The sequence below is a fragment of the Macrotis lagotis genome, chromosome 3, assembly GCF_037893015.1.
Source record: "Macrotis lagotis isolate mMagLag1 chromosome 3, bilby.v1.9.chrom.fasta, whole genome shotgun sequence".
Classification (NCBI taxonomy): domain Eukaryota; kingdom Metazoa; phylum Chordata; class Mammalia; order Peramelemorphia; family Peramelidae; genus Macrotis; species Macrotis lagotis.
Genome location: NC_133660.1, coordinates 66,005,731 through 66,077,819, shown reverse-complemented (window position 1 = coordinate 66,077,819; position 72,089 = coordinate 66,005,731). Strand labels below are relative to the sequence as shown.

The window sequence follows — 72,089 nt, the reverse complement described above, 5'->3', positions numbered from 1 at the left end:
TCTTCCCCTTTTTCTCCACACCCTTGTCTGCTCCCTCCCCTTTTGCCCTTTTAATACTTGAAAGGTAAGAAAAGTTTCTTAACTTGACTAAGTTTGCCTAAATTAAATTTATGCCAAATCTGATGAGATGAAGATTCAGGTGGTTCTCCTCTCCTCCCTTCTTCCCCTCAATTACAATAGTTCTTTTGTACCTCTTAATGTAATGAGATTTACCCCATTCAGTCTCCCTCCAACCTCCCTTCTCCTTACTCCCCCCCTTTATAAGTAGGTATTGTTTTTAAATCATTTTATCTGAGTCATAGAAAAGTTATTGTTTTCCATCAATTCTGGCTATGTATATTCTCTCTAAGAGAGTTACAGTTCTCAAGAGTTATGAGACACTTTCTCCCAAGTGGGTATATAGCCAGTTACATCTTATTGTATAACATTTTTGTTTTCCTTTTTACCTTTTCCTGTGCCTCTTGAGCCTCCTGTTCCTGTCTGATGTCCAAATTATCTTTTTAGTTCTGCTATTTACATCACAAAATCTTGGAAGTCTCCCATTTCATTAAATGTCCATCATTTTCCCTGGAAGAGAAGCTCAGCTCTGCGAGGTAGCAGATTCTTGACTTTATTCCAAGCTCACTTTCTCTTCAGAATATCTCATTCCAGTCCCTTCAATCCCTTAAAGTCGCTGAGGCCAGGTTCTGCATTATCCTTACTATGGCTCCTTGGTATTTAAATTTGTTTTTCTTTCTGGCTGCTTGTAGGAACTTTTCTTTTATTTGACAGCCCTATAATGTGGCCACAACATTACTTGATGGTTTCATTTTCAGATCTCTTTCCAGAGGCAGTTGATGTATTCTTTCAATAACAATTTTGCCCTTGGGTTCCATGATATCAGAGCAATTTTCCATCACTCAATTCTGTAATGTTAAGTTCAAGTAATTTTTTTTTCTCTCCAATGTTATCAGGAAGGCCAATAAGTATCAAATTCTCCCTTTTCAAGGTCAATGGTTTTACTGATGAAGTGTTTTATATTTTTTTTCTGTTTTTTTTTTTTGATCTTTGGGTTTTGGTTGAAACAATCTTTTTTGTCTCATAAAGTCATTAGTTTCCTCGAAGTCCATTTAGTTTAGAGAAGATTTTCCTTTATCTTTTTCAACACCTTTTCCAGTTGGTCCATTCTATTTTTGAAGGACTTTTCTATTTGCCAAAATATAGTATTTGAGAGAATCATTTCCTTTTTTGCATCTGCCCAATTGAGGATTTGAGAGAATCATTTTTCTTTTTGAATTTCCCCGATTGAAGATCTGAGATCTTCTCATTTTGTATGTGTACAATTGTATTTTCCAATGATTTGTCTTCTTTTTGCATGATGTTACTTTTTTCTCTTGCAACGTGTTAATTTTCTTTTTGGTTTCTTTTCCCAATTTTTCCAATTGAGTTTTAAACTCCTTCCTCATTTCTTCAAGGAAGCTTTTATTGGCTGAAGACCAATTCATATTCTCCTCAGCAGTGCTAGATCTCTCTCTGGGTCAGAATCTGTCAGTTCTAAATATTTCTCCATAAGTCCCCCTTTTCTCTGGAATTTTTCCATCTTGTGTTGGGGGGGGGGTGATTCAGAGATGTTTGTTTTTGAGGATCCTACAGCCTTGGCTTAGTAATTCCAAGGGCTAGCCCCTAGGGGGTGCTGGCTTCTTTCTCTGGAGTGAGGTCCTCAGCAGCAGGGTCTGTGTTAACCTTGAAAACTTGACTGGACCTTGAGGGAGTTAATCTCTTTCTGTTGAGTGAATTCTGTTGCCCTGTGGGAGTGGGGGACTTGTTTATTGCTTGTTCAGAACAAAGGACTCTGCTGAATATATGAAGCTCAGATCCCTGGCCCAGATGGTTGTTCTTTAGGCATGCTCTAAGACTCTGTGCTGGAACTCACCCTCCTGTAGCTCCTCTCCTCCAGCCAAAGACTCCACAGCTAAAGTTGTATCTCATACCTACCAGTCACCAAAGTTTCCAAAGCTGTGGCTGACCCTCTGGCCTCCCCCAGCTGCTGTACCCAGTGCTGATACTCTGCTCCCATCTCCCAGGTTAGCCACGGTCCCCTGAGACAGACCTTCTTGGTAGGTGCTCTTATCCTAGACTCTCTTTTTGGGTTTTGTTGATCAAGTTTCTATTAGGAGGATTCTCCCATGTTATTTCTGAGGGGAAAGAGAGAGCATCTATCACAGTGTTTGTCTTCTCTTCACCATTTTATCCAGAAGTCAAGTAATCTTGTTTTAATCTATGCCTTACTTACAGGGACAGAGGTAGAGGGGATATCCAAAACTTGGATTGAGGAGTGTTACATGGTTATGGTTGGAACACAATAGAGAAGCAGAGAAAGATTGTACTTAGAAGGATTGGACATGAAAAATTCATGAAGCAATTTTGCTTTTCTTGATGTTTTGACTGCAAATGAAAGAAGTGCCTTTGGTGAAGGGGAAGGGCATAAATGATTCAGGCCGTGATTTGACTTTGTATGATGCTTTGGTTCATGAGGATTGTGTGTTCATGGAATGTACTTGAAAAGAGGGAATGATAAAAACCAATATAAATTGATGTGATTAATGACTCTTGAGATGTGTATTGTAATGGGACAGAAGAAAGGATTATACTTTAGTGAATATTGCTCAGTGTTTTATTAATCAATAAATAAATCAATCAGTCTTTGAAAATAGTACTTCTATCAGGAGAGATAAAAGGAATTTATTGTGACAAAGGGGTAATAGGTACAATACAGGGATTAAAACAATAAAGATCTAAAAAGGACTATACTAGGAAAAAGCTAGACATTAGTGGATAGATAATCAGGTTAAGAGAAAGACAAAGTTTAATTACAGTAGAGTCAAAGAAGGGAGAGTGTGAAAAGTGAATAAATCCTACATTCATAGAGACGATCCAGAGAAGGTATAATATACATTTCCAAAAGAGTTTAAAAATATATCTACTTCGCAGGTAAGTGGGGGGGAAGAAAGTGGAAGATGAGCCTGAAAAGGAAGGTCAAGATAAAAGTAAAAGTAAGGTTAAGACAAAATTTAAAAGAAAAAGCAGAGGGGAAAGGGGACAAATCATTAGTGAGGAGGAAGAAGTGGAAATGAAAGAGTAAAGTATAAATTATGAAAGGTGGCAGGTAGGGCAATGCAGAATTAGTTATTTTAACTGTAAATGTGAATGGGATGAACTCTCCCATAAAATGGAAGCAGATAGAAGAGTATGTTTACAAGAAAGATATTTTAAGCAGAGAGGTAAACACAGAATGAAGTTAAATGCTTGAAACAATATATTATGTTCAATGAAAGTAAAAGAAGCAGAGGTAGCAATCTTGAATGCAGAAAAAGCAAAAAGAGATTTAATTAAAAGTGATAAAGATGGAAATGACACCTTCTATAAAGACAAAGGCAAAGAAGTTAAAACATTATTAAATGTATATTCACCAAGTGGTATAACATTCAAATTCTTAGAGGAGAAGCTGAATGAATTGCAAGGATTCAAAGGGATCAAAACTATAATAATGGGGGACCTCAACTCCTCTGTCTCAGATTTAGATAGATATAACCTCAAAATAAAGAAAGAAGTTAAAAGGTGAATAAAATCTTAGAAGATTTAGATATGATAGATATTGGAGAAAACTGAATGGGGATAGAAAAGAATATGCCTTTTTCTCTGCAGTCCATGGCACTTGTACCAAAACTGACCATGTACTACAGCATAATACTTTACAATAAAATGCAGAAAGGCAGAAATAAGAAATACACATTTTTCAGATCATGATGTAATAAAAATTACATGTAATAAAGTGCCATGTAAAGATAAACCAAAACCTTAATTGGAAAGAAAATACCTGGTTTTAAAGAATGAGTGGATCACACAGCAAATCACAGAAATAATTAATCATTTCATTAAAGAAAATGACAACTAGGAGATATCATAAAAAATTTATAAGGTAGAACCAAAGCAGTTTTCAGAGGAAATTTCATATCTCTAAATGTGTATATGAATAAAATAGAGAAAGAGGAGATCAATAAATTCAGCATGCAATTAAGAATTTTTGTGGGGGAGGGAATATTATGTCTACTCTTAAAAAAGAATATTTTAGTAATGTATAAATAAACTAAAGTTTTATTTAAAAAGACTTATTTGAAGACTACCAGCAAATCTAAGCAATTTTTGTTCAAAATTGCTATTGCAGATGTTCTATGGATTTTGCTACCAGATGTTCCCCTCATTCATCCACCTCAATATCATCATCTAGAAATGTGAGATCTCAGGACAGTGAAAACATCAGATCATTATAGCAAGACCATAAAATCAGCAAAGCACCATCTAGTCTAGAGATTGTTTTTTCTAAGCTTCAAGCATTCAAGCATTCAGACCACAAAACCAGAACCTCAGACATAGCTTATCAGTCTCATTTTGAAGGAGCCCAATTCCATTATCTCTTCAGATACCTTATTTATTTGATACTATTACCTGGAAGTCTTGCCTAACACAACTGAAATCTGCTTCTCTGTGTCTTCCAATCACTATAACAAATTCTTCCCTTTGGGGCCAAGTAAAACAAGTCTAAAACCTCTTCAGATGAAAGTCCTTCAAAAACTTCAAATTGCAAATTGTAAAATTCAAAATAAATAAAATCTTTAAAAAAATAAAAAAGAACAAATTAAAGATCCCAAAATAAATACCAGAATAGAAATTCTGAAAATCAAAAAGATATTACCAAAATTAAAAGCAAGAATCAGTAATCTAATAAACAAAAGGCTTCATTTTATGGGATAAAATAGTAAAATTGTTAAGCCTTTGTTTAATCTGATTAAAAAAAGAAAGAAGAAAACCAAAATAACCATTCTCAGAAATGAAAAGGATGAATACTTCACCAACAAGGAGGAATTTAAAGAGATGATTCAAAGATCTTTTGCTCAACTATATGCTAATAAATTCGGCAGCATGAGTGAAATGAATGATTATTTACTAAAATTTAAATTACCCAGATTTACAGAAGAGGAAATAAAATGCTTAAATAACCTAATTTCAAAATAAAGAATTGAAGTAACCATTGTTAAATTCCCTAAGAATAAGTCTTCAGGTGCAAACAAATGGGTTTAATAAGAGACTTTTACCAAATATATAAGGAGTAATTAATTTCAATTCTACATAAACTATTTTAAAAAATATGAGAAGAAACATTTACACCAATATAATGCTGATACCTAAACCAGGAAGAGTCAACACAGACAAAGGGAGTTATAGACCAATCTCCTTTGTGAACATTGATGAAAAAATCATAAATAATATATTAAGAAAGAGATTATAGCACATTACAAGAATATTACACCATAATCATTTAGGATTTATACCCAACAGGCAGGAATGTTTCAATGTTAGAAAAACATTCAACATAGTAGAACATGTCACTAACAAAACACGGCATTCATTTCCATTAAAAACACTAGAGGACTTCTGGACAAGATGGGGGAGAGAAGACAGGCACTGTGCTAAATGCTCCTGGTTCCCCCTCAAAAATAACATGAAAGAAACCTCTTAACAAATATTTGATTGACAAAATCCAGAAAGAGAAGGTAGGAGATAAACACCTACTGACATGGTCTGTCTCAGGGGTCCGTGGGTGATCCAGAGATGAGAGCAGAGCAGAGGATCAGTGAGGGGACAGCAGCTGGGTGAACTGGGAATGGAGAGTAGGGGGCCAGCAAAGGGGCAGCAACGTGGTGAAGGCAGATGATTGGACTTAACTATGGAGGCTTTAGTGAGTGGCAGATCTGAGGACCAACTTTAGCCACAGAATCATTGTTTGTTCTGAGAGGAGCTCTGGTGAGCCTCAGTCCATTGAAAGGTGAATTCCAACACAGAGTTACAGATCACTCCTGGAAAATGACCAGCAGGGAAAAGGAACTGAGTTACAAGCTTTTTGCCTTGCAGTCTTCCCAGAACAAATGGCAAACCATCCCACCCCACCCTCTCAGGCAGAAGTGTGGACAACAGACTTCATTCAGCTGAAAGGGAGATTAAGTCCATCTCTCAGGGAGCAGCCCAATGTTCAAGAGCAATACAGACCCAGTGAGGCAATTCTTCAGAAGAAGGTAACCTGGAAAATAATGGAAAGGCTCTGCAGCATGGTCTTAGAGCCACAGCTGTCAGACTGAAGGAACGTCAGCCTCTTGGAGGCAGCCCCATGGCATCTGGGAGCAGTGGATCATGGCAGTGGGGGCGGTTTCCTGCCCTACATCCTAGGGAGCATCAAACACAACTTAAAAGATTAGTGGGGAGACCTCTTGCAGAGTGAGGGTGTGAAACCTAGCCTTCAGGGCACTCAGTAAGCAGCATGATTGTGCCAGGCCAGATACAGGAAACAGAAGCAGGTGGAGCCTATAAGTAGGAGTCCCCTCCCCCCAGCAACTGCACCTTGAGTGCTCAGCTTACCAAAGGGAGGGGAATGAAGAGACTTCCAAGATTTGTCTTCTGTACCTGGAGCAGGATTCTGGGACTCTGAACACATTCAGATCCTGATCACAGTTTAGTAACCACATAGAAAAGCTGGTAACTCCACCTTAGCCCCGTGGCAGAGGGGTGCATTTGCAGTCATTCACAGAGCAGGAGGGAAGACAGAACTTCACACACTGAGATCCTTGGGGCGGGGGGGAGTGTCCCAATAATACTCAAAAGTTCAGGAAGCAACCTAAGACCAGGCACAGACTGGGGAAATGGGTAAACAGAGAAAACAGAGGAACACCACTGAGAAATACATTATCTATGATCCCAAGAAGGATCAAAATACTCAGTCTGAACATGAGGAAGTACAAGCTCCTGCATCTAAAGCTTACAAAAAAAAACAGAAATTGGGTTCAGGCTATGAGAGAGCTCAAAAAATATTTTGAAAATCAAATGAGGGAGATAGAAGAAAAATTGGGAAAAGAAATGAGAGAGATGCAGGAAAAACATGAAAAAAATTTCAACAGCTTAATCAAGGATATCAAAAAAATGCTGAATAAAATAACATGTTAAAAACCAGCATAGGTTAAATGGATAAAACAGTTGAAAAAGTTATTGAGAGGAAGAATACATTAAAAAGAATAATTGGTCAGATGGAAAAAGAGATAAGAAAGCTCTCTGAGTAAAACTAATCCTTCAGAAATAGAATGGAAATAACGGAAGCTGCTGAATTTACAAGAAGTCAAGGCATAATACTTCAAAGCAAAAAAATGAAAAATTAGAAGAAAATGTGAAACATCTCATTGAAAAAACAACTGATCTGATAAACATATTAAGGAAAGATAATTTAAAAATTATTGGGATACCTGAAAGTCGTGAACAGGAAAAGAGCTTTGACATCATTTTTAAAGAATTCCTACAGGAAAATTGCCTGATATCCATGCAGAAGAGGGCAAATACAAATTGAGATAATCCACTAATCTCCCCTGGAAAGAGATCCAAAAATCATCCCCCAGGTATATTACGGTCAAGCTCCAGGTCTTGCAAGTCAAAGAGAAAAGATTACAAGCAGCCGAGAAGAACACAATTCAAATATCATGGAGCTACAGTCAGTCAGGATCACACAGGACTTAGCCCAACTACATTAAAGGTTTGTAGGGCTTGGAATATAATATTCCGGAAGGCAAAATAACTTGGAATGCAACCAAGAATCAACTACCCAGAGCAAAAGATGAACTTTCAATGAACCACGGTAATTTCAAATGTTCCTGTTGGAATGGCCAGAGCAGAAAAGAAAGTTTGATCTTAATTTACAGGACTCAGGTGAAGCATAGAGTGGAGGGGAAGGGAAAAATATAAGGGACTTAATGGTGATGAACTACATGTATTCCTGCATAGAAAAATGATACTGATAATACTCATAAGAATCTTCTCATTTAATAGAGCAGGTAGAAGGAGCTTTTATAGATGAAGCACAGGAGAGAGCTGAATTAGAAGATATAATATATTGGAAAAATGGAGTCAATGGCTAAAAAGGAAATGTAACTGGAATAAGAGAAAGGAGAGATTGAATAGGCTAAGATATTTCATATAATAAGTTTTTGTTAATTACAATGACCTATTGCAATGATATGGAAAGGGGTAAGGTGAGGGGGAATGAGGGAATCTTCACTCTCATCAGAGATGGCTCAGAAAGGAAACAGCATATATAGTCAATAAGGTATAGTCATCTAGAGTAAGAAGGAATGAAGGGGGACAGGAGGAAGGGGGGGAATGTGAGTGATGGAGGAGAGGACTGACTGTGGGGGAGAGTGGTAAGATATAACACATTTTCCTTTTTACTTCTTGCAAGGGCCTCTCCAGGACCACAGGGCTGAGTGGTTGTTGGGCCTTAGGGGTTGGCATGTGGGATCAGGTCCTCTTGGACCCAGGGCCAATGATCTATCTGCTGTGCCAGTAAGCTTCCTTACAGCATATTTAAGAAGAAGGACAAAGTAAAAGGAGAGAGAAAGTACAGTATATGGTAGTGTGCAAAATATAAATGGAGGGAGTTGCAATCAGCAATGACAACAGTAAAAAACATGGAAGTAGTTTTTTGATGGACTTATCATAAGGAATGTGTTCTTTCCATGATAGGGTTGGTGGTATTGGAACACAGACTGATGCACTATTATTATTATTATCATTATTATCATTATTATTATTATTATTATTATTATTATTATTATTATTATTATGAGTGTTTGCAGCACAAATGGGGTTGGGTGGCTTGCCCAAGGCCATACAGCTGAGTGATTGTTGGTTGTCTGAGGCCGGATTTGAGCCCAGTTGTTTTTACCTGAAGGGTCGGTGCTCTGTCCATTGCAGCATGTAGTTGTCCCAATTACTATTTTTTCATTTAATTTTAATTTTTTTCTCTTTACTTTATTGCTCATGTGGTTCTATATTTTTCAGGGGAGGGGGTATTATGTTTATTCTTAAAAAAAGAACATTTTATTAATGTATAAAAATACCATTTGTACAAAAACAAAATGATAATTTAATAAAAAATATAAGACGAAACTAGGAAGGATGGCAGTTCAAGGAAGCCTGGAGGGATTTACATGAACTAATGCTGAGTGAGATGAGCAGAACCAGAAAAACACTGTACACCCTAACAGCAACATGGGAGTGTTGATCAAACTTGATGGACTTGCTCATTCCATCAGTGAAATAATCAGGGACAACTTGGGGCTCTCTTCAATGGAGAATACCATCTATATGCAGAGAAAGAACTGTGGATGTTGAACAAAGAGCAAGGACTATTACCTTTAATTTCGGAAAAAACTGATATCTTATATTGTGATCTTGCTACCTCTTATAATTTATGTTGCTTCCTTAAGGATATGATTTCTCTCACATCACATTCAATTTGGATCAATGTATACAATGGAAACGATGTAAAGACTTACCTTCTGTGGGGGTGGGGTGGGGAGAGGGAAGTAAGAATATGAGAAAAATTGTAAAACTCAAACTAAATAAAAGTTTTAAGTAAAAAAAATTCTACATCTATATTCATCAGGGAGATAGATCTATAATTTCCTATCTGTTTTAACTCTTCCTGGTTTAGTTATCAGCACCATAATGATGTGCTAGAAAGAGTTAGGCAGAGTTCCATCTTCACCTATCTTTCCAAAGAGTTTATATAGAATTGGAACCAATTGTTCCTTAAATGTTCGGGTGAATTCATTTGTGAATCCATAAAGCCCTGGAGATTTTTTCTTAGCAAGTTCAATGATGGCTTGTTGAATTTATTTTTCTGAGATAGGGCTGTTTAGGTATTTAACCTCCTCTTCATTTAACCTAAGCAACTTATATTTTTGTACATGTTCGGCCATTTCACTTAGATTTTCAAATTTATTGGCATAGAGTTGGGCAAAATAATTCTGAATAATTACTTTGATTTCCTGCTCATTGTTGGTGAGTTCACTTTTTTCATTTATAATAATAGCAATTTGGTTTTCTTGTTACTTTTTTTCATCAAATTGACCACAGGTTTATCAATTTTATTGGTTTTTACATAAAACCAAATCTTCATTTTAATGTATTGATTTGATAGGTATTTTGATTTTAAATCTATTAATTTCTTTTTTAACTTTTAGAATTTCTAATTTGGTATTTAATTGATGTGTTTTAATTTGTTCTTTCTCTAATGTTTTTAGTTGCATATTTAGTTCATTGATTTTCTCTTTCTCCAATTTGTTCATGTAAGCATTTAAATATTAAAGGTATTCCCCTGAAGGCCAATTTGAACAAATCCCATAGATTTGGGTATGTTGTTTCATTATTGTCATTATCTGGGATAAAATAATTAATTGTTTCTAAAATTTGTTTGATCTACTCATTCTTTAAAATAAGGTTATTCAGTTTCCTATTAGTTCTGGGTCTATATCTCCCTGGCCCAATATTGCATACAATTTTTATTGCATTGTGATCTGAGAAAGATGTATTCATTATTTCTGCCTTTCTGTCATTGATCATTCAGTTTTTATGCCCCAGTACATGGTCAATTGTTTTTTATAAATGCCATGTACTGCAGAGAAAAAGGTTTATTCCTTTCTATCCCCATTCAAATCCCTCTATAAGTTTACCATATCTAGGTTTTCTAACATACTATTTACCTCCTTAACTTCCTTCTCATTTATTTTATGAATCTATTTATCTAAATCTGAGAGTGGGAGGTTGAGGCCTCCCACTAGTAGAGTTTTGCTGTCTATCTCTTCTTGTAGTTCTTTCAGCTTCTCTTCTAATAATTTGGATGCTATCCCACTGGGTGCATATATAATAAGTATTGAAATAATTTTATTATCTATGGTTTCTTTTAGGAGGAAATAGTTTCCTTCCTTATCTCTTTTAATGCTATCTACTTTTGCAGCTGCTTTGTCTGAGATAAGGATTGTTACCCCTGCATTTTTCACTTCAGCTGTAGCAAAATATAGTTTGCTCCAACCTTTTACCTTTACTCTATATGTATCTATGTGCTTCAAAGGAGTTTCTTGTAAGTAATATATTGTAGGATTATGGTTTTTAATCCAGTCTGCTATTCACCTATGTTATAAGGGTGAGTTAATCCAATTCACATTCAAAGTTATAATTATTAACTCTTTATTGCCCTCCATGTTATCTTCACTCTGTTAGTATTTTCCCCTTTTCTTCCCCTTTATCCATATTTCCCAGCATTTTGTTTCTGAATACTACCCCTTCAGTGTGTTTTCCCTCCTATATCCACCCCTCCCCTTTCTTTCACCTTTTCCCTTTTCCCTTCCTTTTTTGTTAGTTTCCCCTTTTTCCCCATCCCTGTCTTCATTCCCCCTACCCTTTTCACCTTTTAATACTTGAAAAGTAAGATTTTTTTAAGTTAATGGAGTATCTGTAAAAGTTAACTTTAAGTCAAGTCTGATGAGAGAAATATTCAGGTGCTTCTCAGCTCCTCCCTTTTTCACCTCTATTGCCAAAGATCTTTTGTAGCTCTTAATGTAATGAAATTAACCTCATTCAATCACCTCCCTCCTCCTGTCTCCTTCCTTCCCCCTTTTTAAGGAGAAAGTGTTTTTAAATCATTTTATCTGAGTGGTAGGATATCCTGAGTATCCTTCACTTTTGGCTAAGTATACTCTCTCTCTAATAGAGTTAAAATTCTTCAGAGTCATTAGTGTCTTTCTCACAAGCCGGGATATAGCCAGTTTCATCCCATTGGGTAGCAGTCTCATGGATAAGTCATGAGTGTCCATCATTTCTGGCTAAGTATATTATCTCTGATAGATTTACATTTCTTTAGATTTATGAGACTCTTTTTCCTATGCTGAAATATAGCTAGTTTCATTTTATTGGACAGTAGTTTTTTTCTTTACCCTGCCCCCCTTTTTAACCTTTTCATGTGCCTTTTGAACCTCCTCTTTGATGTCCAAATTTTCTATTTAGCTCTGTTTTTTTTTTCATCTGGAGTTTTTGGAAGTTTTCCAATTTTTAAATGTACATCTTTTCCCCTGAAAGAGACACTCAGGTATGACAGATAATGGCTTATTGACTGCACTCCAAGCTCCTGTGCTCTTCAGGAATATCTTGTTCCAGGCCCTTTGATCTCTTAATGTTGAAGCAGCCAGTCGTTCGGTATCTAAATTGCTTCTTTCTTGCTGCTTTCAGGATTTTCTCTTTCATCTGATAGTTTTGGAATTTAGCTACAGAATTCCTTTGTATATTCAATTTAGGATCTCTTTTCAGATGGGAACAATGTATTCTTTCAATAACTATTTTACCCTCAGGTTCTATGTCCTAAGGAAAATTTTCCATCACTAAATCCTGTAATATTAAGTCTAGGTTTTACCTCATCAATGTTTTCAGGAAGAGCTATAATTCCCAGGTTGTCTCTCCTCAATCTATCCTTGAGGGCAGTGGTTTTGCCAATGAGGCTCTTTACATTTTCTTGATTTTTTCTATTTTTAAAATTTTGTTTAACAGGCTCTTTTTGTTTCATGAAGTCATTCATTTCCAAAGATTCAATTCTTTTTTTTAGAGAAGATTTTTTCATTTACATTTTGCAACTCCTTTCCCACTTGGCCAATTTTGTTTTTGAAAGAGATTTCCATTTGACTAAGTGAGGTTTTGAGAGATTTATTTTCTTTTAGCATTTGCCTAATTGAAGTTCTAAGAGAATTATTCTCATTTTGTATTTGTCCAATTGTGGATCTGAGAGAATTATTCTCATTTTGTATTTTTCCAATTGTATTTTCCAATGGTTTGTTTTTTTGTTGCAAGGTGTTAATCTTCTCTTGGGTTTCTTTTACCAAATTTTACAATTGATTTTGAAACTCCTTCCTTATTTCCTCCAGGAAGTCTTTCTGTGTTGGAGACCAGATCATAATGTCCTCATAGATTCTAGGTCTCTCTGTGTTAGGGTATTTTCCTCCCAAGAAATTTTCTATGGTCCCTCCTTTCTGATGGTCTTTTTTAAATTTTAATAAGGCCTTGAGTTGTGGAGAGGCTAGTGCACAGAGGTTTTGTGTTGGGATACTTAGAGGCTTTATTCACTGGGTGTAATATCTCTAGCCAACCAGTAGAGGATGCTAGAGGTTTGGTTCACTGATTGTAATTTCTCAACCTGGCCAGCAGTGGGTGCTGATTGTTTTCTCTGGATTCTCTGTCACCTTGATTGAGGCTCTCTCCCTTGGTCTGGAGGTAGTGCTTTAAGTTGTTAAATACTTTTGACTTTGATCATTAGTGGGCTATCAGGTGAGGTGATCACTCTCCCTATTGTCAGCTGAATTGGTTCTTCTGTTCACACACCTGTGCCTGGGGCAGATGTAGTCTGTAATTGTGTTTGTTCATGGAAGAGGCCTCACCTGCAATGGAATCCTGGACTCCGAGTTCCTCAGACCAGAGGAGCCCAGGAATGATGTCTGCAGCTCTCCTGCACCAGAACTCATCCTCTAGCCCTGCTGGTGAGCTCCTGAGGGTCAGTGTCACCACTAAAGCCTCTGCTCCTTAGTTGACCCAAGCCTCTTTGGTTTAGCAGGTACTAGGCCTGCTACTGATCAAGCTGATTAGTTCTCAGGACCTTAGGCTCTCTGACTCCAGCCCTGTTGCTAATCAGGCTAATCCACAACTAATACAGGCTACCAGACTCTCCCTGGTCCTTTGCTGCTAGTAGAGTTCACTCTCTGCTCCTAGACTTACTCAAGATTTCCAAAGACAGATCCTGTGGTGGATGTTCTTTCTCCTGTCTTTCTGTCTGGGCTTTGTTAATTGGATTTCTGTTAAGAGGTTTGTTTCATATCATATATGGGGGAAGATCAGGAGATTTTAGAACTGTGCCTGTCCTCTCTACGCCATTTTGATCACTCTCTTTGAGTCAGTTTTTTTTTTAAATGACAAGCCATCCCCAAATTGACAAATGGTCAAATTATATGCAAAGGCAATTTACAGATGAAGAAATCAAAGTGATTCATAGTCATAAGAAAAATTGCCAAATCTGTATTAGAGAAATGCAAATTAAAGCATCTCTGAGGTATGACCTCACACCTCTCAGACTGGCCAATATGACCAAAAAATACATTAGAAGGGATGTGGGAAATCTGGTACACTAATGCTTTGTTGGTGGAGCTGGGAACTCATCCAACCTTTCCGGAAAGCTATTAGAAATTATGTCCAAAGGACAACAAAAATGTGCATACCCTTTGATCCAGCAGTATCAATACCCTGAAGAGATTATGAAAAAGGGTGAAAACATCAATTTTACAAAAATATTCATAGCAGCCCTGTTTGTGATGATAAAGAATGGGAAATTAAGTTAATGTCCCTCATTTGGAGAATGGCTTAATAGACTGTGGCATATGTAAGGCATAGAATACTATTGCTGTATTAGACTCAAGGTGGGATGGAAACTAAGGGAAGCCTGTAAAGTTTTGCATAAACTGATTCTGAGTGATATGAGTAGAACCAGAAAAATATTGTACACCCTACAAGCAACATGGGATGATGATCAACCTTGATGTACTTGCTCATTCCATCAGTGCAACAATCAGGGACAATTTTGTGCTATCTGTGATGGAGAATACAGTCTGTATTCAGAGAAATAATTATCGAGTTTGAACCAAGACCACATAGCCTAAAATTCAATTTAGGAAAAAAATTATCTTTTGTAATTTTTTAAATCTTTTATACTTTTTTTTCTTCCTTAAGTATATGATTTCTCTCTCATGACATTCAACTTAGATTAATGTATATTATGGAAACAATATAAAGTCTCACAGACTAATTTCTTTGGGGTTTAGGGGAAAAATTATATAACTTAAAATAAATAAAATCTTTCTTTAAATAAACATTAGAGAATAGTGGCATAAATGGACTTTTTCTTAAAATATCTATCTAAATAGCTATCTAAAATACTCAATAAACATATGTAATAGGGATAATCTTGGAGCATTTTCAATAAGATCAGACGTGAAAGCAGGATGCTCATTGTAACCACTATTATTCGATAAGGCATTTGAAATTTTAGTTTTCACAAAAGAACAGAAAACGAAATTGAATAATTGGCAATAAGGAAACAAAACTATCAATTTTTGCAGATGATATGATTGTATAGTTAGAGAACCCAACAAACTCAACTAAAAGCTACTTGAAACAATTAACAACTTCAGAAAAGAAGCAGGATATAAAATACAGTCACATGAAATCCTTGCATTTCTATATTTTACTAACGAGACACAAGAACATTGAGAAAGAGAAATTCTTTTTTTTGGGGGGGGTTATATTTAATTAAAGATTAAATTTAAAAGATTCTTGGATTAGAACTCACAAAGCAACAAGTCTGCTAGGAAAGTTGGGAAATAGTTTGGCAAAACCTAGGTAAAATAAAGCACTGGCCCTGGAGTCAGGAATATGGTTCAAAAATGGTCTCACACACTTAATAATTACCTAGCTGTGTGGTCTTGGGCAAGCCACTTAATCTCATGTGCCTTGCAAAAACCTAAAAAAAAACAACTAGGTATAGGCCCACATCTTATAACCTATACCATAGTAAGGTCAAAATTTGTTCTGGATTTAGACATAAGACTACAATTTTAGAAAATAATATATTAATAAAAATTATATAAATTTTGAAATAAAAAGATGCAGTTTTAGATTTTTAATAAAAGATATCTTGAAACTGCTACCTAATATTTATATAGCATTACTTTATACTAGATACCACTAATCTAATCTAATAATAACAATTATTAACCTATTGAATCCCCCAACAGTCTTGGAACATAAGTGTTATTATGATCTTCATTTTATAATTAAGGTAACTGGGACTTAAAGAGGTTAAGCGACATGCCCATTCATACTGCTATTAAGTACTGGAGGTCATATTTTCACTAAAGTTTTCCTGACAGTTTCCTATTGAATTTGCTAAGAACAAACACCATGTATAAATGAAAAATCATATACACATACATACATACATACATACATACATATATATATTAATCAATGACATGGGAATAATATTATATGACAAAAGTGCTATATTAATTTTACTTGGTTGAAAACTCAATATAAAATCCATATTTTTCCCACACAAATATCTTAATGCAAACTGAAATTGCCTTGAAGTTATATGATATTTGTCTTTGATTCTGGAAGGAAGACCATGACATCAGGGAAGACATGCCAGAAAAGCAAATAAATTGTATTTCAGTGAGAGGATTTGGGGCTAAGTTGACGCATTTTACTTTCTCCTCCAGAGCCATCTGGGTCCATTCATCAATTATGAATGAGGAGGTCTGGAGATGGCCCTGGATTCAAGGTAGTCAGAGTTAAGGGACTTGCCTAAGGTCACATCCTTGGTAAGTATACAGGATCTGAGGCCGAATTTGAATTCAAGGTTTTTGACTCCAGGGCCAAACTCTACTGTGTCATATATATTGGAATATATAAGTAATGTACACAAAAAGGGATATAGGGGTGGGTATCACTGGAATCTCTCTTGGTCATATCATATTTCTAGGTTCCATATTTTAATAAAGATATTAAAAACCTAGAGACCCCAATTTATAGAAAACTTCAGAGTATGTGACAGACTGGAAAATAGGTCATCAAAATTTCATGTTTCATCTGGAGAAAAGAAGAGAAGCCTGAGGATATGCATGGAAAATTTATTCAAACAACTGAAGGGTCCTCAGGTGAAAAACAATTTAAAAGGATGTAAGACATAATAGGTTGAATTTTGGATCACTTTTTGCTTCATTGTAAAGAAGAGGTTTATAACAATGAGAGTTGGCAAAAAATGGAATGGAATTTGATATGAATCAATAAGCTTACTATCACTGAAAGGATTTGCTTAAGCAAAGGTAGTATGATTATATCTTAGGAGTGAAGGGATAGCTCTAATACTAAGACATAGATAGAACTAGATTAAGTCAAAAACAACTTCTAATTTTGAGAGGCTAGAAGAATCAAAACAAGAGTCTATATATTGTAATAGATATATTTTAAATCTAGAAACAGCCCCCCCCCGCAATGTAAATACATAGAAAAAAAAACCTGGCAAAACAACTTGTCTCTCTAAGAAAAGGAAATGACATTTATAAAAATGCAAAGAAAAGTTACTGGTATATTAAAACTTTGTGAAACCCTGCAGCATATGTAAGCAAGTTATGCCAAGTTGATTTTATTTACAAACTTAGAGTACACATTTGCTAAAGAAATAAAATGTTTAATTTGGATCATATTGTCATATTGTAATACTCCACTTGGTCCTGAGCTATTAAATCCCTTCCTCTGTGATTGGCACTATGCATAACAATTAAATTACCATATTTAAAAACGCATTTTATCTATTTCACTGGGATTTCAGTTACCCATTTAGCTTTAAAATATCTTAAGTTGGAAAGATTTTCCACCAGGGAAGTGACTTTCAAAATAAACTCTTCTATCCATATATATATATATATGGATATATATGCATATATATGCAAATATATGCATATATATATGTATATATGAAGTATATGCATCATTCTTATTGATACCTTTTATTCTAAACATTTTGTTTTTATGACTCAAAGTATTATGATCAAATGTATTTAATTCCTTATTTTAGCAAAAATATATTTCACTGTTTTTCAAATAAACAAAACATCCTTACCTAGATAAACAAAGTTACCAAACATATAATTGGTGTACTAAAATATTTAAAGGACTCATTACTAAAATATTTTGTTTGAACATTTAATAGAAAAGAAGGCAGTATAATTTATTTTATTAAAGACCTAAAAATATAAGGACTTTAATGATTAATCAAGCAAATGATGGATATACAAAGAATAAGAAAAAAAACAGCGTTTGCCTTCAAGGAACTCACTCTAATAAGGGAGAAAATGAGCAACTTACTGATTATATCTACATTTGCATTATACAGATAGATCTCAGAAAAGAAGATAATAGAAGGGCAATGATCTTTTTTTTAAAAAAAATAGAAGTTCAGCTTATATTATGAGTATGATTTAACATTTATCATTTTGTCTTTTAAGACCAAAAAATTCTGGATATTAATTCTTCAGTTTATCCTTGTTTCAAGACCACTTTTTTTAGGTTTTTGCAAGGCAATGGACTTAAATGACCTGCCCAAGATCACACAGCTATGTAATTATTAAGTGTCAGGTCACATTTAAACTCAGGTCCTCTTGATTCTAGGGCTGGTGCTCTATTTGCTTTGGCAACTAACTGCCCCAAAAGTGTTACTATTTTGAAGTTTTACATTTCCGTGAACTCAGGGAGACGTCAAGTGGTACTGTACTTGGAGATAAGAATATTTGGATTCAAATCCAACCTTAGACTCTTAGTATTCCAACAACCCTCATTAGCAGATCACTTTAACTTTATGAATCTCCTTTTTCTTCATATATAAAATGGAAATGATAATAATGATCCAACCTAGCTAAAAAGGTTGTATTGAGGATGAAAGAGACTAAGTACATAAAAAATTTGGCAGACTTTAAAAATGACTATCTAAAGGTCAGCTATTATTATTCAAATAAAATTGAAACTGACCTTTTTATGTTGGCAAGTCTTTAATATCATCACCATGAATTCTATTTCAGTGCAAATCATAGCCTACATTTTACCATAAATTTTCCTTTGAGGACCAATGAAACTTTCCTCTAGTTCTTTAGAACCCCTTTTCACTCCTAGGTTAGCTAGGTAGCACAATGAATAAAGCAGTAGCATTGAAGTCAAGAGAACAGGAATTTTAATCCAGACTCAAAGATTTACTTCCTATGTGACCTTGGGTAAGTCATTTCACTCTGATTGCCTCACATCCACAATCATTTCCAATCATGTTGTTTCATATTTGGCCACTGGACCCAGACAACTCTGGAGGAGAAAGTGAGGCAAGTGACTGAGCACATCTCCTCACTCAAATCCAATTCATTTGCTTATCATGGCATCATTTCCCTGAGTCATGAACTTTCAGAATTAAGAACAAAAGATTTTCACTCCTACCTATTTAGAACCATTTTAGAACATGTTAAAAGTAATTTTTCTAAAGTACTTCCCTGAATTCATAAGTAATCAATACAGAAAATAACTGAACCATTTATTAATAACTCATGGTCTTTGCTTAATTAGCACCTGTCATTTCAGTCAGATCATGAGCCCATTTGAGAATTTTGTTTTTGGCAAACGGTTTGTCATTTCCTTTTCCAGTTTATTTTACATATAAGGAAACTAAGGCAAATTGAATTACTTGTTTAAGGTCACACAACTATTATGCATCTGATGCTAGATTTGAACTAAGTTGATGAGATTTTCCTCAATTCAAACCCAATACACCAACCACTAAGCCACTAGCTGCCCTGCTGAAATAAACTTTGTCACAGACCAGATATTTAATAAATGTTTCCAAAATGTTTGGTTGTGAAAACGACAATAATGTGGTGTGGTCATGTGATCATTGTCCCAGAACTAAGAGGGCTGAGGTTAATTTCTTAGGAATGTGCTGTTGAACAGTTTATAACTCTCTAAGTCTTAATTATCTCATTTGTAAAGTAGAAATAATTACTCCTTCACAATCTACAAATAGTTTTTTTTTAAAAAAACCTTTACAAAACTATGGTAATGAATATTTGTGACTTTTTATTAGCTATTGGAATGATCTATGATAATTTTAGTGGGTTTAGTATGTTATTTGATAAAAGATTACAGATTTCTCTTTGTTTTAAATTTTGTCTTTTTTGTGACTGCTCTTTTTGTTTTTCTGCCTTTGTTTTTTCAGTACAACATGTCTGTTATCAATTCTTCCTTTTTCTCAAAATACTTGCCACTACTGGGTTCTCTAAATTTTTCCATTCTGATTCTAATCAGGCACCTAGAAACTCTATTTCTATGCCTTGCTTTGTTTTTATTATTGTAATGCATAGTTTTAATTATAGCATATAGAGTTAAGGGGGTAGCTAGGTCATACAGTACATAGAGTGACAGGTCTCAAGTCAATTAGTCTTAGAGGTCAAATCTGAACTTGGGGAAATAGTGTGCACCAATGGAAGTCACTTAACTTTATTTGAATCAATTTCCTATTCTATAAAGCTAGTAGGAGAAGGAAATGATAAAATGCTCTGGTATCTTTGTCTAGAAAATCCACAGACTGAAAAATGACTCAACTCATAGTATTTAGACTTTTACAAATTTTTATTTTCATAATGAAAAGTTTTCAGACTAAGGAAATAATCCAAGAGATCTGTGAGTTGACCTTTACAGATATTGTATCTATTCTACTATTCACAACCCTTCCAGAGGTTGATAGATTCCTTATCAGTTACTGAGCTCAAGAAATACCAATTTTATGGCAAAATCTTGTCCAAAAATTTTGAGACTTGCTCTCTACCATGTATATGGTTCATTTTGCCAACTTGGTGGTAAGTGTAATCCTTAAGAATCCAGAACAGGGTGGCTAGGTGGCATAGTGGATAATGCACCGGCCCTGGATTCAGGAATACCTGGGTTCAAATCTGGTCTCAGAAACTTAATAACTATCTAGCTCTGTGGCCTTAGGCAAGCCACTTAACCCAGTTTGCCTTGCAAAAACCTAAAAAAAAAAGAATCCAGAACAGTAGACATTTTAAGATCAGGTCTTCGCTTAGTACCTTACTAGAGATGAAATGGAACATGTAATTATTTTTCTCTTCCTTTTAGAGAAAAGGATAGAGAAGCAAAGAGTTTAAATTACTTGCCAGAATCATACAGGAGGGAAATTTCAGAGTTGGGATGTGACCAATATTCTTTCCTCAATATACTTATTTATAAAGGGCATTTTCTAAAGGGGAAGGAAATACATCTAGGATTCTTTGATGATCTTCAAATGTTATTCTTTTTTGAAACATGAATAATTCTGTTGTCAGAATATTTATGAGTGTCTCTCAATTTAGGCCTGTGGATAAAAGGTATGCAATTCATCATTAGATCAATACTAGAATTTTTTTTTGTCTTTGTTAGTTTGTACTAATAATAATTGTACTTCACTGGAAGATTGTACATTCATTGGGGGAAGAACCGCTTGAATGTTTTACTTTGTATTCTTTGTGCTTTGAAGCAACTTTATCCTTTAATTTTTTATATTCAAATGACTTAACTTTTTAAAGTCTAGGACTGCATTTTATTACAAAGAAGTATGGGAGGGGAACTTTGATGGGGAATAATTATAAGTGTGGGAAGAAAGCAAAGTCATTGAATTTTAAAAAAGCAACAACTTTATAAACAGCCTTCTTGATTACATTTTAGTTCATAGAACTTTGAAGATTGGAAATATTTTAGAGATTCTTTTGTCTACCCATTTCTATTTATAGATAAAAAGAATTGAATCCTAGAGAGGCTAAGGGCTAGTTCTTCTCTTCTATTATTTCATACCTATTCTCAAACGCTTTTGATGGTTTTACTTTTCCACCTCAAGAATTATCTTAGATTCCTTCCTCACAGGGGTGGTTAGGTGGCACAGTGGATAAAGCACCGGCCCTGGAGTCAGGAGTACCTGGCTTTAAATCCAGTCTCAGACACTTAATAATTACCTAGCTGTGTGGCCTTTGGCAAGCCACTTAACCCTATTAGACTTGCAAAAAACCTAAAAAAAAGATTCCTTCCTCACTCAACAACTCTTCTCTATTTGCTCAACTCTAGTACATTGTCTCTTCATAAAAATCAGAATAAAAATTGTATATTTGCTATGCAGTTATACTTTGAGTTCTGGACTTCAGCTAACTACGCATATACCCCATTTTGTGATGAGAATTTTGGTGGAGGGGGTGAAGTCTTATTTTTATATAGGTAATAGAATTCAAAGGTCATTTTCAATGTCTCTTGTCACATGCTTTATTTTTCAGATCTTAAAATATGCAATTATTTCATTTCCTTACCATGAGAGAAGTAATTCCATGTACACAGGAAACTGTGGCTACTATTATAACTGAGGAAGAGAGTTGTCTTTCTATCACAAGGCACCAGGTTTTCAGCAAAGCAAAGATGGAACAAAATGACAACTCCACACTTTTTCCCACACCCATCAAGTCCCACACTTCCCCCAAAGAATAAACAATCAAAATTAACAAAATATACCAGGACCCAGAAATTTCTAATTAGAAGTTTTGATGAATGAATACAGAACAAGGGATTTGAATTTAGCAACTATTTAATGTATGTAGGGGAGCAAAAATGATAGGAGGTAGCTAATACCCATCCCCTCCATCCCTTGAAATCAGAATGGTGAGATTGAGAAATGATAGGGAAGCTTCTCACCTATAATTGAAAATATATGAAGGTTATTTAAATCCAGGCAGATAAGGTTTCAAGTTCTATACTAAAATTATACAAAAATATACTGGGATAAAAACTCTCCATTACTTCATTTTAGTAATATATCCCATCAACTCTACTTTTCAAAGTCCACAGAACTCAGTCACAGTCTCTCAGTGATTTCATCACCACCAGGACATGTCATGAAACAGGAGTATGGAAGTTAGGAGGATAAAGGAAATAAGAGCTACATTTTAGGATCCTAATGTCAACAAGCAACTTTCCTCTCTCATCCTCAACTTAGAAAAACAATAAGGAATGTTAAGTGGGACAGAGATACAAACTCTTGATCTAATACTTGCATAAAGGATGTAGAGACAGAAACACTCTCCTCTTATTCCCCATATCTTTCTGCACTGTCTCTTAAAATATTTATTTATTATTCTAAATAAATGCAAAGAAGTTTTTCAATTCTTTTTTTTTTGCAAGGCAATGGGGTTAAGTGACGTGCCCAAGGTTACACAGCTAGGTAATTATTAAGTGTCTGAGGCTGGATTTGAACTCAGGTCCTCCTGACTCCAAGGCTAATGTTTTATTCACTACACTACCTAGCTATCCCTCAATTATTTTTTATTAATATTTTGAGTTCCACATTTTTCTTCTTCCTTCTCATCCCTCAACTATCGCCTTGACAGTAAGTTATCTGATTGATATATTATACACCTAAGATTTTATATGTTCACATGCATGTTTGTATGTTTATGTGTGTATGATCATATATGTGTGTACAATATCTTTCCATATTAGCCATTTTGTTAAAGAAGAATCAGAACAAAAGGGAAAAAAACAAAATCAGAAAGAATAGAAGTTTTTTTTTTAAAGGACAATATTCTGCTTTAGCATGCATTCAGATTCCACAGTTCTTTTTCTGAATGTGGATAATATCTTTCATCATAAATCCTTTAGAATTGTCTTTGATTATTATACTGTTGAAATTAACAAGTCCATCCTAGTTGCTCATTACAAGTTTGCTATTAATATGTGCAATGTTCTGGTTTTGCTCACTTCACTCAGCATCAGTTCAAGTAAGTCTTTCCAGGTTATTCTGAAGTCTGCTCATTCATGATTTCTTACAGAACTATAATACTCCATAACATTCATCGATGACAATTTGTTCAGCCACTCCCTAATTGATAGGTATCCTGTAAATTTCCAATTCTTTATCAATACAGAAAGATCTACTATATATATATTTTGTACGTGTGAATTTTTTCCCTTTTTCTGATCTCTTTGGGATACAGATCTAGTAGTAATTTTGCTAAATCATTGGGTATACATTGCTTTCTTGCTTTTTTTTCAAGTAATTCCTAATTGCTCTCTAGTGTGAATCAATTGACAACTCCATCAACAATTCATTAGTGTCCCAGTTTTCTTACATCTTCTCCAACATCAATCATTTTCCGTTTTTGTCATGTAATATCATAATTATTTTACTTTGTATTTCTCTTATCAGTGACTTAGAACATTCTTTTCATGTGACTCAAGATAGCTGAAAACTACCTGAAAACTTTGATCACTTTTAAACTGGGAAAAGAGTTATATTTTCATAAATTCCACTCCATTCTTTATATATTTTAGGAAGAAGACCTTTATTAGAAATGGTAGAAATTATTTCCCAACTGTTTACATTCCTTTTAATCTTGATTGCATTGGTTTTATTTGAGCAAAATCTTTTTAATTTAATATAATCAAAGTTTTCCATTTTACATTATATAATGTTTTCTATCTCTTGTTTGGACATAAACTCCTTTTTCACTCCATGGATCTGGCAGATAAACTATATCCTGTTCTCCCTATTGGTTTATTATCATCCTTTGTATCTAAATCCTGTACCCATTTCAACCTTATCTTGTTAGAGAGCGTGGGATATTGGTCTCCATTGAGTTTTCCTACATCTTTAATTATTTTGGTAGTTTGATTGATAGGCACTAAATAAGTAGCACAATTTAAGAAGAATTGTCATTATTAATATGTTAGCTCTGCCTATCCATGAACAGTTGACATTTTCTAGTCATTTAGATCTTATTCTATTTGTGTGAAAAATGTTTTGTAATTATTTTCTTATCATTTCTGAGACTGTCTTGGCAGATAAACTCCCAGGTTTGGGATACTTTTAAGATATTTTTAGTGAAGTTTGGAGATACAAGTCCAATAATCAAGCACTAGTGGTTATAACTAGGCTCATATCCCCCTGAGAATGATAACAAGATATTTGGGGAGGATAAAGCCTGCAGTAGGACTCTGGAAGAGATACCACCAAGTAGAGATAATAAAAAAAGTTTGGTCAAATTCTGGCATTGTCATTAAACATTTTGTTCTTTCTTTCCCACTCACATTCCTCCTCCAATGTATCAAACTAGTTTGCCTCCACCCAAGGTAAGAAAATTGGGAAGTCCTTACAGGACATAGGTTATCTGAAAACAATCTATCAACCCCTCTCGCCATCCAGCAAAACAAAGCCTAATTTTCCAGGGTGGGATGAGAGTTTTAATCCCATTTCCCCAAATATCAAAAACTTCCCCAAGTTAATACAGCAGCTCTGCACTACCATGTCTTCTTTTTCTCATTGCTATAGACCATATAGAGAAAATAATATTTTTCATGATTATACTCATAAAGTTGACCCATGGTGGCATTAGTATGGAGGTTAATGCTGTTGACAAAGAACTACAAGGCATTTTTTTTGACTGGAGACAGAGCTACAAAAAATTAAGAAGTAGAACTGACCTATTGTAAAGTCAAGCATGCCAGATATTTTCCTTTTGTTCAAGACAGGGACTTTGACTTTAGGTGCCTTCTCCACAATTAAAGGGACTGTGTCAGGATATTTATTCTAAATTTTCTCCTCTTCTTTTTGTCTGGGATTGAAAAGGATGGTTTTCCTTGTTTTGGAATTCCAAGATGCTTCAGAGCTTCTCTATTCTTTCCTGCGCAGACTGTCTCAGAGGTATTGGATTGATTCTCTAAGACTGGCTTCCTATTCAGGGTCTAGTAAGAAATATGAAGAGTTTTGTCATTTCTCTATTGCACCAGCCTAGTGAGAGCACTCAGGTCACAACTGAGTGATCCCCTGATGTTGTAAGGGAACTCCTACAGTGTTCTTTCATATTTTCATAAGCACATTTAGAGCAAAAAAATTCTGTAAAAAAAATCATGAATAACATAAAGGTTCCTCAAACTACTTGCCAGCATTTATCCTGATCAGTTACTCTATAGACTACTTCTAAAATGGACAATTTTGATTATATTTCATTTAAAAAGTTTTTGCACAAACAAAACCAATTCAACCAAGATTAGAAGAAAAGCAGAAAGCTGCATAAACAATTAAAACAAACTCTGGCAAAAGCATCCGTTCTCAAATATATAGAGAACTACATGAAATGTATATAATCTATACATGCTATTCTCCTACTGCTAAATGCCCAAAGGTTATGAACAGGAAACTTTTAAATCAAAGTTATTGACAGTCATATGATAAAATGTTCTACATCACTATTGATTCAATAATGTAAATTAAAACAACTCTTGGGTGCCACTTCATACCTATCAGATTAGTTATTATGTCAAAAAGGGAAAATAATGAGTTTGTGAGAATGTGGGAAAATTTCTTCACCAATACATTGTTGATAGAAATTTTAAATGACCCAACCGTTCTGGAGAGCAATTTGGAATTCTACTCAAAATAATTTAAGACTGTTCATACCCTTGGGGCGTCTAGGTGGCACAGTGGATAAAGCACTGGCCCTGGAGTCAGGAGTACTTGAGTTCAAATTCGGTCTCAGACACTTAATAATTACCTAACTGTGTGGCCTTGGGCAAGCCACTTAACCCCATTTGCCTTGCAAAAACTAAAAAAAAAAAAAAAGACTGCTCATACCCTTTGATTCAGCAATACCAAATACCAATGCTGGATCTGTATTCCAAAGAGATCTTTAAAAAGTGAAAGAACCTTTTTGTGCAAAAATATTTTTAGCATCTCTTTTTAAAATGGCAAAGAATTGGAAATGGAAGGATACACATCAATTAGGGAATGAATGAAGAAGTTGTGACAAAAATGATGTGATATGGGAAATGATGAGCATACAGTTTATGGGAAAAGCTGGAAAGTTGCAAAGTGAATTGAGCCTACCTTCGTTAGTTTTTACAACTGGAACTCCTAACAATTCTAAGGTCCTAAATGCTCCCATGCTATAAATATTTGGATGAGTTAAACGACTAGTTTTGCTTAATTTAATACATGGTTTAATAGTATACTTTTACAAAAATGTGTCATACAATTTAATTCAGAAAAATTATACCTAACTTCTAGGCATCTGTTCTTTGATGTTTCCAATAATAATTTTGTTAACTCCCAAATAATTTGCAACTTTTGGCCTCTTGGATTCTTAAAATAATTTGGAGAGGTACGTAAATGCCCTTTTGTGTAGAGGATTTTACTATATTCCTAGCTTGCTCTGTGGTGATTTTTAAGTTCTTTCCTTAGTAAAGGTGTATTCTGATGTATTTTTTTGTAATACAGTTTAGCTTACACTTGTACTAGACTAATAAGAAGTGTAAGGGTTAATTGATAAATCCTATGTCTGTATGTGTGTGTATGTGTGTGTGTGTGTGTGTGTGTGTGTGTTTGTGTGTGTGTGTGTAGGTCCAAACAATCCAGGATGGGAATTTATATGTTCAATAAAAAGGAATTATATCTATTTCTAATGACTTCTCATAATTCTTTAGAGTTGATATACTACATCAGTACTATGACTAATAAAGGTTGTTTCTGTGCATCTCCACATAATAATTATACTGACTATCTATAAAAATGTTAAGGAGTGGCCATTCTCTTAATACCAATAATATAGCATATAATTCATTGTGTTTATAAAAAGGAGTATATAATTTCTTTTCTATTACTGCACATATGCTTGGACTTACAGGTTTAGAATACAGTTCATCACATTTTTCAAAAAATTTCAGGGAATCCAGAGGGTCATAATTTCTGATATTTTCCCTCATTATCTTTGCAAAACAATCAATCATTAATTCCAGGCTTAGATATTATTACAGTAAAATCACTTATGTAGACAAAACTAGTTTACATAACATCTTCAACATCTTACTCATCAGAAATTCACCTAAGTATGGCTTATATCACTTTAAATTTCCCATCATCTTTCAAAGTCCCTCACATATATTCAATATTATTGGAAGTAATTGCAGTGAAGGTATACTTCCCAATCTTTTAGGCACTCATCTCCTGAGTTTACCATTTTACTTCTTTAAAATTGAACATTTAGCTCTTAACCTATGTGAAACATAATATATCCAGGCTAACATCTCATTCTCTTAAAGAAAAAACAGAACAAGTTCTCTTAAAGTTAACCTTAGACCTGGATCTCTTTTACATGCAAATTTCTTTCACATCTCTGTATTTTAAGTTTATTTTTCTGTTATTTCCCAAACACTCCTACTTTCAAAAAGAAAAATGTTTCTCTATGAATATAGTTTTAAATATATATGTATATATATATATATATATATATATATATATATGTATATAAATTCCACAAAACCCAATGTAAAATTTTTACTAAAGTCATTGTTGCAAGATACATATATAATTTCTAATATATATATGTATATATATATATACATATATATATATATATATAAAATTTCATGAGAAGGAAACATGAGAAGGAAAAACAAAGCATTTCACAAACTCTCTGGGCCAAAAAAGACCTCAAGAGAGATATTATCTGTTTGCAAGGTATTCTTTTATTTTCTCATAAAAAATCTTTACAAATGCCATGGATGACACTTCAATTCAATCATATTTAGGTACTGTAACACAATTTAAAATTTTCCAAATAATCATTTGAATCTGTTCTTATGAAAAGTTTACTAATTATACAAAAAATTTTTCAATTTTAAGTATATTGCTTTACTCTCTAAAACTTCACAATAAAAAATTCTTCAGAGCACAGATTTCTAAAAATCTTTTACAATTACAAATTTTTCTTTATAATTCTCTTTTGATTATCTTATAATTTCCAAAACTCATATTCATAATTAACTTAAATTATTTTCCTTTTCCAAATTTAGAAGTTTGCAAATTATTCTAATCTCTGTCACTGCTATTCTAACTTCTCAGTGCTCTAACTTACAGAAAGTCAAACCTGTTCATACTTTCTACATTCTACAGGCTTAAACAAACTTCCATACTTCACAAATGGTTCAAAAATCCCAAGGCTCTAGGTGACTTTTCATTTTTTCTTGCACCCTTTATTCTTTATCCAACTCATTGCAGAACCTTTATTCAGATGGAATTTATTATATATTTCCCTTAATTTACTGTTCCATAAACACTTTTTTCAAGATTGGTCAAGTAAAAATAATTTTAGGGACAATTTCAATTTTTACTATGTTCTTTATAAGTATAATTTGCCAAAACAGTAATTAAAACCTTGTTAGACAATCAGACCAGAAAACAAACAATACATAATGGGGAAAAATATAGTAGAACTCTTTCTTTCCCAAAAACAACATGATTTTCAGGAAAATCTCCTGTGACACTGAGTCACGAATTTTTAGAAAAGAGGAAAAGATCCAACTTTACAAAGAGAGAAAGGAAAGAGGATTGGCCAATCAAAACACCAAAACAGACTGCCAAGCACTTTGAACCAGAGAAGCTCCCAAATTCCACGGAAAATCCCACTTTGCTCTCACACTAGAGAAAATACAGAGAACATTACATTTATCACAATACATTTTCCATACAAAATTATTAATATTTAACACTTCTAAATTTTAACTGGCATAACTTTTGAGAAGCCCGTCACTCAAACATCCCTCAGTCTATCTGGAATATCCCCTGTGCCCCTTCTTTAAATAGTGTAAGCCAAATAACTTTTTTTTAGGTTTTTGCAAGGAAAATGGGGTTACGTGCCTTGCCCAAGGCCACACAGCTTGGTAATTATTAAGTGTCTGAGGCTGGATTTGAACCCAGGTACTCCTGACTCCAGGGACAGTGCTCTATTCGCTGCACCACTTAGTTGCCCTCAAATAACTTCTTTTTAAGGGGACAGTCCTAAATTTTTTCTGGGGGGGGTGGAATCTTCTGTTCTCAAATCCTCACTTGACCCATAATTTTCTGTAATAACTAACATTATCAGAATCTTTATGGATAAAGTCCTGAAGCTATAATGTTATTATATCATTCTGGTAAAAGATTAGCTATTTTGTTTCCCCTTATTTCTTTTATTTATTTATTTTTGGCATTACTTGATATCCAAATTGTATACTTTAGAATTAACCTGACTCTCTTGCTTTTTTGGAATTTATTTCTCCAAAACTTTCTCAAATTAAAAATAGCATTTCTTTTTATAATTTCTTTATGCAACAGATTTGTAATATACCCTATCTCTTTCCTGATTACTTTAACTCCAAATAAATTTCCTTTTAAAACTTGTTTATCCAAATCTTCATGAAGTAATTCTCTTTCTCTAGCTAGTAATTTTCTAAAAATATTATTTCTGTCAACTTCAAGGACGAGAGATAAGAGCCAGAATTGCAAGCGGACAAACCACGGAGAGGGAGAAGGAGGGGTGAAAGCAGTCTGGCAGAATCATAGTGAAGAAGTGGTGAAAAGAAAAAGTCAACATCATTTTGTCATATTAATATTTATTTCTCTGTTCACACACTGTTCTTCATTCATGTATATTCAAAGTACCTTCTATACTCAATACTCCTTTCCTTGAGAACCATGGACAACATTCACAAATGGTCTATAAAAACTTATCTATCTGTTTTTTTTTTTATAATTTCTAAACCCTTCTCTGGCTTCTTTAATTCTATACATAGTTTTTTTCCTATTACACCTGCTCTACCTGCTTGAAAAAGGAAAGTAAAAAGTCAGCACCACTAATCAGCATCTCTTTAGGGCCTCCCCTCACCTTAATCATCCCAGAACTATCATGGCATCACCAGGGGGTTTTCTTTGCCTGAAAAACTATCTCAGCCTCCAGAGGGCTTCAATTCCCAGTACCTGCCCCATAGGAGTCCACCAAATGTTGAGTTCCCCTGTCCATCAAGGAGATTAATTCGACTCAGGAGTGAAAAGAAACATGTATACACTCCTTGTCAAGATACTAGCAGGACAACTAGTACAGCAGTTTATTTACAGTATCAGACAGTACTTTATAGCAGAAAACCTCAAAATTAACATACAAGATAAAACAATGACATTTCCCACACTTGTGTAGGATGTAACCTTGCTCAAGAAGTTCAGGTACAGGGCTATCACCAAGGGAGGTCATGGATGACACAGTTTTGTTATCACAGCAGAGTTCTGTGGAGAGCCTTCAGCTTGAGGGTCACCAAAGCTTGGGATTTTAGTCATAATTGACTTTTAACCCAAACTCACTCAAGCAGCTCTCAACACTAAAGAAATTTATATTAATTAATATTATTATAATAAACACCAATTTGCTACTAACAAAGAGTGGCCCAATTGTTCCACATTAAAAAATTACAATTTACTTTCAGAGAACAAGAATTTCTGATTCCCAGAAGGATTAGGTGCCCATTATTTTTACTTTAGGGAGAATTTTCTCCACCCATGTGGAATGCCTCATAACAATATTTAGGCAAATGTCTAAGCATCTGTCTACTTTTACCTTTTTATTTGTACTCTTCAGTTGGCTCATATCTGGCTAGGGGTCCTTGCTGGTGCTGGATGAACCAGGTGTCATGTCTTTACTTGCTGTCTTTGGGACTAACCCACCTGTCAGCACTGCTGTCCCAGAAGCAGTCCTTTCTATAGAGTCATCATCACCATGTGTCATCTGTGTGCTTGCCAACAAATCTTTCCTACAACATCTTCTATGTTTGAAACTAACCTGCAAAATATTTGCGTGTAAAAAGGGAGACGTTGAAGCTCTTGCAACAATTTTTGCAAAGCAAATATAAAATTTCTAATTGTTTTTAAATACTCTTCCACTTAGCATTCCCTTCATTTTCCTCTGATGATGTTTGTTTATAATAAACTGGTGTTGAGGCTATTTATTTCAATTAAGTTGGATATATAATATTTGACCAGGTTCGTTTCCATATCTTATGAATGAATAAAAATCATAAGGAGCCAAACATTTCTTACTAAATTAGCAGAAAATATGACTTAGATGCATAATGATTTTCTCCCATAGCTATCCATATCCATAAATTTTCAAGTTTTTCAAAAATCCTTTTTTTAAATGTTTGCTCTGTATGTGTTATCCAAATGACTTTGTACATAAAATGTGACTGTAATGAAGGAAATACACACACACACACAAATAGAGTGATGCTTAAATTTCTCACACCTTCTCACATCATTAACTTTTATGTGGGCCAATATGTACATACACAGTGTCGATCACATATATACCAATATTGTTTATTTGTGTATATAGGTTTGTGTGAATATACACATACATAGACATATATATATATATATATATATATATATATGTGTGTGTATATATATATATATATATATATATATATATATATATTATTTTCTATTTCCTCAAGTCTAAAATGGGGATAATATAAACTGATAATAAATCTGTTTGATATGTGTGTGTGTGTGTGTGTGTGTGTGTGTGTGTGTGTGTAGACATACATATTCAATGAAGATCTTCTTTTCTTTTGGAAGATGAATGCTTTATTTTAATTTATCTTTGACATTACCACACACTTCTGAGTTTAATGACAATATGGAAAAGTGAAGAGAAGTTTTGTCTTTTAGTTAAGCAGTTCTGAAGTCAAGTTTTTATTCTAGCCTATATTATCCCTGTGTCTATGGTATCCATTAATTTCTTAGTGTTCCAGACAGTTCTTTAAAAATAGAAATTACAAATGAGCTGAAATAATTTTTAAATCAGAAGTAAGTTCCCCAATAAAAGAATAGGCCTGAATAATAATGATGATGATGATGATGATGATGATAAAATAATTACCCTCCTTAAAAAAGTATAAAACAAAAGAAATTCAAGACAAAAGCCTCCACAAGTTGTGGCTTAATTAAATACTTTTTGTCAGACTAGAAATAAATGACTTCCTTCTTATTCATATTTCAATTTGAACTGAAAAAGTACTAATAATCTCTTCCATAGAGGCCTTGCTTATTTTCAGAGCCCTCAATGAATGAAGTTGGCTAATATTAAGGCTAAAATACAGGACTAAATATAAATTTTTATGCCACACCTTCTGGCCACCTTTCTGCCTTTAGTCTCCTATTGCATTTAACATCAAATAGATGCTTCTCCATTTGCTATTCAGAGCTTTATTCTGTGGCAATAATTCTAAGCCCTTCACCTACTCTACAATTTCTTATTTTTTTAATGTTCCTTATATAGGACACATTTTACCTCCCACCTAACTGTCCTTGAACTGACTGTCTTCTAGGCCTGGAATGAATTCTTTCTCCATTGCTAATTCTTAGAATCACTAGTTTCTTTTATAATTCAGTTCAATTGCTATGATTTACAAATCACATTTCCTCATTTTGACAATTGTTAATGTCCTTTCAAAAAATATGTTGTAACTGTTGGGGGGGTGAATTAAATAAATGTTTTTTATTGAAATAAGGTAGAAAATTGAGCTTTTTGGTTAGGATAATCAGTTCGAATTAGCTAGAATGCATACGTCTCAAGGGTAGGGATTAATGTTGTTTTGCACTTTTAATTCCAGGTCCTTGACTATTGTCTGTCTCATAGTGGGTGTTAGATGATCTGTTATACCATGAGCATTGATCAAAATGAATGGCCATTAATTGTTCCTTTGGATATGGGAGTGGGGGAGGAAGAAGGGAGTGACAGAACAATTATTCCCTTGAATCCCACCAAAAACGATATTCTCCAAGGGGATTATTCAGCATACCATTCGATATTATTGATATAATATTGCAAAAATAATGGAAATTATTACTATAGAGTTTCCCAGAAGTCTTAGTGCAGCATAGAACTTTAATAGCTTAAACTGCACTAAGATTTTTGTAGCGCTGAATGACAGATAATTCTCTGTAGAAGAAAGGAGAATGGGGTGGCTAGGTGGTGCAGTGGATAGAGCACGGGCCCTGGAGTCATGAGAACCTGAGTTCAAATCCAGCCTCAAACACTTAAAAAATTACCTAGCTGTGTGGCCTTGGGCAAGCCACTTAACCCCATTTGCCTTGCAAAAAAAAAAAAAAAAAAGAAGAAAAGAACATTTAACTTTTCTTGGAACCTAGCATTTTGTGTCTTTGCTTTGCTTTAACATTTTTGGCATTCTATTTTGGAAGTTCCTGCTTTCTTTAAATAGCTCTCGCCACAGCAATTTTAATTACTATCATTATAGGTTATTTTTTCTTAATTTCTTGCAGGTTAAAGTTCTCCCAGTATCTTGTCCATGTTAATAACAGGTCTCTGGAATACCTCCAGGTATTTATTATGAAAACTAGTCAATCAATACTCAAGCGAGTTCATCTCATTTCTTAGCTAGACCAGAGAAGAGCAAGGTTAAAGTGCAGGCATGCCCTAATGTGACTCTCCATGTGATGCTCCTAATTAAGAACAAAAGGCCTTCACATCTGCATTTTATCAGTGGACTTGTGATTTCGTGAGCACAGCAAACTATGCTTTGAAATATCTATACTTAGAGATTTACCTGGTTTCCATGATTTTCTCAAATTCATACAAAAAGCACATTACTGAGATGGATCTTTATATAAGGCTACTGTGACCTTTCCACTAGATAATTCTGCTTCCACTTATCAAAAATTTAGAAAAATAAAATTGGACAAAGTTTTTGTAGATATTATGTGACTGGCTATACAATTTTATTGTTATTGTTGTTATTAATATAGTTATTTGCTTTTCTTATGGTTATGTTTTTATTGAAATAATAAGGTAGAAAATTGCACCTTGAGATCGGATAAAACAGAATTAGAATTAGCAATAGACTTAATAATTACAGAAAAATGGAATGTCTTGAGAGGCAATAAGTTTCCCCTATTTGGAAGTTTTTTTGAGTAGAGTTTGAAAAATCATTTCTCATTTATTTTATAGTGGGAATTTCTGTAGTTGAATTAGATGGTTGCTGTGATCTCTAACTTTAATTCTCTAATTCTATATTTTCAGGGTTAGTATAAATAGATTCTCTATCTTCCTAATTCAATGTATCACTAAAAAGTAATATTTCATTTCAGTATCTATAACATTTCTTCTATTTCTGAGTGAATACTGGAGAGAGATGACTTAAATATTTTATTTTAATTAATTTACTACTTGTCTTTATCTTAAATATTTTAATGTTATTTATGATCATTTATTTTTCACAAATCATGAAATAAAGCATATGGTTAACTATATTATAAATTGCATATTGCATATACTCTCTGGATCTAAGATTATTTTCTGAACTACTTAATCCTTCTGATTCTAACCTTGTCTCTAACCTTTCTCTAACCTTGAAGTTCAAAGTTTGTCAGCTACTCTGTATCACCTAATAATAGAATCTACATAGTGCTTTAAAGTTTCAAAAAAGTTACAAATATTATATTTTATTCTCACTACTACCTGCAGAAAGAGGTACTAGCATTATCCCCATTTTTAGATTAGAAAATTGAGAAATCCAGTGTCCGATTCTTCCTGCCAGCTTCAGCCATCCTTCATTTTCCAAAACAGTTATCTTTTTTGCCATTCTCCCTAACACTCAACATGTAATCAAATCAATGTTGCTATAACTGAGAGAATGCCCATCAATTGAATTATGATTGAATAAGTCATCATACATGAATATGATGAAATACTGTATTATAAAAATGATAAAAGAAATTATTTCAGAAGAAAAGTGAGAAGATATATAAACTGATTCAAAGTGAACTAAGAATAGCCAAGAAATCAAATTTGCTAATATTTTAAAGCAATATTTTAAGGATAATCAACTTATTATCTTTGGTTATCTAACAATTTTGATCAGTTTAGTTTCTTTTCAATTTCAATATAATTCTATTTAGTTTAATTATGTCAATCATGTCTAGCTCTTTGTGGCACTATTTGGATTTGCTTGGCAAGGATACTATTACTATAATATTACTATTACTATCTGTTTGACATTTATTTCTCCAGATCATTTCATAGATGAGGAAACTGAGGTAAACGGGTTAAGAGACTTGCCCAGGATCATTCAGATAGTAAATGTCTGAGGCCAGATTTAACGTCAGGAAGATGAATGTTCCTGGACTTCAACCCCAGCTCTCTATACACTATGACACCAGCTAGTTTCCCTTTGTTGTATATTTATTCCAGATATATCTAGAAATTGTTGCTGGATGCTTTTCTTCATGCCACTGTAACATCCACAACACTAGGGGAAAAAGTACAAACCCTGATTATAGTATAATATACCCTGGGAAAACACTAAAACTATATCATAACCATTCATAAATTCAAAAATAACACTCTGAAGTTATTGTGTCTAATACTGATCATTCACTTTACAACATAATTGTATCTTTGACTTTGAAAAAAGGAAGCTTAGAGTACCTCTGTTCCAACCACTTTATTTGAAAAAAGAGAAATAGAGCAGCAGCCTAGAATTCACAGAGATAGTAAATGTCAGGTCAAGGATATAAACCTTCAGACTCAAAACCTAGCATTTTTTCTGTGATATTAATCAACAATGCACTAATAATAATAATAACAGTAATATAATTTTTATCATTTCACAGATATCTCATTTGAACCTCATTACAAGCCTGGGACATAGGGTCTATTAATATACTCATTGTAATCTGGGTCACACAGAGGTTAAGCTATTTTCTCTGGGGTACTCAACTAGCCACTTCAAGTCAACTAATCATTATTCATTACTAGCCAATTTCAATTCAGTGCTTCCTCATTTCCTCCTGCAAAATATACCATGATATTTCCCTACAGTTACTTCTAGCAATAATAAACACATACAGATACTAAACACATTTAATAAATTCATAAATTTGCTCGTCATTTTGTATTAGCTTAAAAGAGTCAGTTGTTAAATTTTCAGTGTGTACAGGTACAGTTTCTTGACTGTTTATAATCAATAAAAAGATGGAGAAAATGTTAATGCAGTTTAAACATTAAAATACATTATGGTATTTCAAATAAAACTGGTTGTTAAACATTTATTAGTTTTCCCTTAACAATAGATGAAATATATTGATGTTTGTGCAATATAAAATGCAAAGCATCCAATATCAGGCATGTCCACTGAAAATAGACATATAATTCTCATGCAGAAACATACTACCAGAATGGCATCAAAGCTAACACTCTCAATTTATATCTGAAAACCCTTGTTGAGTTTTCCTGTCTACCAGGGGATTAATTTGGCTCAGGAGAGAAAAGAAACATTTCAAACACTTGGATGAGGATGCTCCCAGGGAAACTATTACAGCCATTTATTTATAGTATCAAACTTCTTTATAGCAGAAAACCACGAAATTAGCATACAGGATAAAAACAGTGATGCGACTCTAACTTGTAACCTGGTAGGATGCAACCTGGCAGGAGATAACCCAGGTCAAGAAGTTTACATACAGGGTTATCACACCATAGAGGCCATGGGTAACGTAGTTGTGTTATGACAGCAGAGTTCCATGGTAAGCCTTCACCTTGAGTGTCACCAAAGCCTAAGCTTTTTAGGCAGTTTAACTTTTTTTTTAGGTTTTTGTAAGGCGAATGGGGTTGAGTGACTTGGCCAAGGCCACACAACTAGGTAATTATTAAGTGTCTGAGGCCATGTAAAGCCAGGTACTGCTGACTCCAGGGCCAGTGCTCTATCCACTGTGCCACCTAGCCTCCCCCAGTTTAACTTTTTAACCCAAACTAACTTGAGGGGCTCTCAACACTTCCCGCTTTTCTGTTTACACAACAAGCTCACAGTTGCCCAAACTGATGTTCATACAGGATTACACAATTTTGAATTCTATTGATACCATATATAATAGGTTTGGTTAGAGAAAAAAATATTTTGATAAAACTTGGTAAACAGCAAAAGAGAAACATAAAGAGAATCAAAATGAGGCATAATTGTACAGTACTCTGGGCCCAATGCCAGAAGAGGGTGTGATGTTGAAACCATTTAATTATCTTATCAGCTGTCTTTTCAGGAATCAAATCTAGCTAGGAGCTTTCTTGGATGTCTTTAGCTGACTTATTCAAATCACCAATACCAAAAGATATAGTAGAATTCCCCAAAATACCATTAAGGTGGTTCCTAAACTTATTCCATTCCTATTAAGTATCATTATACTTCAGGCTTGTCACACAAATTTACATGTAACCATATTCACAACTAATTATGTGTCTAAATTCTACCACATCCATTTCATCTCCTATAGAAACTACTGGGTTTTCCAAACCCTCTAACATTTGAAAAAACTGTTTATCAACATCTTCACTATTTTTGGAAGCCCAAACTTACAATTTTACTAAATTAGTATAAATAATGCACTTGAATTTCTTCATTTTGTATATATAAGGCAAGTGATGCAGATGAGGCTATAAGAGATACAAGCATAATAACTCCAACTACAAAACAACTAATACATCTCTTAAACCTTCCAGATGGGAGGTTCTCCTGTCATTGAATTAATTCACCAAAAACATGATCAGCAATTGATTTGTACCTTTGTACCTTTGCTTTTTAACGTCTTGAATGTGAAACTCACACTCTTACTTAGAACAAAGATAGTTTTTAAAATGAGAGGCAAACAACAAGTGATCACTATCATAATTACCACAAAGCCGAAAACTTATATAATACCATGTAACCATGTACCAATTACAGGTGGAGGAGACAACGAATTATACAATTTCTTGTTCAAATCTATCTTTTCTTTCCTAACACAAATATTTTTATTACATAAGTTTGTAATAAATTAATCAAATGATAAATATTTTCATAAAGTGTTCTTTAATGCTCTAGAAATCTTTTCTGACAATTCTTGCTTCCATCTTTTCCCTATTCATAAACTTCTCTACACACACATGCTCAAACAATGCAGTTGTAGCAGTTATTATTGATTCCATTTTTTTCTCAGTAATAGTCATAAATTCCTCTATATGAGGTGTGATACTATTTAATCCAAAAAAAATACATACCTAACTTCTCAGCAGCTCTTCTTTTATATTTCCAATAGGAAATTTGTTATATCCCAAATAATTTTCAATTTCCCCACTCAAAACACTTTCAGTCATACTTTTCTCTCCATAGTAGAGTTTTGAATATAGGTTCAATATTTAGCTACTTTTGCAGTACCCAAAGTGTTCATGATTAATATAAACATCACAAGTTGCCCTATAAGTACATGTTGTGATGGGAAATAGCCCTGACATCATGAAACCAGAGGGCAAAAGAGTTATTGAAAGAATACATTGATCCACTCAGGAAAGAGATCCTAAAATGAAAACACCAAGGAATGTTGTGGTCAAATTAGAGGTCTATCAAATAAAAGAGAAAAATCCTATAAGCAGACATCAAGAAAAAATTGAAATACCAAGGAGCCACAGTACATGGCACTTACACAAAAACTGACCATGTACTAGGATATAAAAACCTAATGATCAAGTGCAGAAAGGCATAAATTATGAATACATCTTTCTCAGATCACAATGTAATAGAAATCATGTGCACTATTGGGCCAGGGAGTTATAGATCCAGAGGTAATTGGAAACTAAATAACCTCATTTTAAAGAATGAGTGGATCATGCAAAAAATTATACAAAGTATTAATTATTTCATCCTAGATAATTACAATAATGATACAACATTACAACATCTATGGGATACACTCAAGGCAGCTGTCATGGGTTATATTATATCTTCAGATGCTTGCACGAATAAATTAGAGAAAGAAGAAATAAATGAACTAAATATGCAACTAAAATAATTAGAGAAAGAACAAATTAAAAACTCTCAATTAAATACCAAATAAGAAATTTTAAAATTAAAAGAGAATTTTATAAAATCAAAAGCATTGAACTAAAAAATTAAAACCAAGAACTGGTTTCATGATTAAACCAATAAAATTGATAAGCCTCGGGTCAATTTGATGAACAAAAAGAAAGAGAAAACCAAATTGCTACTATCATAAGTGAAAATGGTGAACTCACCACTACTGAGGAAGAAATTAAAGAAATAATTTGGAATTATTTTGCCCAACTTTATGCCATTGAATTTGAAAATCTAAGGGAAATAAATGAATATTTACAAAATTATAACTTGCACAGATGAAATGAAGCGGACATAAAACACCTAAATAACCCTATCTCAGAAAAAGAAATTCAACAAGCCATTATTGAACATTCTAAAGAAAATCTCCCGGCCCAGATGGCTTCAAAAGTGAATTTTATCAAACATTTAAGGAACAATTGTTTCCAATTCTATATAAACTCTTTGGAAAAATAAGGGAAGGTTGGACTCTGCTTAACTCTGTCTAGGACACAAATATGGTGCTGATCCCTAAACCAGGAAGTGTCAAAACAGAGAAAGAAAATTATAGACCTATCTCCCTGATGAATATAGTTATAAAAATATTAAATAAAATCTTAGCCAAAGGGCTACAACAAGTTATTATTAGGATAATACCTTATGATCAAGTAGGATTTATCCCAGGAATGCAGGGTTGGTACAATATTAGGAAAACTGTTAGTATAATTAATTATATCAATAATATAGCTATCAGAAATCATATGATCATATCAATATATGCTGAAAAATCTTTTGCCAAAATACAGCACCCATCCCTAATAAAAACACTAGAGAGTGTAGGAATAAATGGTTTCTTCCTTAGAATACTAAGCAGTATCTATCTGAAAGCATCAACAAGCATTATGTGCCACAGAGATAGACTTGAGCCATTGACAATAAGATCAGGGGTGAATCAACAATGCCCATTATCACCACTACTATTCAAAGTCATATTAGAAATGTTAGACTTATCAATAAGAGAAGAAGAAGAAATTGAAGAAATTAGAATGGGAAGGAGGAGAAAAAACTCTAACTCCTTGCAGATGACATGATGGTATACCTAGAGAACCTCAAAAAGTCATCTAAAAACTACTAGAAGTAATTAACAACTTTATCAAAGTAGTAAGATATAAAATAAAACCTAATGAATGTTCATCATGTCTATATATGACTAGAAAGATACAAGAGAAAGAGCTAGAAACAGAATTCCCATTCCACATAACCTCAGACAAAATAAAATACCTGGGAGTCTGCCAAGGTAGACTCAAAAGCGTTTTCAAAGCAATTACAAAACTCTTCTCATGCAAAGAAAGTACGATTTAAATACCTCCACAAACATCAACTGTTCATGGATAGGCATAGCTCATATAATAAAAATGAAAATTCTACCAAAACTAAACTACTTGTATAGCACCCTACCAATCAAAATTCCAAAAAATTACTCTGAGTTAGAAAAAGTTGTAAGTAAATTAATATGAAGATATAAAAATCAAGAATTTCCAAGGATGTAATGAAAAAGGTGGAAAAGGTTGTTTAACCTTACCAGATCTAAAATTCTATTAAAAAGCATCAATCATCAAAATTGTTTGGTATTGGCTAAGAAATAGAGTTATGGATCAGTGGAATAGACTAGGTGCAATAGCAGGAAATGATTATAGTAATCTGCTGCTTTATACACTGAAAGAGTCCAGCTATTGGGATAAAAACTCCCTCTTTCATAAAATCTACTGGGAAAATTGGTCAAAGAAGATGCAAATGAAATTTTCAGTGGAGGAAATCAAATCAATCCATAGTCATATGAAAAATTGCTCCAAATCATTGCTTTTTAGAGAAATCAAATTAAAGTATCTCTGAGATACCAGCTCACAACTCACAGACTGGCCAATATGACCAGAAAGTATAATGATCAAGATTGGAAGGGTTCTGGGAAATCTGGGACACTAGTACATTGTTGGTGGAGCTGTGAACACATCCAACCTTTCTGGAGATCAATTTGGAATTAAGCCCAAAAGGCAACAAAAATGTGCATACCCTTTGATCCAGCACTACCACTATTGGGTCTATACCCCAAAGAGATTGTGAAAAAGGATAGAAACATCACTTGTACAAAAATATTCATAGCAGCCCTGTTTGTGGTAGTAAAGAATTGGAAATTAAGTGAATGTCCTTCAATTGGGGAATGATTTAAGAAACTGTAGTATACGCTATATCATGGAACACTATTGTTCCATTAGAAACCAGGAGGTATGGTAATTCAGGAAATCCTGTAATGATTTGCATGAACTGATGCTGAGTGAGATGAGCAGAACCCAAAATACTTTGTATATCCTAACAGCAACATGGTGGTTATGATAAAACCTGATGGATTTGCTCATTCCCCCAGTGCAACAGCCAGAGACAATACTGGTATATCTGCAATGGAGTATACCATCTGTATCCAGAGAAAGAGCCATGGACTCTGAACATAGACCAAAGACTATTGCCTTCAAATAAGAAAAACAAAAAAAATTATCTTCTAATGTAATTTTGCTATTTCATAAATATTTTTCTTTCTGAAGGATATTATTTCTCTGTCATAACATTCAACTGAGATCAATGCATAACAAGAAAACAATACAAAGACTAACAGTCTGCCTACTGTGTGTGGTGGTGGTAGGGAAGCAAGAATAAGGGAAAAACTGTAAAACTCAAAATAAAATCGTTCCCCAAAAAAAGATCAGGGAAGAAAAAATAATTTTAAGGACAATTTCAATTTCTACTTGACAAATCAGTAAGTAAAACATGGTTAGACAATCAGACCAGGAAAACTAACTGTAGAAGATAAGAGATAATGATTAAAACCCCCTCCTTTCCCAAAATGAACATGATTTTCAGGAAAAAAATCTCCTGTGGTGCCATATCATGAGTTTTTAGAAAAAGAAAAATATACAGTTTTGAAAAGAGAGAAAGGAAAGAGGACTGGCCCATCAGAACACAAAGACATGACAGCAGGCTTGACCATGCAGAGAAAGCTAAGAGCTTTCCTCTGCCTGTATTTTAAAAAGAAACACATATAAAACAGTACAAATAGAATCAGAGCACATTGAGCTAGAGAGGACCCTGTACTCTGGGGGGGGACCCCACCTTGCTTTCACACAAGACAAAATACAGAGAATTTTCCATTTATTACAATAAATTTTTCTATACAAAGGCATTGGATTTTAACTTATATAACTTTTTAATTTTTTTAGGGTTTTTTTTTAACAAGGCAATGGGGTTAAGTGGCTTGCCCAAGGCCACACAACTAGGTAATTATTAAGTGTCTGAAGATTTGAACTCCAGTACTCCTGACTCCAGAGCTGGTGCTCAATCCACTGTGCCACCTAGCCGCCCCCAGGTATAACTTTTGAGAAGGCAGTCAGTCAAATATCCCTCAGCCTAACTGGAATATCCCCTGTCCCCCTTCTTCAAATAGAGTAAATTAAATGACTTCTTTTTTAAGGGGATAGTCCTAAGTCTTTCTTTGGGGGGATGGTAATCTTCTGTTCTCAAATCCTCACTTGACCCATGATTTTCTGTAATAACTAACATTATTAGAATTTATACTGATTAACTCCTGAAAGTAAAATGTTATGATATAATACTGGTAAAAGATTAACTATTTAGTTTCCAGTTATTCCTTATATTTACTTATTTGTTTGTTTACTTATTTATTTATATATTCAATCATTCATTTATCTATCTATCTACCTATTTGTTTAGTTGTTTGTTTCTTTGTTTGTTTATTTATTTATTCATGGCATTACATAGTACCCAAATTATATACTTTAGAATTAATCTCACTCTCTGGCTTTTGGAATTTACTTCCTCAAAACTTTTTCAAATTAAAAATAATATTTCCTTTTATGATTTCTTTATATTATTTACTGTCTCTTTCCTGATTATTTTAACTCCAAATAAATTTCCTTTTAACACTGGTTTATCCAAATCTTCATGAAATAATTCTCTCTCTCTCCAGCTAGTCATTTTGCTAAAAATATTCTTTCTGCTAAACTTCAAGGTCAAAAGATAAGAGCTAGAATTGAAAATGGAAAAGGTGTGGAGCAGGAGAATGCAGAAGAAAAACATTCTGGCAAAATCATAGTGAAGAAGTAGGGAAGAGAAAAAGTCAACAGCATTTTAGCATATTAATATTAATTTATCTGTTCACAACCTGTTCTCCAATCATGTAGATTCAAAGTCCCCTTTACATTCAATTCTCCTTTCCTTGGGAACCATGGAGAATATTCATAAATGGTCTATAAAAATAACTTATCTATTTGTTTTTTGATATTTTCTAAACGCTTCTCTTTAGCCAGTTTCTTTAATATATTTATGTCCTGCCCTGGCTTCTTTAATTCGATAAAATTTTCCTTCCTTTTTACACCCTCTGTACCTCTTGGAAAAAAGAAAGTAAGAAGCCAAAGCCCCTTATTGGCTCTCATCAAGCCTCCCCCTCACCTGAATCACCCCGGGACTACCACAACTTTACCAAGGGGTTTTCTTCTCCTGAAAGACTATCTCAGGGGCAGCTAGGTGGCACAGTGGATAGAGCACCAGCCCTGGAGTCAGAAGTACCTGAGTACAAATCCGGCCTTAGACACTTAATAATTACCTAGCTGTGTGGCCATGGGCAAGCCACTTAACCCCATTGCCTTGAAAAATCCTAAATAAACAAATAAATAAATAAATAAACAAACAAATAAATAAATAAATAAAGACTATCTCAACCTCCAGAGGGCTTCAAGTCCCAGTACCTACTCCACACGAGAGCACCAAATGGTGAGTTCCCTTGTGTACCAGGGGATTAATTCTGCTCAGGAGCGAAAAGAAACATGTGTATACTCGGGTGGGGATGCTTGCAAGACAGCTAGTAGAGTCATTTATTGATAGTATCAAACAGTTATTTATAGCAGAAAACCACAAAATTAGCATACAGGATAAAAACAATGATGTAACTCTAACTTGGACAGGATATACCCTGGCAGGATGTAACCTGGAATGATGTAATCCAGGTCAAGAAGTTTGGATACAGTACTATCACACAAGTAAGGCCATGGATGACATTTGTATTATCATAGCAGAGTTCTGTGGAAGTCTGGGGTCAGCAAAGCCTAGCCCTTTTAGTCATAACTGACTTTTTTCCTCAAACTCTCTCAAGCGGCTCTTAACTACCCCTGAGACCCCAAAGAAGTTAAATTATTTACTTAGGTTTTAAGCAGCAGAGTGAATTTGAACCCAATTATTCCAAATCAAAATCTTATATTTTTTCAATTGAAGAAGAATTTGCTTTTTTATGCCTTTGTTTCTCAAACAATTACCTCAAATGAGGTGACTGGACTAAAATTCTGATAACCTATCCATTTCTAATTCTTATGAATTTAATTGATAGATACCCCTAAATATTCTGTAACATAGTCCTTCTAATGAGAAATATTTCTTCTAGTGCCCTTGTTCCTAATATTTTAATGCATTTTTATTCTGAATGTTTTTGATGAATGATAACAAGATAACTCAAACAGTTAAAAAAATAATTTTCCCATAGAAAAATTTAAATGGAAAAAAGGACAGAAGTCCCCAAAATGAATAAAAAATGTTGTCACAGTGTATTCTCTGATCCTTTTTTAATATTTAACTGTAGTCACTGTCAAAAAGTTTTTATTGCATAAAGTGCTCAGTTACCATAGTTATTCACTGTTTTCCAAAGAATTTACTGTTCTAAAATCCTCCCTTTCTCTCCCTGATTTATAGGTGAGGAATTGTAAGGATGTTTTTGTTTCATTTAGTGAACAATTTGAAAAAGTCAGCAACTGACCTAGTAGACTGTACTTTGGAACAGGATATTTGCCTAGTCAGTCTTTTTTTGGAAAGTTAAACTCAATTTTATAAAAGCTTTATTCTAAAATCAAATGGTAAAAAATAAAATATATTAAACTGGACTCCCACCTGCTTTCTTGGGATATTTTTAGATAATATAATTTTAGATTAATTTATAGGAAAAGTAAAATGAAGGAAAATATATTTAGTTAGTATTTGGCATAGTACTTAAACTTTTTGGGGGATGGGGGAATAGGGGAGGGTAACAGGCACCCTATGGAAGAAATCCCCAGTAAGGGCAAATCTCATTACCATTTCATAATGGCACCTGGTCAGCAATTTATAGTATTAGAAAGTTTCCTTGGGTAATAAGAAGTTAAATGATTTAACCAGTTTTTTGAAACAGGTATTTGTCAGAGGCTGATAATTAAACCCTTCTCTTCCTTACTCTGTGGCTAGTTTGCTGTCTAAAGCAGGAATCCTTAAACTTTGAGTTCAAATTATCCATGGTTTCAAAGACAGAGTGCAAAAATCCTCTTAACGTACATGTGAAAAAATATTTTTTAAATTTCTAACTTATATTGATCATTTCCTTAATTATGAATACAGGGAACAAACTATAATTCTGAGTAATTAGTTTTTGATAGGCTTTACCAGACCGCCACAGGGATGAGTGACCTTTAAAAGAAACAAGCCAACAAATAAATTATGAACTTCTTCTCTGTAATTACTTTGACAACTCCAAATAGCCAATAGCCATTTGTGATAGAGAAGGTGAGTTATAAAGACGTATTTGATATTCCATTTGGACCTGGTATTCTCTACATTTGACAGGCTGATTGAGAATCAGCTGACTTGGGTTCATTAGACTGAAAGCAAATCGGCCAAAGTGACTTTCTGAGCCTTCTTTGCTTTTCTAGAGCTTAATACAAGTTATGATAGATGTTTTATAAATTCTTCTTGAATGAACAGTTTTAAGTTCCAACCTTATGCAATTATGAGAAAGTCAACTAGTGATTCAGAGTCAACAATTTCTAGATCTTTGCCAAAGTTGTGGTGCATTTTGTCAGATTTAAAGCACAAATTCATGAGAGAGCTGTGATTTTTTTCCCCTGAAAGTTGTTGGGAATTCCTTCCACTCATCACAGACCCTCTAAATCTCAGAGTAGAGCAACCAGATTTCAGTGGTTAGCCCTAGGGACTTGAGTGACTGGCCCAAGATCAGAGAGCAGATGCCAGAAGTGAGAACTTTAAAAATTTATAAACCTCAAAACCCTATAGAATTGTGTGGAATTAATTCTGAATATTGGGTTGTGTTGAGAAGGTGGGGTCCTTAAGACAGGAAGTGGTGGAAAAGGAGTTGTTTTCAGGTTTAACACTCCAGCTAACTCCTCACAGAGATTTTCTATCTTTTTCTGGAAAGACAGCTGTTCCACTTGCCTCATGAGAGTAAAAGATCATTGATGTAATAAGAAAGTTGAAAAGAATTCTAGGAATTGGAACAAATAAGATGCCAGTTTTATGATGTAGAAAGTGAAAAAAAAATCCCTTTGGAAAATTTCTGTGGATAAGATTCACTTCAAGGAACCAGAATTCATTGGTGAGCATACTCTCTCCATCCCACATGTAGATTGACCTATTAATGACTGAGAAAATACTTTCCTTGTGTAGCCTAAGGCTGAAATAATCCACTACTTGGTACCTGGTTCTTTGGTTGTTAAATCAGTTTTCTTAAAATATTAATTTCTTTAAATGTTTCTTTTATGACAATTACTTTAGTAAACATCAATAGCATGTTATTAAACAGAGAACTGTATTAATGAAAATCACTGACCCTGTCCTTGACAGAAGTTATCTTAGAGATGTAATAACCTTTTCTTATTTTTTCTCAGTCATTTGACAAGTTTATTTCAAAATATGTAAGAAATTTCTTTGAATAACAAAACTCTCATACACCAATTTTTAAGAACTGTAGAGTAAAAATCATGTAAAAAATTAATCTATATCATTCAGGTACCAATTAACTTTAGGGATAAACTGGATATAATACATTAATTTAGGATGGATTAACTCATGAAATGTCAATATTTTGTTTTTCTTAAGCAGTCACAATCAATTAGAATCCAAGACTATAAAACACTAACAAAACTGTTAAAGACTGTAGAATTTTAATTATTATTGATTAGAGAAATGCAAATAAAATCAGCTCTGTGGTACTATCCCACACCTATCAGGCCAATATGATTAAAAAGGAAAATGGTCAATATTGGGGTGGGGAATGTGGGAAAACTGGGACATTAATATTTTGTTTGTGGAGCTGTGAACTGATTCAACATTTCTGGACAGACATTTTCCATTATAGTCAAGATGCAATAAAATTGTGCAAACCCTTTGATCCAGCAATACCACTATTAGGTCTATATAATATTTTCAAATGAAGGGAAAAGAACCAGACATAATACACACTAACAGCAATATTGGGTACAATCCAACCATGAAGGACTTGGTCATTTCAGCAATTTAAAAAGAATTATGATGGAAAATTCTATTCATATTCAGAGAATGAACTATAAAGTTTGAATGAAGACCAAAGCTTGTTATCTTCATTTTTGAGAAGTTGCCTTATGTAGTATGTTTTTTTCTCTAATTTTTCCTACTTCAATCTGATTCTTCTTTCACATAATGATTAATATGGATGTATGGTATAACATATTAAATTGTTTTCTGTCAGGAGGAGGGGGAAGGAAGGAGAAAATGTGAAACTCAAAACCTTACAAAAATGATTATTGGAAACTGTCATAAAATGCAACTGGAAAAATAAATTACACAATTATGTATTTATATATACATACATATATATTCACATACATATAAACATTTTTTAATTTAGAATGTTGGGGTAGAGTTTATTTTTGTCCTTTCATGACTAGATGGTGATGTTGTTGTTGTTGATGATGATGATGATGATGAAAAATCTCTATTGATTTCATACTTAAAGTTTGATCATTATAGAATAGTAGTTATGCTAATTATGAATGGGAGGAGATAATCTTTTTAAAATAATTTATTTTAGGTTAATATCATGCACATTTTTTCAGGGTATCTTTCCTCCATTTTCCCATAAAAATAGGGATAGACACTAAAAAGTAATTACATTAAAAATATCTCCCAGGTGAAAGGGTTCACCTAAACCTTGCAACAGATAGTCTAAGAGAATATCTTGGAACTTGTGTTTAGGGAATCAAAGGAGTTACCCAGGACCATAGAGTCCTGTGAGCAGCAAATTAGCATTTGAAACTGTCTCTTTCTGGTGCCAAAGCTAGTTGTCCATTACACCATGATTTCTTTCCCTTTGAAAGTAAAATCTGGAAAGAAATACAAAAGCAAGACAAAACAAATAAACAACAAGAACAAACTTTTAAATCAAGGATAGCTTTGTGATATACAAAAATGGGAAAAGTGGTAGCAGAAAAGGGCATCTAAATATTAAGGCATCAAAATAGAGACACAGGCAGAGATTGTCACAGAGACAGGGAAAAAAGCCAGGCAGAGAAATAAGGGGAGAAAGACAAGGTACTATGATAAAATTGCAAACATCAACGAAGTTTTAACTGTAACTACCATAATTTTTAACCTGAACTGAACAAATGAGTTAAGCATTCTGAAGGAGATTATCATTGATACACTAGGCACTCTGTGTGAATAGAACATTTCCCTATGCTCTGTGGAATTTTCACTGAGTTTCCTTTGAATAGAACTTACTGTAACCCCATTCCTTACTACTACCTTTCAAGTGGTATCAGTATTTCATACATACTTGTTGAGCATGTCAAAGAACTGCTGAGCTTCTGGGAAGCACTCAGGGAATGATATTTATTGCACTATATAATAAAAAAATGACATACTACTTGTTTTGAACTAAACTCCAGGAAAGCATTTCTTAAGGGCTTGGGGAAGGATAATGTTCTCATTGAGTAGTAGTATCAGAAATTGGGACACATCTCTAAATGTGCTGCAAAATTTCTTAATTGATATGTCCTGAGGGAAAGTGGTTTCCTGCTAGTGGTCTCTCAAAAAGATCAACTTCAGTTAGGATTAATGCAAAAATCAGAACAAGACAAGAAACCCGGAGAAATTATTAGGATTGTTTGTTGAAGTTTAAAAAAAGTAGCCAAGAATCTTATTAATAAAAGAGAATCTATGTGAGTGGATTGAAAGAAAGAACAAAGTTTGGATCCTGTTGCAGTAATTGAACATTTAGAGGGAAAAATAAAACAGATAGTTGTGGTAGCAATCAGTAACAGAAATCCATTGAGAACATTGTTAATTAAGAGAGTTTAATCTCTGAACCCAAAACTTTGTACATCACAAGTAACAGGTGGTGATTTTGTACTAGGAAAAAATGGTCTTAATCTCTAGACAAACCTCTTTGGGATTTATTCATTCAAGTCCTTTATTTAACTCAGGGATATAAATCTTTCTCTAAACTGTGTTTATTTCAGCCAATTCAAAGAAAATATTTTGGTCACTCCAGAAAACTGATATTCTTCTTCCTTGGGCTAATTCCAGAAAAGAATAGACAATCAGTATTCAACAGTGGACATTCCTTTCAGGTAGAGATTAAGGTTAGAGGGCAACTGAGGCATCTTCCAACTCTAGAATTCTGTGATTGTATAATTCACTTGAAACTTTTGGTTTCAAAATTGTAGACTTGTAGAAAATCTAGTTTGAATCATCTTTGGCAAAGCATGAATATTTTTACTTATTTACTAGTTTATTTACACAGATTTAAGAGTCATGTAATACAAGCTTCTCATTTTTACATATGAGGACACTGAGATGAATAGCAGTTAAATTACTTACCAAGATCACATAGTTAGAATCTAAGAAGGGATATGAATACATATCTTCCTGACTCCAATTCCAGTTCCCTGTTCACTATGCAATACTACTCTTCAGATTTCAGGAAGAGAATCTTTTTAGTCACATACAAATCTTTTTATAAATAAGCAACATCTCGACTCCTTAATTGTAAGAGAATCAGGACTAAACTGAGCTGACACCTCTTCAATCCACAAAAATAAAACAGTTTTAAAATGGAGGCATGTAAAGCTAGTTTTTATTACCAAAACCTGCCATCTATACAAGATGTCATGGGACAAGAGGTAGTGTAATTTACATTTCAGAAATTTCAAAGTCAAAGTAAATTTATCACATGGAAAACTCTTCTTTTTCAGCTACTATAGTGTTAAAGATGATTCAATGGCTAGGGTTGACTTATTTATTCCATGCCAACAAAGATGCTCCTGTGGAAGATTTCACATTTAGAAGAAACATACTTCTTTTGAAAATTTGCCACAGAGTGCTTAGACTTTACTTTCAATCTGTCAACTGAATTAACAATCCATTCCATAATATACTTTGCTACCCTAGTGAACCATTTAGCAATTTTATAATCTCAGTATCATCTTGGAGTTTCAGAAAATAAATAAAATAGCAATTACCTGTCTTTAGCTCTCAAATCCTCAAATTTTCATCTACTCTGTTGATGGGCTAAATGGAATTTAGGAAAAGAAATATTGTCACAACACCTTAGTAATTGATTTTGGGGAAAGAGATCAAGGATTTTTTTGGGGGAAATGAAGTAGAAAAATAATTATGTGACAATAACATACCTCCCTTTTGATGGATAGCAACAAATCAAGGTATCTGTCAGTGGATCTCATTAGGACATAAGCAAGTAGAAATTAATCAGTGTAAAAAAAGGTATTTATTCTCAATAGCTACAAGAACTGATCCAGAAAAAGGAAAGACATGTACTTAGTGAAAACAGAACCAGAACATTTTAAAGAATAAAGGACATTTTCCCTTTTGAACTGTGCTTAGTATGGGAACTCTTGATTTAACTGCCAATAGACATCAGAAATCAGGAATGATTCCTTTGGATAAGCACTAACTCTGGAAATGAGCAATAGGGTCCTATTACTAATTCTGATTCTTACTGCCCATATAATTTGGGCAAGTAACTTAACTTGGGTCTCAGTTTCTACAACTATAAATTGAGTGGGGTTCTGTTATCATATACCTGAGATCCCCTCCAGCTTCATATCTATGGATTAAGTTTAGTTGCAAATAAAATCACATGAATGAGATTTAAAAGGAAAGTTTGAAAGATCCAACAATACATTAATTAAAAAATAGAAATAGAAGATAGACAGCAATAATCTTGTAAAATTTCCCCAAAGTAACACTCAGAAAATTATTCTTAAATCTGAGTTGTTAATATTTTTAAAAACTATCCTTGGAAATATGTAGCAAGTAATTGTTGGATTTGTTGTAGGAAAATGATACAGACCATAATTTCGTGTCCATTTTGACTGCTTTGAATTTTTTAGTTAATTGTTGTACTTTAGGTAGCAGTCACTATTTTTTAGAAAGGTTTTATTTTAAATTTTACAACTTTTCCTCTAATTTTGCTTTCCTCCCCACAACCCCACAGAAGGAAGTCTGACAGTCTTTACATTATTTCTATGGAATGCATTGATCTAACTTGAACATGATGAGAGAAAAATTATATCCTTAAGGAAGAAACATACAGTTAAGAGATAGCAAAATTACATAATAATATAACATTTAAATTATTTTTTAAATAAATTAAATGTAATAGTTTATGGTCTTTCTTCAAACTGTACAATTATTTGTCTGGATACAGATGGCATTCTCCATCACAGGTACCCCCAAATTGTGCATGGTTGTTGCACTGTTGGAATGAGAAAGTCCATTAATATTGACCATCACCCTCATGTTGCTGTTGAGGTATACAGTGTTCTTCTGTTTCTGCTCATCTCTCTCAGCATCAGCTCAAGCAAATCCTTCAAGGTTTCCTTGAATTCCCATCCCTCCTGGTTTCTAATCAAAAAATAGTATGTATGGCATACATATAACACAGTTTGCTAAGTCATTCCCCAATTGAAGGACATTCACTTAATTTCTAAATCTTTACCACCACAAAAAGGGTCGCTATGAATATTTCTGTAAAAGTGATATTTTTACCCTTTTTCATAATCTCTTCAGGGTATAGACTCAGCAGTGATACTGCTGGAACAAAAGGAATGCACATTTTTGTTGCCATTTGGGCAAATTGCTCTCGAGAAAGTTTAGATGAGTTCACAGCAACACCAACAATGTATTAGTGTCCCATATTTCCCATTAACCCTTCCAACATTGGTCATTGGCCTACCTGGTTATATTGGCCAATCTGATAGGTATGAGGTGGTACCTCAGAGATGTGTTAATTTACATTTCTATAATAATCAGTGATTTAGAGCAATTTTTCATTTGACTGTGGATCACTTTGATTTTCTCATCTGTAAATTGCTTTGCATATCATTTGACCATTTGTAAAATGGGGAACAGCTTGTGTCTTTGAAATTTTGAATCAGATCTCTGTATATTTTAGAAATAAACCCTTTGTCAGAAATGCTAATTGTATAAATTGTTTCCCAATTTACTACATTTCTTTTGATCTGGCTTACAGTGTTTTTGTCTGTTCAAAAGCTTTTTAACTTAATGTAATCAAAATCTTCTAGTTTGTTTTTTTGTGATGTTCTCCATCTCTTCCTTAGTTATAAACTGCTCAGCACCCCCACATAGATTTCACAGGTAAACTATTCCTTGATCTCCTAGTTTCCTTATAATATTGTTTTTTATATCTAAAACTTATATCCATTTTGATCCTATCTTGGTACAGTGTGAGGTGTTGGTCTAATCCAAGATTCTGCCATACTAACTTCCAATTTTCTAAACAGTTTTTATCATAGAGTTTTTATCCCAATAGCTGGACTCTTTGGTTTTATCAAACAACAGATTACTATAATTGTTTCCTGTTACTGCACCTCATCTATTCCACATATCCACCACTTTATTTCTTAGTCAATACCAGACAGTTTTGATCACTGATGCTTTATAATAAAATTTTAGATCAGGTAGGGCTAAACCAACTTCTTTTGCACTTTTCTTCATTAAATCCCTGGAGATTCTTGACATTTTATTTCTCCATATTAATTTATTTATGATTTTTTCTAACTCATTAAAGTAATTTTTTCAGAATTTGGATTGGCAGGACACTAAACAAGTAATTTAATTTTGGTAGAATTGTCTTTTTTGTTTTATTAGCTCAATCTATACATGAGAGATTTAAATTTGTCCAGTTATTGTAATCTGATTTTAATTGTGTGAGAAGTGTTTTGTAATTTTTTTCAAAAAAGTTTCTCAGTCTGCTTGGCAGGTAGACTCCCAGGTATTTTTATAGGGTCTGAAGTTATTGTGAATGGGATTTCTCTTTCTAGCTCTTCCTGCTGCATCTTGCTAGTCATACTTAGAAATGGTGAGGATTTATGAGGGTTAATTTTTTATATCTTGTGACTGTACTAAAGTTGCTAATTATTTCTAGCAGTCTTATGGAAGGTTTTTTGAATTCTCTAAGTATACCTCATGTTATCTGAAAATAGTGAGAGTTTTATCTCTTCCTTTTTTATTCTAATTTCTTCAAGTTCTTTTTCTTCTCTTATTGCTGAAGGCAAGATTACTAATATGATATTGAATTGTAGTGGTGATAACAGGCATCATTGTTTTCCCCCAATCTTATTGGAAATGCCTCTAGCCCCTCCCCATTGAATATAATGTTTGTTGATGGTTTCAGATAGATCCTCCTTATTATTCTAAGAAACAGTCCATTTATTCCAACACTCTCTCCAACAAACCTATCAGAAACTATATGACTCTATCAACAGATGCTGAAAAATCTTTTGACAGAGTCATATAGTTTCTGATAGGTTTGTTGATGATATAATTAACTATACTAAGAATTTTCCTAATATTGAACAAACCTTAAAATCCTGGGGTAAATCCTACTTTGTCATAATGTATTATTGTAGTGATATTTTTATAGTCATTTTACTAAGATTTTATTTAAGATTTTTGCATCTATATTCATCAGAGAGATAGGACTATAATTTTCTTTCTGTTTTAACTCTTCCTGATTTAGATATCAGCACCATATTGGTGGTCATATAAAGAGTAAAGCAGAGTTATATCTTCACCTAGTTTTACAAAGAGTTTATCTAGAATCGGATCCAGTCATTACTTAAATGCGATAGAATAATCTGGCCTTGGATATTATTTCTTAGAAAATTCAATAATGGCTTGTTGAATTTCTTTTTCTGAGAAAGGCCTATTTAGGTATTTAATTTCCCCTTCATTTATTCTGGGTAGCTTATATTTTTATAAATATTCATACATTTCACTTCGATCATCAAATTTATTGCCATAAGACTGGGCAAAATAATTCTGAATAATTAATTTAAATTCCTCCCCATTGGTGGTGAGTTCAACGTTTTCATTTATGATACTAAGAAATTGATTTTCTTCCTTTTTAATCAAATTAACCAGAGTTGAATCAATTTTATAGGTATTTACTTAAAAGCAGCTCATGTTTTCATTTATTAGTTAAATGGCTTTCTTGCTTTTGATTTTATTAATTTCACCTTTAATTTTTTTATGATTTCTAATTTAGTATTTAATTGTGGATTTTTAATGCTTCTTTCTCTAATTTTTTAGTTTCCTATTTATTTTATTGATTTCCTTTTTCTCTAGTTTATTCACATAATCATTTAAAGATATAATATATTCCCTGATATAATAGATATAATGTATTCCTACCTTGAGTGTATCCCATGGGTTTTATTATGTTGTTTCATTATTTTCATTATCTAGAATGAACTCATCAATTCTTTCTATAATTTGTTGCTTAATCCACTCATTCTTTAAAATGAGAATATTTAGTTTACAATTAGTTTTGGGTCTATATCTCCCTGGCCCAATATTGCATATGATTTTTACTGTATTATGATGCATGAAAAATATGTTCATGATTTCTGCCTTTCTGCAATTAATCATTAAGGTTTTATGCCCAAGTACAAGTTCAAGTTTTCTGTAAGTGCCATGTACTGCAGAAAATAAATTATATTTTTTTCTATCCCCATTCAATTTCCTGCATAGGTCTATCATACATAGGTTTTCTAACAATCTATTTCTTTAATTTCTTTCTTCTTTATTTAATGATTAGATTTATCTAAATCTAAGAATAGGAGGTTGAAGTCTCCTACTCTTAGAGTTTCACTATCTATGTCTTCCTGTAGCTCTTTCAACTTCTCTTCTAAGAATTTGGATGCTATACTATTGGGTGCATGCATATTTAGTATTGAAATCATTTTATTATCTATAATATCTTTTAGGAGGCTATAGTTTCCTTCCTTATCTCTTTTAATGCTATCTATTTTTTTGGCTGCTTTGTCTGAGATAAGGATTGCTACCTCTATTTTTTTTTCATTTCAGCTGAAGCAAAATATATTTTGCTCCAACCTTTTACTTTTACTCTATATGTATCTCTCTGCATCAAATGTGCTTCTTGTGCAGCATATTGCAGGATTATGGTTTTTATTCCACTCTGCTTTTTGTATGTATTTTAAGGGTCACATTGAAAGTTATAATTACTAAGTCTTTATTGCCCTCCATGCTCTCTTCCTTCTGTATGTATTTTTCCCTTTTTTCCCTTTATCCACATTCCTCAGTGTTTTGTTTCTCAATTATGCTACTTTCAGTGTGTTTGCCCTCCTATATATCAAACCACTTCCCCTTTCTTTCCCCTTTTCCTTTTCCCCCTTCTTCCCTTCCATCTGTTAGTTACCCTTTTTGTCCCCCTCAGTGCCACCCTCCCCCCTTTCCCCTTTTAATACTTGAAAGATAAGTTTATTAACTTAACTGAGTGTGTCTAAGCTAACTTTAAATTAACCCATTTAACCAAGTCTGATGACATCAAGATTTAAATGGTTGTCACTTCCTCCCTCTTCCCCTCTATCACTATGTGTCTTTTGTACCTCTTGATGTAATGAGATTTATCCCATTCAGTTTCCTCCATGCTCCCATCTCCTTGCTGTCCCCCTTTATATGGAGGCATTGATTTTAAATCATTCTGTCTGAGTCACAGAAAAGTTATAAGTGACCATCACTTCTGGCTAAGTATATTCTCTCTAATTGAGTTACAATTCTTAAGAGTTCTGAGACTTTTTCTCCTAAATGAGTATGTAGCCAGTTTCATCTTGCTGGATAGCAGTATTATTTTCTTTAGCCCCTGTCTATACCTTTTCATGCGTTTCTTAAGACTCCCATTTTATGTCCAAATTTTCTATTTAGCTTTTGTCTTTTCATCAGGAAATATTGGACATCTCCCTTTTCATTAAATATCCATCTTTTCCCCTGGAAGAGAAGGCTGATCTTTGCCAAATAGTTGCTTCTTTGCTACATTCCAATCTCTCTTCCTCTTCAAAATTCCAGGCCCTTGGATGCCTTAATGTTGATGCAGTGAGGTCCTGCATAATCTTTAGTGTGGCTCCTTGGTATTTAAATTGGTTCTTTCTGGCTGCTTGCAGGATTTTCTATTTGATCTGATAGTTCTGGAATTTGGCCCTAACATTCCTTGGTGTTTTCAATTTAGCATCTCTTTCTGGAGGGTTAGGGTTCTTTCAATAACTACTTTGCCCTCTGGTTCCATGATATCAGGGCAATTTTCCATCACTAAATCCTATAATATTAAATCTAGGCTTTTTTTTCTCTTCAGTATTTTCAGGAAGGCCAGTAATTTTCAGATTCTACTGTCTTGATCTGTTCTTGAGGTCAGTAGTTTTGCTTGTGAGGTATTTTACATTTTTTTCTATTTTTTCAAACTTTTCATTTTGTTTAACACAATCTTGTTACCTCATGATGTCATTAGTTTCTGCCAATTCCATTCTTTTTTTAGAGTAGAAGATTTTTCTACATTTATTTTTTGCAGCTCCTTTTCCAGTTGTTCAAATCTATTTTTGAAGGAATTTTCCATTTGTCCAAGTGTAGTTTTGAGAGAATCATTTTCTTTTTGCATTTGCCCAACTGAAGATTGGAGAGAATTATTCTCATTTTGTATTTGTCCATTTGTGTTTTCCAATGTTTTATTTTCTTGTTGCCAGTTATTAATTTTCTCTTGAGTCTCTTTTCCCAATTTTTCCAATTGATTTTTATACTCCCTCCTGCCTCTTGATTTGTTCAAGGAAGTCTTTCTGGGCTGAAGACCAATTCATATTCTCCTCAGAAGTGGTAGATCTCTTGGAGTCAGAATCTTTTAATTCTAAGTATTTCCCCATGGGTGCCCTTTTTTGCTGCCCTTTCTTCATATTTCTAGGACCTTATGTTTTGGGGGGGGCGGGAGCTGACTCTCAGAGGCTTGCTTTTGAAGATCCTAGAGGATTTGTTCATTTGGCTTAGTAATTCCACAGGCTGGTCTGTAGGAAGCACTGGTTGCTTTCTCTGGAGTGTTTGGGGCCCTCAGCAGCAGGATCTGAGTTGATCTTGAAAATGTGCTGGGCCAGGAGGGAGGGAGTTAATCTCTTTCTGTTGAATGAATTTTGTTGCTCTGAAGGGGTGGAGGTTGTTTATTGTTTGTTCTGGGAAAAGGACTCTGCTGAAAATATGGAGCTCAGGTGCCTGGCCCAGCTGGTTGTTCTCCTGTTATTTTCTGAAACTCTCTGTGCTGGAACTCACCCTCCCAAAGTTCCTCTCCCCCCAGGCCAAAGACTCCATAGCTAAAGTTGGATTTCATACCCACCACTCCCATAGTCTCTATGACTGAGACTGGCCTTCTAGCTTCCCTCAGCTGCTGTCCTCATGCTGATCCTCTGCTCTCATCTACTGGTTCATTCACAGTTCCCTGAGGCAGACCTTCTTGGTAGGTGTTCTTCTCCTAGTTTCTCTTTCTGGGTTTTGTTGATCGAATTTCTGTTAAGAGGTGTCATTCATGTTTAATTTGAAGGGAAAGAGGAGCACTTAACACAGTGCCTGTCTTCTCTCTGCCATCTTGACCAGAAGTATGATCTTTCCTTCATTTTTGAAGAAGACTGTGACATCAGGGAGGTGATACCATGATAAGTATATGGATTGGTTTATACTGAAGAGGTACTGTGCTAAGCCATCAGTATCAGTTTCTTCTCCACAGCCATCTAGGATCAATGGCCAGATATGAATCAGAATGAAGGGAGTTAGCCCTGGATGTGAAACAATCAGAATTAAGTGACTTGCCCAGGGTCATACAGCTTGTAATTGTCAAATATCCGAGAATAGATTCAAACTCTGATCATCCTGCCTCCAAAGTTAATGCTCTATCCACTTCACTACCTGTCCTTTATAGGCTACATAACATATTGAAGTCATATTTATCTCCATATCTCCATGTATTTTCCCATAAGTATCCCAGCATTGTCTTTCACAATAAAATGCTGAGATCTTTAAATTAACACTGAGATGTACAGGACAGAGAGCACCTTCTGGATAGAAAGATCCTTCTACTCCCTTGCCCTACTATCAATATTATTCCTGAAATTCTTCCATTAGAGATTAATTCTTTTATTTTAAGGCATTAAGTCTCCTTGGAGTTATCTTTGACTCACAGTCACCACAGAATTTAGGAGCTAAAAGGAATCTTAAAAATCACTCTTCTTCCCCACTCCCAACACCTAATGAGTCCCCAAAGCTTACTACCCCTTTTCCATTTCTGAATCTTCTCACTCATTACCTCTTTTCTGTCTACACAATCCACACTTGAAACCTTAAACCCTCTTCACTATAGTCTCATTCTTCCCATTATATCCCCTCTGCAGAAAGCCAGAGTCATCTTTCTATACCCTAGATCTAATCATATCCCTGTCCTAGTCAAAAACCTGCCATGCTGCTTCATCACCTATAGGAAAGAATTCATTTTCCTTAGCCTAACATTTTGGGACTACAGAATACTGCCTCAAACTCCAATATCAACTTCATTTGTCCTCTTTCTCCACTTTAGCTAAACTGAACAACTCACTCACCCTTGTAAATATAGCCTGTAAGTTTTCCTATCTATCTACTAGCACTCTTCCACTTTCATGACTCAATTTTAAGACCAGAAGCTTTCCTTTTGGGGGCCTGCCAACCTGCAAAGTAGTAAGGAAAGAGTTACAGAATTACATGACTGAAGGTTATCTAATAAGGGAAGTGACAGGACTGTGACAAGATGGAAAAGAGTGTCTGATTTATTGAGCCATGCACAAGCTTATATATTGCAAAAAACAAAAAGTATATATATATATATATATACACACACACACACATACTGGCATATCAAGTGTTTCATAACCACATAATTGCTTATCTTCCAGGAACATGGTACACTTAGAAAGTAACCACTAAGCTTCCTGGGATGGATATCGAAATAGGCTCCTCCTTGCTATTTGACGGAAATCCTTTTTTTCTTTTCTCTTTCTTCTTTTACTTCATATTTCTGAAATATTTTTAGTCAATGAAATGACAGTACATAATTTAGATTTCTTTTTTAAATTAAAAATGATTTTCCCTGTAGGAATTCTCTCTCTCTCTCTCTCTCTCTCTCTCTCTCTCTCTCTCTCTCTCTCTCTCTCTTTCTCTCTCTCTCTTTCTTTCATGATTGATCCATTCTGTTTAATAAAATTATTAATGCATTGTGTTCATGTCTTCTATTTGTTATCAATGCATTGAAGCATTCACTTTGATAAGTTGTAGTTTATTTGCATATGGTACTGGCAGCAGCTGTGGTTTGCCTATTTATATGTTAATTGATGGTGCATGATGTACAGAGATTTTCTTCTTCAACTGTAGCTGTAAGTTTCTGCATATCTCCGTTTACAGTATTATTAATTTGCATATTTCCTTTGATTTATAATTTGCTACACATTAAGTACATTTGTCTATTATGTTGTTATTTTGTTATGGTATGGTACTGTATAATTTTTTGTTATAAATTACCTGAATGCATTTTTAAATTAAGACAAGCAAAATGGAGAATGAAATGTTGAGAGGGAACCAAGGAGAAAACTCTAAGTTTACGAACATTGTAAATCATTGAAAGGAACTATATGTTATTGGGAGAGAAGTACAGTGACTTTTTACAGTAGGTTTATAATGGTGCTTCTTGCTATGGTTTACTATGAATTATTAGTCATGATAGATCATTTAAAAATGCCTGAAATGATGGCAATAAGTGAGTAAGGTTCAGCATTTCTCACTATAACTACATAAGAATAAACTGATAAAAATAGAAATAATTTTCAATAATAAGAAATTGCTTGGAAGAACTGATAGGCATGTATAAGTCAAAAAAAATGCCTTGATGTCTAATACTACATATAGGATATTGTAGGATTAAGCCAGAATTTCCTTTCAAAAGGAGCCAGGTCTTTAGAAATGTGAATAAGGGGCAACTAGGTGGCACAGTGGATAGAGCACCAGCCCTGGAGTCAGGAGTACCTGAGTTTAAATTTGGCCTCAGACACTTAATAATTACCTAGCTCTGTGGCCTTGGGCAAGCCTCTTAATCCCATTTGCCTTGCAAAAACCTAAAAAAAAAAGAAAAAAAAAGAATTGTGAATAGATCATGGGATTTCAACACTAGGTTGCTGGCAAACATCTGATATAATAAAAAGAATTAGATAGTATCCTGAATTCAACTTAGTAATATTTGCAAAGTTACAATAGCATTATATAGGCAGCCAGAATATATTAGATGCCCTGTATTTTGAAGTGTAATCCTAATTTGTTATGACTGTTCAGTCCAAAAGAAATTATTGCTGGTGGGTAAAAAATCAACTTATTTGGGGAAGGAGCTTGGGAATAGTTTCTTGCTAGAATTTTGTGCTTTAGGAGCAAAATCTGAACATTAAAAATGGGCAATGGTCTGTGAATACATGGGTCCCTATCATAACATTTTATGTATTATGGAAACTAATATACAATTTAACTTTTGATGGGAATTACTTAAAATAGTAAAAAATATGAAATCAAACTCTTTTTATTGCCTCTAGATCCCTTCTGGGAAGACTTGGAAGCATTTCCATAAGAGTTATTAAAATATTTTTATTAGTAGAGAAAATCATTAAATACTTGGGAATGTACCTCCCAAGGAAAACCTAAAAACCAAATGAATAAAATTACAAAGCACTTCTCACAAAAATAAAGTCAGATCCAAACAATTGGAATATGTCTTTTGCTCATATTGCAGTTGTGCTAAAATAATAAAAATGACAATTCTACCCAAATTAAATTACTTATACAGTGCTATACCAATCAAACTATCAAATAATGATTTTACTGAGCTAGAAAATATACTAACAAAATTCATCTGGAGTAATAAAAGGTCAGGAATATCAAGGAAACTAATGAAAAAAATGAATGTGGCTTAGCTCTACCAGATTTGAAACTATACTATAAAAGGAGAGTCATTAAAACTGCCTGGTACTGGTTGACAATTAGAATAATGTGTCCATGGATTAGAATAGTTTAAAAAGAAATAATAATAAATGACTAGAGTAATCTACTGTTTGACAAACCCAAAGATATTAGCTTCTGGGATAAGAAATCACTATTTGACAAAACGTTTTTGGAAAACTGGAAAATAGTATGACAAAAACTAGTCATAAACCCACATTTCACACCCTATACCAAAATAAGGTCAAAAGGGATACAAGATTAAGACATAAATGATGATCTATGGATCAATTAACAGACCAAGAAATACCTTATCTTTCACATCTATGGAATGGGCAGAAATTTATGACCAAATAGAAAATAAAGTACATTATAAATTGTAAAATGGATGATTTTGACTGTATTTAATTTAAAGGATTTTGCATTAATAAATCCAATGCTGCCAAAATTAGAAGTAAATCAGAAAGCTGAGATACAATCTTCAAAGCAAGGGTTTCTGATAAAGCTTTCATTTCTAAAATATATGCAGAATTGTTTGAAATTTAAAAGGTTGAAAATCATTCCCCAATTGATAAATGATCAAAGAATATGAAGTTTTAGAATGAAAAAATTAAAACTATATATATATATATATATAATCATGAAAAATGGTCTAAATCATTACTGATTAGAGAAATGCAAATTAAAAGTACTATTATGTATTATCACATCACACCTATCAGATTGGTTAAGATGACAAAAAGGGAAAAATCAATGTTGAATGTGTTGTGGGAGGATTGGGACATTAATGCATTGCTGTTGGAGTTGTGAACTGATCCAACCATTCTCGAGAGCAATATGGAACTATACCCAAAGAGCAATGAAACTGACCAAACCCTTTTACCCAGCAATTACAATATTAGGCCTATATCCAGAAGAAAACATAAAAAAATTGGAAAAGTCTCACTTGTTCCAAAATATTCTTAGCAACTCTTCTTGTAGTGGCAAAAATTGGAATTTGAGGGCATACCCATCCATTGAGAAATGACTAAAAAATTATGGTATATGAATGTTATAGAATGTTCTAAAAGAAACCATGAATTATTGGATGCTAGAGAAGTTTTGAAAGAATTGCATGCTGAACAAAGGGAACAGAAGCAAGAGAACAATGTACACAGTAGCAGCAAGATTGTGAGATCAACCTTGATGGAAGCAGTTTCTCTCAGCTGTTCAGAGAGCTAGTACAACCCTAGGAGACTAGTTATAGATAATGCTATCCCTATCCAGAAGCAGAAAAACAAGACAAAAAAGAAGAAAAACAAACAAAAAGACCCTTCAGAATCTGAAATGAACACTACATTCACTTTTTTTTAGGGTTTTTTTTGCAAGGCAAATGAGGTTAAGTGGCTTACCCAAGGCCAGCTAGGTAATTATTAAGTGTCTGAGACCAGATTTGAACCCAGGTACTTCTGACTCCAAGGCTGGTGCTTTATACACTATGCCAACTAGCTGCCCCTACATTCACTTTTTAAAAATTTCTCTTATGTATTTAATTTCAACCTCATTGATTTTCTCTCTTTTCCCATAATCCTGATTTCTCATACTGAAAATGACTAATCTGTAAGCATATTAAATACATCTGCGTAATTATAAATAGTATTCACCTGGCTGTTTCATGATGAGGGAGGGGGGTGGGAAGGTAGGGTGGAAAGAAATTATGTAACTTAAAAATATGCATATGGATTTGAATGAATGCTGAAAAAACTTTCAAAACATGTAATTAGAAAAATGAAATAAAATATTGATTGAGTAAAACAAAGTAGAGGAAATCTTCATAGCAAGAATAGCCAGGAGAGTTCTTAATCTAGAAGTGAGCTGTTACTGAGAAATTCAAAGGTCATATACTTGGAACTATTTTTTTATGTGAAGTTTCACATATAATCAATGTTGAATGGGTTGTGGGAAGATTGGGACATTAATGCATTGTTGTTGCCACTAGCCCATATCATAATTAGCTTAAGTATAACAGAAACATCAGCAGGACATATTTGATCTATGATCAATCTAAATTACCAAGTTTTAGAGGTCTAGAAAACTTCTTACATGTTCCGCCATTAGACAACACTACTGTTTACATGTGAAATTCATGCTTTGGGTATAATTAATAATAATGATGATGATATATATATATATATATATATATATATGTATATATATATACATATATATATATATATATATATATATATATATATTTAGTAATTACTATATGCCAGGCAGAAGGGGAAATTTATTATTATCATCCTTATTTTACAGATGAGGGAACTGAAGTAAATAAAATTTAAATGACTTGTCCAGAGTTAAACAGATATTAAGTGCCTGAGCGTGAATTTGAACCAAAGTCTTCCTGATTACAGGACAAGCATTTTATCCACTGGGAAAACTGTTATATGTGGACATTTGTAGCGATCATATATTTTCTTGCATTTTGCATGTTACTATGCATGTTGATATTTTATAGATTTTAAGATATATATATATATATATATATATATATATATATATATATATATATATATATATATATATATTGCAAGTGCACTTCCTGCAGGTACAGAGATTCTGCAATACTTAAATCTATCAATGATGTATTAATCTCTTTATCTGGTTATATATTAACGATTACCTATGTTCTATTTAAATAGTTCTAGTATCATCATACTGTTAGCTAAGTTTCTATTTGTGCATTAGTTTTTGATCCTTGTGATTTTTTGCCTATGTATTCTAGATATGCAAATATCATTATTATTTGTGCATATAATATATTTTGCATATGATTAAGGTATATGGTCATTGAAATTACTTATTAAGTACTTTACATCTCCTGCATGAAACATTAATGGGGATGTGATATAAATCTTATGATGCAATGGTTTCTTGTGATGTTACTATAATCATTTATGTGATATTGAATGTTCATGCTGAATGTGATGCTTATGTGATATAAACTGCAAGATGTCAAACAAACCTCAAATTTATTGTTAATAGGAGGGATGAATCAGGTATTTCTAATGCTTCTCAGATGTTGACCTGAAGTATTAATGATTTAGTCTCTTATAAACATTGATTACTGGCTGACCAAGAACCAAGCACTCTAGTAAGTATTTGAAATTGAAGGAAAGGGTTAAATCTTTACCCTCAAAGGTTGCTTGAATTCTAATGGGAGAGAGAACATGGAAACAACTGTGCATAAGAAAACAGATATAGGATACATTGGGATTAACCTAAAGAAAAAAATTAAAGAGGATTAGGAAAGAATTCTCTTGGATGGGAGGATTTTTGAAATTTAAGGAAGTCAGGGGAGTCCGGAAGACGAGATAAAGAGGAATACAAAGAATTAAAACATGAAATGTCTTATGTGAAAAATAGCAGGGAGCTCATTGTCAAGGAATTTTACAATTTTCCTATAAATATGGTTAGTAAAATATCAATAATTCTGCTAAGTTAAATATTTTAAATACTTAGAAATAATATGCTTATGTATAGAAATGACTTTCATAATAAATTTTGGAGATTAAAGTGTTGAAATCTCTCCACATGAAACTATAGTTGTATTTTACTTATATTAAGTTATCTTGATATTTTCATCACAAATGATTTTTGTCAGAAACTCATAAAAGTGAGTATTTTTGCTCTAGGCTAAAAGTTAACATTGACATGTTTAATCATAGAAGCTTTAAAGGAAATATTACTGTTTATCATGTCAATAGTCCAATGGATCAAGAACTCCAGAAAAACCAATCTCGCCTTCTTAATCATTACTGTATTGGAAGAAGGATAATGAGTCTCCTGAAATTATATTCAATTTCAGTAATTTTTCTCTCAGGGCAATTCTAGGAAAAAAATATCTCTAGCAATAATTGTCTTCTTTAAAGGGAGCAGCGAATCTCAGGAAATTAAATATAAAGGTATGCACAGAAATCCAAATATCTGAGACACTGGAGCCTATGGTAACTAAAATCATGATTGGGGTTTTTGTGCTGATTGAGGTTCTGAGACAAATGAGCTAAATTCATTCAGTATATAAATTACTACTTGCAAGTTACGCAAAGTGCTTCAACAGCTGACAAAGTTCAGACAAGATGTAATCATTTAGTTCACATCAGGAGGAATTTACTAAATGGCAACCCAGATAATCTCTGCACCTTCTTGAGCCTCTAGTAATATTATGGGAATGGGTGAAAAATTCACAGAAGCAAGGGGCTGTCACCAGGCTAATATTTGGATTTGGTCATACCATGTCATTGATTTGGCCAGCACTTATTACTTACAAGAACAAAAGTGTTATTTTTTGCCTCTCAGATAAATTGCAAGTTCTATGTAAAGTTGAAAATATTAAAGTGCTATTTAAATATTATTAGTTCTCTTTATCATTTAAAACTTTTCACAGAATCTAATCATTTTTAGAGAAGAATTTTCTTCATTTACATTTGGCAACTCCTTTTCCATTTGGTCAATTCTATTTTTGAAGAATTTTTTCCATTTGCCCAGAAAAATAATCTTTTTGCACTTTTCCAAATATATTTTTGTTTTTTTTTATCACAAGATGATAATTTTCTCTTGGAAATTGTTAATTTTCCCTTGCATTTTCCCCCCAATTTTTCCAATTGATTTTTAAAGTCCTTCCTGATCTCTCCTAAGAAGTCTTTCTGGGCTGAAGACAAATTCATATTCTCCTATAAAACTCTAGTTCACTTTGAGATAATATCCAATGGACCTCATTTTTCACTGGTCTTTCATCATATTCCTAGGGTCTTGTTTTGGGGGAGGAGTTAATTCCCAAACTCTTGATTTTGAGATTCATAGGGATTTTGTACACTAGACTTAGGAACTCCAAGTGGGCTGGTTAGTGGTGGGTGCTAGATGCTTTCTCTGGAGTGTCTGTGACTTTGATTAGTGGGCCACTCCCTAGGCATGGGGCAGGGGGGAACAGGATCCAGTTATCCTCCAGCAATGTGGACTGGGCCTTTGGGCTAAAAAGTTAATCTACCTAATCCAATTCAGAATTGAGGGAGATCCCCAGCCCACATTTGAACCTGGGGTGGGGGTGGGGAAGGAATGGAGAATTTGTTTGATCTGGGGAATTTCTCCCACAGGAATGTTGGAGAGGGTGAGGAGAGGAGGGGACTCAAATGGAAACATGGGGACTTTGCTGAAAACATGGGGGCTCATAGGCATGGTCTTCCAGATTAACTGAGCAGAGCAGATTGATGTCTAGCCACTGCACTGAAGCTCTCCCACCCTACAGAGTGTTTCCATTGTTGTTCTCATATTAGCCCCTGGGCTTTACCCTGCATTGGGTCTCTGCTCAGTTTCCCTGGCTCACCAAGGCTCCCTTGACACGGACCTTGTTGGTAGGCCTTTTTCTCCTCAGTTCTTTGTGGTCTGTGGATCCAAATTCAGTTAAGGAGCTTGGTTCATGTTAGTTCTTTGGGAAAGCCAGGAGGAATTAAATTAGTGCATGGCTTCTCTTTGCCATCTTGATTGAAAATCAAGTTTCTATGGAAACTGATGACTTCATCAGAAAATAGAAATCTGCTAAACAAAACAAAAAACCCTGAAAAAATAGTAGTAAACATAAAATATCTCATCAGCAAAATGACTGACCTAGGGAATAGACCCAGGAGAGAGAATTTCAGAATCAATGGTCTTCCTGAAAACTGTAAGGATTAAAAAACCCTGGGCTCCATACTTCAGGATATAGTGAAAGTGAAATTCCCTTATATCATAGAACCACAAGGCAAAATAGTTATTAGAAGAATGCATTAGTCCATGACTGAAAGGGATCCCAAAATAAAACCAAGGTATATTGTGGACAAATTCCAGAACTATCAAGTAAAATAGAAAATCCTATGAGCAGCCAGAAAGAAACAATTTAAATGCAAAAGAGTCACAGTAAGAAATAGATTGGACTTGGCTATGTCAACAATAAGAGATCAAAGAGCCTGGAATATGATATTCCAGAAAGCAATGGGGCTTGGAATGTAGCCAAGATTTTACTATCTGACAAAAGTGAACCTTCTCTGTCAGGGGAAAAGATGAATTTTTAAAGAGATGGAAGATTTCCAACTATTCCTGATGAAAAGAGCTAAACAGAAAATTTGGGCTTAAAATAGGAGACTCAAGAGATACATCAAAAGGCATAAAAGGGAAAAGAAAAGAAAACTTATTTAATAAGATGAAACTGCCTATATCCTCACCTAGGAGAAAGATTCTCATAATTCTTGAAAATTGTATCTCTATTATAGAGAATAGGTTTAGCCAGAAGTAATGGAAAGTCATAACTTGTCTGTGACTCTGATAGAATCATTTAAAAATAATAACTCCTTAGAAAGGGGGGGGAAGATAGAGTTGGAAGATGGAAGAGATTGAATGGAGTAAATAACAAATCATGAAGAAATGTAAGGGGCCTATTGCAATGGAGGAAAGAAGGGAGATGAAAACCACCTGAGTTTTACTCTCATTAGATTTGGCTCAAGGAAAGGTTAACACACATACTCAGTTAAATTCAGAACCTTACCTAACCCTTTCAGTATTAAGAGGATAATTGTGACTTCTGGCCAAGATGGCAGAGATAAAAAAGCCACAGTTCTAAAAATCTCCTGACCTTTCCCCATATATGATATGAAGCAAAAAAAACCCTCTTAACAGAAATCTGATAAACAAAACCCAGAAAGAAAAGTCATGAGAAAGAACATCTACCTCAGTATTTCTCTTCTGCTGTTGTGCATCAGTCTGGGCATAAAGGGCACATCAGCCTGATTAGTTGCAGGGCTAGAACCTGGGAGACTGAGGGCCTGAGAACCAGACCTGCTTGATCAGCAGCGGGGCTAGAGCCTGTTCAACCATGTGGGCTTGGGTCAACTGGGGTACAGGGGCATTGCTGTTGGTGCTGACCATTTGGAGCTTGTGAACTGGGCTGCGGGGAGAGTTCAGGAGTAGAAGAGCCGCAGACATTATCCCTGAGCTCTTCTGGTCAAGAGGAACTCCAAGTCCACACCACCATTTAAGCTGAAGCCTCTTCTCAGAACAAATGCAATTACAGACCTTCTGCCCCAGGCAAAGTATGTGAACAGAAGAACCACTGCAGCTGACAATAGGGAGAGTGATGACCTCACCCCAGTGTATAGTCCACCATTCACTGAAGACAAAAGTATTTAACAACTTCAATCACTCCCTCCAGGCTAAGGGAGTAGGCCTCAATCAAGGTCAGAGACACTCCAGAGAAAGCAACCAGCATGCCCTACTTACCACTTGGAAAAATTATATTCAGTGAACCAATCCTCTAGCATGCCCACTGGTTAGCTGGAGATATTACACTCAGTGCATAAAGCTTCTTGAGATCCAAACACTAAACCTCTGTGAACAAACCCCTCTCCAAATCAAGGTATTAGCAAGATGAAGAAAGGTCAGCAGAAAGGAGGGTCCATAGAAAAATTCTTGGAAAGAAAGACCCTAATACAGAGATACCCAGAATTCTCAGAGCAGAATATGATCTGGCCTCCAGCACAGAATGACTTCCTTGAAGAAAACAGTACTTTAAAAACCAATTTGAAAAATCTGGAAAAGAAAGCCAAGGGAAAATTAACACCTTGCAACAAGAAAACAAATCATTGCAAAATAAAATTGAACAAATACAAAATGAAAATAATTCTCTCAGATCATCAATTGGAAAAATAAAAAAATGAGAATAATTTTCATAGATCCACAATCGGGCAAATGTAAAAAGAAATAATTCTCTTAAAAGCTCAACTGGTCAAATGGAAAGATCTTACAAAAATAGAATTAATCACTTCCGGCCAAGATGGCGGAGAGAAGACAGGAACAGTTCTAAAGTCTCCTGATCTCTTCCCCATCTATGACATGAAACAAACATCTTAAAAGAAATCTGACACGCAAAACCCAGAAAGAAAAGGCAGGATAAATAACATTTACTTCAGGATTTGTCTCTGGCAGCAGCATTGGCCAAATTTGGGCAGGTGAGTCTGGGCTCAGAGGGAGCATCAGCCCGGGATCAGCCAGATAAACAGCTGAATTGGAACCAGGAGTCTGAGGGCCCAACACCCGGACCTGCTGGATCAGCGGTGGGGCTGGATGAAAGGGGCTTGGGTCCGCGTGGAAGCAGAGGCACTGGTGTTGATGCTGTCACCCTGGAGCTTGGGGAAGGGGCTGTGGGAGAGGTCTGGTGCAGGAGAGCTGAAGACACCATCCCTGGGCTCCTCAGGTCTGAGAAAGTCTGAGTCCATGCCAACATTGCACTTATGCCTCCTCCAAAACAAACAATTGCAAACTACTTCTGCCACAGGCCCAGGTGCGTGAGCAAAAGAACCAGGCCAGCTGAGGAATGACCTCAGGCCAGGGTAAAGCCCACCATTGATTGAAGGCAAAAGAATTCAATAGCTTCAATTACTTCCCTCAAGCAAAGGGAGAAGGCCTCTCGACCAAGGTCACAGACAGTACAGAGAAAGCAACAAGCACCTCCTACTGACCAGCCAAAGAAACTGTTCTCAGTAAAGCCTTTGGCTATCCCAAGCCCAGGTGAACCAGCCCCCTCCCCCAACTCAAGGTCTTAGCATAATGAAGAATGGTCAGTGGAAAGGTGGATCCATAGAAAAATTCCTGGAAGGGAAAGACCCCAACTCAAAGAGACCTGGAACCTCTGAGGAGAATACAATCTGGTCTCCAGCACAGAAAGAATTCATTGAAGAAATAAGGAAGGTGCTTAAAAATTTGGGAGAGACAATTAATACCTTGCAATAAGAAAACAAAACCTTAGAAAATACAATTGGACAAACAAAAAAGGAGAATAAATCTCTCAGATACTCAAATGAGCAAATGCAAAAAGAAATTAATTCTCTCAAAACGTCAATTGGTCAAATGGAAAGCTCTTTCAAAAGTAGAATTGTCCAATTAGAAAAGGAGTTGCAAAAGGTTAATGAACAAAACTCCTCCCCACAAAGAAGAATGGAGTTTACAGAAACTAATGACTCCATGAGACAGCAAGAGTCAGTTAAACAAAATTAAAAAAATAGAAAAAATACAAGCAAATGTAAAATACCTCATCAACAAAACCACTGACCTAGAGAATAGATCGAGGAGAGGCAACCTGAAAATTATAGGACTTCTTAAAAACATTGAAGAGACAAAAAGCCTGGACTTAATATTGCAGGATGTAGTGATGGAAAACTGCCCTGATATCATGGAATCCGAGGGCAAAGTAGTTATTGAAAGAATACATCAATCCCCACCAGAAAAAGATCCTAAAATGAAAACACCAAGGAATGTTGTGGCCAAACTCCAGAACTATCAGATAAAAGAGAAAATCCTGCAAGCAGACAGAAAGAAATAATTTAAATATCAAGGAGCCACAGTAAGGATCATGCAGGACCTGGCTGCATCAACTTTAAGGGATCGAAGGGCCTGGAATGAGATATTTTGAAGAGCATGGGAGCTTGGAATGCAGCCAAGAATCTACTTTCCTACAAAGCTGAGCCTTCTCTTCCAGGGAAAAAACATTTAACAAAATGGAAGAATTACAAAAATTTCTGATGAAAAGACCAGATCTAAAGAGAAAATTTGTATATCAAACAGGAGGTTCAAGAGATACAAGAAAAGGTAAAAAAAAGGGGGGCATAAAAGGAAAAAAAATGCAATCCAGTAAGTTGAAACTGGCTATATCCCAGCATGGGGGGGGAGACTCTCATAAATCCTGAGAAATGTAACACTAATAGAGAGAATATACCTAGCCAGAACTGATGGACATCCATGACCTATCAATGAGACTGCTATCTAATGGGATGTAACTGGCTTTAACCCCACTTGGGAGAAAGACTCTATTAATTCTCAGGTATTTTGACTCTATTCAATAGAATATACTGAAAAAGGAGGGACAGACACTCAGAATTTTCTATGACTTAGAAAGAATGATCTAAAAAAATACACTACCTCCCTAAAAAGGGGTACAGGAAAGAGATGGGAGGAGGGAGGGGATTGAATGGGATAAATCTCATTACACTAAGAGGTACAAAAAACCTATGGTAATAGAGGGGAAAAGGGATGAGAGGAGAAACACCTGAATCTTCTTCTCATCAGACTTGGCTTAAAGTCAACCTACACATACTCAGTTAGCTTATAAAACATCTAACCTTTCAAGTATTAAAAGGGGAAAAGGGGAGGGGGGATGGAGAAAGGGAAGGTGAGTGGGGTAATTAAGGGGAAATAAAAAAAGGAAGGGAAGGAAAAAGGGAAAGGGTAAAGAAAGGGGCGGTTAGATATAGGAGCACAAACACACTGAAGGGGGTGATATTTAAAAACAAAATACTGGTGAATATGGATAAAAGGGGGAAATGGGGAAAAATACAAACAAAGGGAAGATAGTCCAGAGGGCAATAAAGAATTAGTAATTATAACCTTGAATGTGAATGGGATAAACTCTCCCTTAAAACGTAAGCAAATAGCAGAATAGATTAAAAACCAGAATCCTACAATATGCTGCTTACAAGAAC

General features: G+C 34.2%; 1 pseudogene; it reads right to left on the bottom strand.

Annotated features, from left to right (window-relative positions):
- Positions 1-24,870: 24,870 nt before the first annotated feature.
- On the bottom strand, positions 24,871-68,541 carry LOC141519124 (gamma-aminobutyric acid receptor-associated protein-like 1 pseudogene; annotated as a pseudogene).
- Positions 68,542-72,089: the final 3,548 nt, after the last annotated feature.